This window comes from Musca vetustissima, unplaced genomic scaffold (assembly GCF_032173495.1).
Source record: "Musca vetustissima isolate MV318-11 ecotype Yass unplaced genomic scaffold, APGP_CSIRO_Mvet_v1 utg45265, whole genome shotgun sequence".
In the NCBI taxonomy this organism is placed as follows: Eukaryota; Metazoa; Arthropoda; class Insecta; order Diptera; family Muscidae; genus Musca; species Musca vetustissima.
In genome coordinates this window covers 7,020-79,108 of record NW_026878241.1, presented here as the reverse complement: position 1 = coordinate 79,108, position 72,089 = coordinate 7,020, and the positions used below count along the sequence as shown (strand labels likewise).

Below are 72,089 nucleotides of genomic sequence, written 5' to 3'. Positions count from 1 at the left end.
ATCACCTAACATTTTAGGCGTTGTCCTTGACCATAACTGGAACCTCATGGAACATTTCAAAGCGATCAGCGCTATATTTCCGCTCTCCAGTGTGACAATAGATTATATATGAATACGTAAGCACGTGTAAATATTTAAGTGCAACTCCCGCATCCGAGTACCTACGAGAATATAATTGGTATCAATTTAAAGGCCAAACATTCCCCTTGGATATACTATCAACTCCTCGCGCCTATGTCCTTCAGGAGTAAATATATATGTCATAGACTAAAAATTTTGTCATTTTTCACACAAAAGTCAGGGTCCATTTGACCCGCTAAATATTCGCGGTGTTTGGGCCATAATTGCGGCCTCTAGAGCGACCAGAAAAATTGACAAAAATAAAGTTTTTGGTCCATTTCATCCCTTAAATATTAACGGATCTTTTCCAAAAAACAATAGGGGTCTTCATTGGACAGAACCCAATTTCGTGAAAATTGGTCCATAACTGTGGCCTGTGTCGTGTTTACAAATTATAATGGACAGACGGACGAACGGACACACATGTCTAGATCCACTCAGCTAGTCGATATATGACGATAGGTATACTTAAAGGTGGGTCCAGGACAAATATTTCGCGGCGTTACAAACTTTTGGGGCTGCACAAAGCTATAATACCCTGACAACATAGTTGTGTAGGGTATAAAAATAATAATATGGAAATCGTTTATAGTATGTAATTTGTTGTACTATAATTCTGAATAACACCCCTATTCCTACATCTAATATCAAGTTTATTATCATTTAGTACTCTTTATATACATTAGAACAATTTTCCGAAATCTCTTTCTTATTTCCTATTTTGAAAATGGATCAGAATTCCAATTATATATATTAGCAAATACGTACAGAATCCACACTTAGGTCCGTTCAGCACTGTTCGAACAAATAAGTACACATTTAAGATTATCTTCAAGCCCAAGCCTCCATATCACTACCACCACTAAATTTAGAACCAGTAAGTACCAAAAACCCTTTGGTACTTCTTTCTAACTCTCCGTTAATGAACCGCATTCCAATTTTTAGGCTTCCAGCTCTCTCAGTTACACAAATCAAAATTTAGTACATTTTCTATTCTATTTACTATTCGTACACATAAATTCGAGTTATCAAAGTTGTCTCCATAGCTCAATACTACACTGCAATAGTAATCTAAATTCCAAATCCAGCCCTTCCTGTTCACCAAAAACCAAATTGCACCAGATTTCGTACAATTCTGTACTTTTCGTGCCTATATACGAAACCTATATCAATCCTACACGCCCACAGTAACCTAAGTTGCAACTTTCAGCATTCGAGTTATAACCGTTCACCATAGCTAACATTATACCAAGTTTTGTGTGTTTCGTACCCATAAGTACGAATTTCCAAAACTTCTTCAGTCATGCACTCCAATAATAACCTTAAGTCCACCTATAAAGATTCCAGCTCTATCCGTTCACCAACATCCAAATTGTACCAAATTTACTTATAATTTCGAATTTACAACACTGTCTCAATTCAGTACTCTAACAGTAATGTTTTTTTTTTTGCAAATATAACTTTTCAATCTCTACTCTTTCACTCAAATTTAAATTGTACTAAACTTAGTACCATTTAGTACACATAATTCAAAATTTCCTGTCTCAATCCTATACTCTAACCTTACCATATTTAGTACTTCTCGTATCCGTAAGTACGAATAATGTTAATTCCAAATCCAAGACTTAGATCATTAAGTTCAACTCGAAAGAGCATAAATAAATCACTTAATATTTCAATCAAATGGTCACTGCCCTTACAAGGCAAAATTCAAATAACAAATATTCCAAATTTAAGTTTTCCATCTCTATCGGTTCACTCAAATCTAAATTGAACCATATTTAGTAAAAATAATGACGAGTTTTCAAAAAAATCCAAATTTAAGTTTTCCATCTCTATCGGTTCACTCAAATGTAAATTGTACCATATTTAGTACAAATAATGACGAATTTTCAAAAGTACCGACATATGCTTCTATATCTCAGTTCTATATTCCAACATCAATCATTATTCCAAATTTTAAGTTTCCAGCTCTCTCCGTTCACCCAAATCCAAATTGTACTAAATCTGGTGCCGTTTAGTACTTTTCGTACGCCTAAATACGAATTTCCAAACATGTATCTATAGCTCAGTCATCAAAAGTAACCATAATCTCAAATTTCAGGTTTTCAGCTCTATCCGTTCAAGCAAAATCCAAATTGTAATAAATTTAGTACCATATTGTACTTTTTGCACCAATAAGTACGAATTTCTTAAACTACCTCAATCCTACACTCCAACAGTGATGTTAATTCTTAATTTGAAATTTAGTACCATTTAGCACTTTTCGTATACATAAGTACGATATTTGAAGGCTACCTCAATCCTGTACTCCTAATTCCTATTTTCAGGATTTCATCATCATTTTTTTGCATTTTAAATCACTTAATATTCACACGTGTCGGACTATGCAAATTAGTGGTATTTCAATACGGAAGACAACAACAACAATATGTTGCACATGCAACTTGTTGTACATGCGAATAAAATCAAGCAAGGGAATTCCTACACATGGCTGCAGAATTTAGTTGGTGGTCTTTTGTAAAATACATATATATGTATTTTACATATTGTATGATAGTAGACAAAAATCTCTCAGATCATTTCAATTGTTCATGACATATGTAATTCTATTTATACCCTACACAACTATGTTGTCAGGGTATTATAGCTTTGTGCAGCCCCAAAAGTTTGTAACGCCGCGAAATATTGGTCCTAGACCCACCTTTAAGTATACCGATCGTCATACCTCGCCTAGCTGAGTCGATCTAGACATGTGTGTCCGTCCGTCCGTCCGTCAGTCTGTCCATTATAATTTGTAAACACGATACAGACCACAGTTATGGACCAATCTTCACGAAATTTTGCATGTAGGATGGGTTCTGGCCAATGAAGACCCCTATTGTTTTTGGTAAAGATCGGTTAATATTTAGGGGATGAAATGGACAAAATACTAAATTTTTGTCGGTTTTTCTGGCCGCTCCAGAGGCCGCAGTTATGGTCCGAACATCGTGAAATTTTACATGGAGAAGGGGATCGGGCCTAAGAATATGCATGCCTGTTTTGATAAAGATCGGTCAATATTTAGCGGGTCAAATGGACCCTGACTTTTGTGTGAAAAATTACAAAATTTATATTCTGGGGCGTATATACTTGCTCCTGAAGGACATATACTCGAGATGTTGATAGTTTGTCCAAGATGAGTTGTTGACCTTCAAATTGATACCAATTATATGGCTGTATGTACTCCGATGAGGGAGTTATACGTAATTAAGTAAAGGTGACTGTGTGCATATTATTACTATTACTCCATTAGAGGACGGAAATGTCGCGCTGATTGCTTTGAAATTGTACATGAAGTTCCGATTATGGTCTAGGACGATGCTTATAGTTTTCGGTGAAGTTGAGATTTCCTTCAGGGGGTGCAATGAACCGAAAACTTTAATTTTGTCAGATTTTCTAGTCGCTCTAGAGGCAATTATTATATGCATAACATCACATATTTTACAAGGTGAAAGGGATCTGACCAAATACTTAGAGCGGCTGTTTAGATGATCGGTCAATTTTCCGAGGGTCAAATCAACCAAAACCTAAAGTAACCAATGTTTTATTTTATTGCGTAAAAATTCACTTCAAGAAAAAAAAGTTTTGGAAAATATGCAAGACTTAGAAAGAGGAGTTGTTGATCTATATCGGTAAAAAGGGTGCATATATCACGAAATATTGCCCAGGCTCAGAATATAGAACCGCCGAAAGTGTGCTTTTCGTGGTAGTTGTGTAGGGTATCATATGGTCGGCCCCGTCCGACTATACTGCTCCGCTCACTGTTTTTTTTTTGTATTCGACTGGAATATGTTTTCCTATTGCCGCACACAAATGTATTGACACATTTGTTATTCTAATCGATACTTATGTACGTATGTGTATATCTGTGTGATGTCATAGTAGAAACAAATAGGCGGAATCAGTCAATAAAATTGAATTTCATATGCATGTAAGGTGTACAAAAACATAATTATATTAACTTTTAAAAGGATGTTACAAAAAGTGTGAAATATATCATACAGTTTAATTATCGAAGACAATTTAATAAAATAATATAAAAAGGTGTGGAAAATTAACACAACATGTGTGTTAATTGGATTCAGCTATGAAATATTATTACTTTTATAAAAATCAATTATTAAGCATACTAATAATATTATATTATTAAATATGTTTATAATGTGAAACCAAGACATTAGTTTAATGAATTAATTATTTAAAAAAAATATTTATAAACCCGTGAGCGGAGCAGTATAGTCGGACGGGCCGACCATATTATACCCTACACAACTTCCACGAAAATCTAACTTTGTGTGGTTCTATATTCTGAGCTTGGGCAATATTTCGCGATACTTGCAGCCTCTTGACCAACTAGAGGTCCACAAGTATTACTAATATTCAGTACAGCTCTTCTAATTACTTGTCCAGATTCTCTTCACCGCGAGTTGTCTTGTGTTGTTCGGCTTTCAATAGTGGCTTATCAACTCGAAACAACACAAACAATAAGTTTTCGCTACACTCCATCCCAGTATTATTATCTGATCGTAACGGAAAATTATAGGCGTTGTACTGGACTATACATGGATCCTCATGGACACTTTCAAAGTGATCAGCGTTATATTTCCGCCCTCTCATGTGGTAATGTGTTACTAAATCATTTTTAAATAAGTAAGCCCCTATAAATATTTACGTGTAACTTCCACATCCGAGTACATAAGACAATATAATTGGTATCAATTCAAAGGTCAACCACTCCTCTTATATATACTGTAAACTTCTCAGGTCTATGTCCTTTAGAAGTAAATATATACGCCATAGAATCAACATTTTGTCATTTTTCACACAAAAGTTAGGGTCCGTTTGACCCGCTAAATATTAACCTATTTTATCAAAACAGGCGTGTTTAATCTTTGGCCAGATTCCCTTCTCCATCTAAAATTTCACGATGTTCGGGCCATAATTGCGAAAAACCGACAAAAAATTTGTATGTGGTCTATTTCATCCCCTAAATATTAACCGATCTTTACCAGAAACAATAGGGGTCTTCATTAGCAAGAACCCATCCTACATGCAAAATTTCGTGAAGATTGGTCCATAACTGTGGCCTGTATCGTGTTTACAAATTATAATGAACAGACGGACGGATGGACACACATGTCTAGATCGACTCAGCTAGTCGAGATATGACGGTATACTTAAAGGTGGGTATAGGACCAATATTTCCCGGCGTTACAAACGTATAGAGCTGCACAAAGCTATAATACCCTGACAACATAGTTGTGTAGGGTATACAAATTCAAAATTGGTGATGAAATATTTTTAAAAAATCTACGATTATTATCAAAATGTTGCTTTTAATCCTTGAAAAAAAATGTTCTAATAAAATCTACGCTTGAAAAAATATATTTCTCCAAATTTCGTTTTAGGTTTCTTGAGCGCCCTATTTAGGTTTGGTGCATTATTCACCTAAAATCGGACAAAAATGTGTATGGGAGCTATATCTAAATGTGAAACGATTTCTCCAATTACAATAGGGTGCGACCTGCACAGAGTCAGCAGACAGACAGACTCAACTCAACAACTCAGAAAGTGATTTCATGCCTATTCCCTAAAAGAACCATGAGACGAGATAGTTTCCTTTTGTTGTTACAAATATATGCACAAAGACATAATATTCTGTGTGTGTGAATACTTTTCAGTGAGTTCAGTGAATTCTTTTGCAGCCCTCGACATTGTCTCATAATTTATGTATAATCATGTAAAAATAATCCAGAATTTCATATTTCGACAAATGTATTCTGATATCTAAAATGTATTTTTGAATTCTTCTTTCCTGTTTTTTTTTTAACAAAAATAAAAATACAAACAAAAATATTTTAATAACAGTTCGTATGGTATGTAGTAAGTTTTCCTTCTTACTACTAAGTATTTCAAAGCTTTTTGTCCGACATACATACATAAATGTATGTTTTCATTTAAAAAGGAGTTTTGTAAATCTTATCAAAAACTTCTTGTTCCCAAAATTGTATATGGATGTCATGTACATAAATTATTAGCATGATATATTAGCTTTCTTCGAATTTTTCTTTTCGACCGATGAATAATTTCCCAGAATTGTTAATATCTCTATCTGCATGATATATTCGATGAAATGGAAATGTTATTAAATATTTTTTCTGGAAATTATAAATAGGCAGTTATTAAAATTTCGACTAATTGTGATTTTGGCAATGAATACTCGAATTATTCTTTTTTACCGAGGGTAATGTGACTGAGATTTTTAAATGAAGAAATAAAAATGTATATTATATTTAAAAATGATTAATATTGACTCGAGTTTCGGAATCTTAGAACAAGTCTGAAAATATAGCCTAACACGGTCGACTAACGGACTTCCGGTACTTCCCATTCAGTGGATGAAAGGAAAAGAGCAGCTATCAGTATGTATTGGATTCTTCGATAAGTTAAATCTGAATATGCAATACAACCCCCCCCTTGCTAACGTCTCTGAACTAAATCATTTACTCATATTATATTAGGCTTGGAAAAAATAAATCCATTATTCGTTCGGCAGATGGCAGTACTTAGTTAGTGAAAGAAGTTTTTCTACCCTACGTCGCAGTTTTTCATTTCGCACCACCGTCCCCCCACCCACACAAATAACACTACTAGGTAAGGGTAAAATAAAACCAGTGGGCGGAGCAGTATAGTCTGACGGGGCCGACCATATAATACCCTACACAACTTCCACGAAAATCTAACTTTGCGTTATTTGCACCCTCTTGAAACCCGACTAAAGGTCAACAAATATTACTAATATTCAGTAGACGAGGGCTGTACTTGTCCAGATTGTCTCTATCGTGAGTTATTCTATGATGTTATGACTCAAAAAAAAAATAAATAAATAAAATAAATACATAAATAAAAAAATAAATAAGTAACACAAAAAGTTAAGTTTACGGTCCACTTCATCACAAAATTATTATCTGATCATCACCGAAAATTATAGGCGTTGTCCTTGACAATAACTGGAATCTCATGGAAATTTTCAAAGCTATCAGCGCTATATTTCCGCCCTCTAGTGTGGTTTTGGGTTACTAAATAATGTCTGAATACGTAAACACCTGTAAATATTTAAGTGTAACTCCCACAGCTGAGTACATACGACCATATAAGTGGTATCAATTTAAATATCAACCACTCATCTTGAACATACTATCAACTTTTTGGGTCTAGGTCCTTCAGGGGAAAATATGTACGCAATAGAATACAAATTTTGTTATTTTTCACACAAAAGACAGGGCCCATTTGACCCGCTAAATATTGACGGACCTTTATCAAAACAGGCGTGCTTATTCTTTGGCCAGATCCCCTTCTCCATCTAAAATTTCACGATGTTCGGGCCATAATTGCGGGCTCTGGAACGACCAGAAAATCAGACAAAAATAAAATTTTTGTTCCATTTCATCCCCTAAATAATAACCGATCTTTTCGAAAATAGGGGTCTTCATTGGCCAGAACCCATTCTACATGCAAAATTTCGTGATGATTGGTCCATAACTGTGGCCTATATCGTGTTTAATTTTGGTTTTTCCTAATTTAAGCCCAGTGTTGGGTGCCGTAGGGACAACAAACTGTATAACTGGGTGCTCTGGAATAGATTCCCGACATACCCTTCATATAGACATATTGAATTGGTGGCCTCAAAATTCTCTGATGTTTTTTTCGGTTTTTGTTATACCCTCCACCATAGTATGGAGTGTAAATTAATTTTGTCATTCGAAATATTCATTTCCGACCCTATAAAGTATATATATTCTTGACCAGCGTAAAATTATATGACGATATAGCCATGTCCGTCTGTCTTTCCGTCTGTCCGTCCGTCTGTTGTAATCACGCTATCTTCTGAAGGAATTGAGATAGGGTGCTGAAATTTTGCATAGGGTTGTCTTTTTTCTGCCGGCAGGCCAAGTTCGAAGATGGGATATATCAGTCCACGTTTAGGCATAGCTCCCATATAAGGGTACCCCCCAATTTTCGGTATTTTGAGGTTCTCGAGCGCGTTCTTCAACCGAATTCACTGAAATTTAGTACATTGGGTTCTTATTGGGTACTTAATGTCTCCACAAAACATTATAAATATAGGTCCACTTTTTCTGGTAGCCCCCATATAACGGTACCCCCTTTTGGGGGTTTTGTTCGTATTTTTTCACCGAATTGGCTATAATCTAGTATTTTGAGTTCTTAATTGTTTCCAAATCTCTCCACAAAAAATTATGAATATAGGTCCATTTTTTCGGGTAGCCCCCATATAAGGATATCCCCAATTTTCAGTATTTTGGGATTCTTGAGCGAGTTTTTCAACCGAATTCGCTGCAATTGGGTATTTTATAGTCGTGTATGGTAACAAATCTCCCTACCAAAAATTCGCCCACTTTTTGGTGTAGTCCCCATACAACCCCCTTTTTATATTTATCTGATTTGTTCCGCGTTTTGGGTTTGGTTCTAAGACACTGATATAATCATTTCACTTGCGGAGGATATCGAGATAAAAAAACTAGAACGTAAGGTTCGATAATGAACTATAGCCCGGATTTAGGCCTAGGCCTATCCCCTGTGTTCGATTTACCAGGAGGAGTGGAACGTTATACCCCATCTTCGAACTTGAACTAAGTTTGGAAGAAATAATAAGATAGGCAAAGTTTGGATGAAATCACAATTTTCTGAAACTGAGTTGGTCCAAAAAAATATGGGGTCTAGAACCAATATTTCGATGAGGCACATTTTCACTGTATCAAAGTGAAAGGTCTATGGAGGAGGGTATCCAAAGTTCGGCCCGGCCGAACTTAACGCTTTTTCACTTGTTTTGTTTTTTTGATTGACTCTTGATTCCGGGAGTGGTTGGTGGTGGAATTGGCGGAGAAGGAGAACCTGGTGGATGCGGATGATTTAGTTGCAGAGGAAGTGTTAATTTTACGAAAATTCGTACCCCATACCTTCCTCAGTGGTGTACTGGAACTAGAAAGGGGACGTGTTGTTACACCCGATACTGTGAAGAAATGCTGCAGTATAGATTTCACCTACGACGTAATTTTGAGTTGGAAGGTTCGCTATAGATTCAAAACCCAAACTTTCATCCAATTTAGTTGAAAAATATTAGTTGAAGAATAATAATGGGTGATTACGTTATATAGGGGCTATACCAAAACGTGGACCGATATACCCATTTGCAATACATATACGCATTTGCAATATAAAACAAAAGGACACATCTAGTATACAATCAATCTTATGGGAGAGGTTATATACAATCTACCATAAGGTGAACAATGTCACCAAATTATTGATCTGCCTACGTGCCATACAACTTTTTCGGATAATTGTTGTCTATTCAATGGCTCATCCTTGTTCATGCAAACCAAAACAGTAACCAGTAAGGAAAGTAGTAAAGACGGACTGGGCCGACTATATGATACCCTTCACCACTTTGGGTGTATTTTACATATGTATCCTAACAGACGACGCGTTTTGTTATAAATCTATATCTGAACCGATTTCAGGGAAACTTGCCAGAGACTAATTTATATAACATCAGTACGTTGTGTCAATCAATCTAGCTATGGATCCTTTCACGAAGCTTAGCAACATCATTCTAGAATTAATTCAGTACCCTATACCAAAATTCGTGCAAAACGAAAGATATATAAGGTCTTTGGTGCACCAATGACCTTAAATCGGATGAAATTACATATGGGAGCTATATCTAAATCTTAATCGATTTTAACGAAATTTGGCAGATATCATTCTCGATCTTATTCATAACTCTGTGCCAAATTTCGTGCACATCAAACGATTTCCAGGGACTTTAGTGGACTATTTACCTAAAATCGGACGAAGCTATACATGGGAGCTATATCTAAATCTGAACCGATTTTCACGAAACTTGGCAAACATCATTCTAGACCTTATTCATTACGCTGTGCCAAATTCCGTGCAAGTCAAAATATTTCCAAGGACTTATATTACTATATCTAAATGTGAACCGATTTTCTCAAAACTTTTCACACATCATTCTAGACTTAATTCAGTACACTATGCCAAAATTCGTGCAAATCAAAAGATTTCCAGGTACATTAGTGGACTATTTACCTAATATATATATCTAAATCTGAACCATTTTTACTGAAACTTTGCACACATTATTCTATACCTTACTTATTACACTGTGCCAAATTTCGTGCAAATCGAAAGCTATATAGGGACTTTGGTGCACCATTTACCTTAAATTGGACGAAAATATATATGGGAGCTATATCTAAATCTGAACCGATTTTCCCAATTTCAATAGGGTTTGTCCTTGGGCCAAACAAATGAGCTGTGCTAAATTTCATCCAATTCGGATCATAAATGCGATCTGTACTTTGTTTACAATTTAACATGGACAGGCAGACAGACGGACGGACATGCATAAATCGACTTAGAAAGTGATTCTATGCATATTCTCAAAAGGAACCATGGCTCTATCTCGATTATTTTTGCCTGTTACAAACATATGCGCAAAGACATAATACCCTGTACCACAGTGTGGTGAAGGGTATAAAATGAAAATACATAGTTCCTTTAAACCACAACGAATAACGGGATTTCCATCATTTTCGTCGATAATATAGGCAACAAGTGTTATTTTCACCAGCAAACTGTTGCCGTTTCCCTTTGGTTAAGATGATTGATGTTAGCTTTTATGTCAACTGCCAACGTTACTCTCCTACCTCTCTCTCTCTCTATCGCTCTGAAATACATTACATAGTAATGTAATGTAATTCTGTTATTAACATTTTGTGAATAAAAAATCAGTATTTATTTAAAATTTTAGATTTCAAAATTTATTTTATTTTGTTTGTTTGTTTTTCTTTTTGGTTTAGTTTTCTTAAAGAAAATAGTAGTTTACAATTATTTATTTATTTATAATTACTTAAATTACTTAAAGGAAATTTATAAATTTTTTATTAGAAATTAGAATAATGATATATTTGTTTTACCTAATAAAATTACTTTTAAAAAATAGTTTCATTTTTTTTGCTAATTTAGAAAAAAAAGAAATATATTTTAAATTTCAGCTAGTTTTGTTTTTTGGGGAAAGGAATTTGGACAATTTTTTTTTTAATTTTTATATTTTTGTTAGATTTTTTATTTGTTTCTCAGTAAATCGTTTTCATATTAATAATTATTTATAATAAATTCGTAAATATGTTTCTTTAGTTTGCTTTGAAGTATTTGGGTGTGCTTAGCAAGAAAATTAAGACATGTTTTTATTTTATTTACAATTGTGGGATTTGGATTTTTAGAAAGGGGTATACAAGACATTGGATATGCTTACAATAATTTTGGGGGCTTAACGGCTTTTTAAAGGGAGAACAAATTTTTAAGTGGCCATTCTATTTGTTTTCTAATAATAAATAAATGAAATTAAATTATTTAAAGATAATGACACTTGAATTTTTTCTCGTAAGAAAATATTGTTATATGGAAAAAAATCGAAATATATATATTTTTTAAATCTGTACATAAAGCTTTCTCTGTGGGGAATTATTTGTTGGAAAATTGTTTTTAAATTAAAATTTGAACGAAAATTGAAAAAAATGGATTGAAATAGTTTTTTTTTTCAAAAAGTTCAATATGTTTCATCTCGTTGTAATGTGCCAGTGGTTTGATACACCCAATTTATTGGTATAGAATCTCATATAAAAACCGCTCGAAATATATTGAAATGTTTTTTAAATAGTTTTGAGAATATATCTGCCGTTTTTTGTGGGAAAAATAAACATTTTGAAATAATAAACTCAAATTTTTTTTTATTTTTTTTTATTGACTTTTAACGATATCTCCTCCATTATTGTTTTCATCATTATCATCTTCAGTATTTCATTTCAAAAATTTGAACTATATAGTGCCTTGATTTTATTCTTTTGCTATTCTATTCTTATTCCGATTTTTGTTTGCTTTAGTCTAAGGATATTTAAATTTAAACATGCGTCGATTTTTTTTCTTTGGGTGAAAACTTGGTTTTCATTGATCTCAAATTACCTTGTCCTGTTTGCTAATTATTATTATTTGTTTCTTAGGGAATTGTTGTTTTTATTATTTTGAAAATAATTATTTTTGTGTGTGTGTGTAGATATTCCCTAAAAATATTCAACTTGTCCTATACCATACTTCGTGTGTGTATGTGTCCTTATCTAAAAATGTGATTATTTCTAGTTTGGAATTTATTTTTTGTTTTGTTGATAATTTTCAAACGAGGCACTGCATCACGTTATGGCGTTGTTTGTAACAACTTAACTCTACTTAGTCAGGGTGATATATAAGTTTTAAGTTTTGTAGAAATTATTAGAATATAGGGTGCAATAAATTGAAATTAAAAAAGAAAATTTTTCAAAAAAACAATTTTTTGTTTTCTTAATTTAAGCCCATTGTTGGGTGCCATAGGGACAACAGACTGTATAACTGGGTACTCTGGAATAGAGACCTGACATACCCTTCATATAGACATATTGAATTGGTGGCCTCAAAATACTCTGCTGTTTCTTTTCGGGTTTTTTGTTGTTCGATGCTTGATTCCGTGAGGAATTCGACGAAGAGGAGGAGGAACTGGAGGAGGCCGATGATTTAGTTGCAGAGGAATTATTTGCTTGAGTTTTACGACATTTCGTATCCCACACTCTTCTCAGCGGTGTACTGGAACAGGACAGGGAGCGTGTTGTTACACCCGATACTGTGGAGAAATGTTGCAACATAGATTTCACGGACGATGTAATGGACAAACGACTTAGATGCAATCCCTTGGAGGATGATGTTGTCAGCGAACATGATGGTGTATTTGACACAGAGGCTGGTGAGGATTTTGATTTTTGTGTAATTTTACCATTGACGTTGAGGCAATTTTTATTATTTGCCAAATCTTGCTGATTTTCTGCCTCCTCTTCGTTGTTTTCATCGCTACTGGAATTGCCACTGTCCGCCTCACTATAATCCGCAATATCATCGTGACAATCCACTGAACTGCTGGCCCTATAAATTGTCGTGGCGATATAAATGTGTGGCTGGTTTTCGCTGCAATTTTCCATATCTAATTCCTGATCGCCGGATAGCCGGGAACAGCCCGAGGCCGATGATGTGCGGGAATTCATTTCTTCGCTGCTCAAATCCAAACTGGAGGTACCGGCATTGCCATTATTTAAACTATCCAAACGGGAGTTGCGTTCATAGCTCAGGGAAAAGGAATCCGTCGAGGAGCTACGCAAATCCTCTTGGCTGTTGTAGACAATGGTGTGGCCATTGTGACTTAAAGTATGATGGTGATGATGTTGGTGGTGATGGCTGAAGTGACGTCCCAAATGTTTACCCAAACAGAGTAAAAATGATTTGGAACGTAGCCCCGTGGGTTTTTGGGAAGTTTTAATATCCGTTGTTGAGGATGCTGCCGAACAGCCAGAACTACTGGAGTTGCTGACCTTGGCGTTGTTGTGTGGTGATAATGTATCCATTTTGAGATATTTATAATCCAGTATAGCTGTTGTTGTTCTTGGTTACACAAAATCGCACAATTTATTAGTTCTTCTCAAAAGTAAATGTTTATTTTTGAATATTTTCAAAAATTATGGATTTTTTCGATATTTTATTCCTTTAGAAATTTCATATATTTTCCCGAAATTGTATATATTTTTCAATTTTTCTGTTTTATTTGGGATTAATTCTTTAATGTTTTATTTCCTTGGAAATTTCATTTATTTTCACACAAATGTTTTTCTTGAGTGTAATCTTTTCTTTTAGTATGAACTTTTTTCTTTGGCTGTATGTCTCTTTGTAAATGTTTCTTTTTAAATTTCTTTTTGTAGATTATATCCGTTTGTTTGTTTTCGATAACCGTTTGCTATGCAGTTTTGAATAAAACTAACATTTCACTGTTATCCCCATATCCTTTTATAGTCTTCGGCGCCATGGTCGTTTGGTCGTGTTAACCCTCGTTACTTGGTTAAAGCTTTCTTTTGAGGGCATATTTACTCATGACGCAGACGTGTTTTGTGAAAGCTTTCGTATATTCTCCGGACACTCTCTCAATCTCTCTCTCTCCTGCGGTGAGTCCTTTAAACCCAGTCGGTGTCATTGTGTGCATTCAGTGAATGTAGTGTGTCCTTAAAGGCAACAACGTGATTTTTGGCATTCAAAGGGTATTGTTTGTTATTGTTTTTAGTTTTTGTTGTCCTTAGAATTGCAAACTGACGACTTTGTTGAACTATTTTAACATTTCACACCTCTTACGGCTTAACGCCGTCCCCTTCCCCGTTCAAGGATAATACGGCAAAGAGCCAACAAACCATTGACACATAACATGTGTTTTTTGCTGGGCAACGACGTCGTGCCTGTGTTCCGGCAAACACCTGTTGGCGGCAATTTGCCCATGTTGTCGTCACCATTTCGGTTGTGGTTGTGTCGGGTTGGTTCTATCGGTTGGTTAGTGGCTGTGTTGTATTTCCGCATCCGTATAGTTAATTAACACGTTTAATTTTACACTTCCGTTTTACCTTTGCCGCCTTGGCCCGTGGTTATTTTTAAATAAAAAATGAGAATGAACAGGGAGAACAAGAAAACCGAACAGAGTAGTAAGTCACCGATTGTTGATGTTTTATATTTCAACGTGACTTATTAAATTAATGTACGGAATATATTCACGACGACATTACCATCGCAATTAGCATTGGTACATTGGTGTGTGTGTGTGCGTGTTTCTCTTATTTCTTTTTTCTTCTGAAATGAGGTATGGAAAATGTGACCATTACTTCGTAGAACATCTAAGTAGGCCGTCGCCTTGCATGGATTCTCAGGAGGTGTCAACAATCGTGGCATAGAAAAAGTTGTATACATGGTGAGATTTGGTGCCCCTCCCTATTTTATAGAATCACTGCATAACCCTTTCGTGATGATGGTGGTGGTGATGATGATGAAACATTAACATATCACGAGTTGTTGCAATATCCATTCGACCCCAAACGGTGAAAGTCACATTGTTAGACGTGTCATAAGCTTGCATTCAATTGCCAGCCAGCCACGTTTACACATTGCAGAATGGTATCTGAATAGTGGAAGCCATAATGCTAATCACGGGTACTGAACATCTTCGAAGGAATGTGCATTCGAGTTAATGCGTGTTTAATGTTGAGTTTTTTTGTGTTTTTGGGTTATTGTGGCGGAATGTGTGGCAGTTGCAACTAGTTAGAAAGTAGCAAGTGCAGGTTGTCAATAATAATATATGTGGTATATGTAGGTTATCCTGACATTTGTATGGTATTAAGGGAATTTTCTTCAAAGTCTGCATAGGTGGAGTGCATGGGCTCTAGTGGAGCAATTTTCGTGTCCTGTCTTGTTCATTAGAATGGAATAGATTGGTCCATGTTTTGTCAGTATATTAAACATTTTAGCCGAATTTTCCAACGGAAATACCTGTAGTTAAGAATACCGTTTTTTATACCCTCCATCATAGTATGGAGGGTATATTAGTTTTGTTTTTCCGTTTGTAACGCATCGAAATAATCATTTCCGATCCTATAAAGTAAATATATTCCTCATCTCATCCTCAAAATTCTATGACGATCTGTCTGTCTGTTGTAATCACTCTAGCGTCTAAACGAATGGAGATAGAACGCTAAAATTTTGCATAGAGTCGTCTTTTGTCTGCAGGCAGGTCAAGTTCGAAGATGGGCTATATCGGTCCACGTTTAGGCATAGCTCCCATATAAAAATTAGAAATATAGGTCCACTTTTTCTGGTAGCCATCATATAAGAGTACCTCCCAATTTTCAGTTTTTAGGAGGGTTTTTACCGGAATTTTCACCGAATTGGCTGTAATGTAGTAATTTCAGTTCTTCCACAAAAAATTAGCGCGGTTTTCAATTTTGGGGTTCCGCGCTTTTCAAATCGCTGAAATTTGGTACATTAAGTTCTTATTGGGCACCAAATTTCCCCACTAAAAATTATAAATATAGGTCCACTTTTTCTTGGAGCCCCATATAAGGGTACCTCCCAATTTCCAGGTTTTTGGGCGGGGTTTGACCGGATTTTTTCACTGAATTGGCTGTAATTTAGTAATTTGAGTTCCTAGGGTTTTCTGCACAAAAAATTATAAATATAGGTCAATTTTTTCAGACCCCATATAAGGGTACCCCCAATTGGCTTTAAATGAATTTGGTATTTTGTATCGTTGTTACTTCTTATTAATATTCATCCCTTTTTAGGGTAGCCCCATATAACCCCCTTTTTATACCCTTCACCACTCTGTGGTACAGGGTATTATGTCTTTGTACAATGTTTGTAACAGGCAAAAATAATCGAGATAGACATATAAGCATAGTCAAATTTCTGAGTCGTTTTATTTTTTCCGTCTGTCTGTCGATGTAAAATTGTAAACAAAGTTAAGGTCGCATTTATAATCCGAATTGGATAAAATTTGGCACAGGTCACTTATTTGGCCCAAGGACGAACCCTATTGAAATTGGGAAAAATTGGTTCAGATTTAGATATAGCTCCCATATACATTGTCGAAGTTTGCACGAAATTTGGTACAGCGTAATAAATTAGGTCAAGAATGATGTGTGTGAAGTTTCGTGAAAATCGGTTTTGGATATAGCTCCCATATATATTTTCCGAATAAATGGTGTACCAAAGTCCCTGAAATTTGGAAAATCGGTTAAGATTTTGATATAGCTCCCATATATATTTTCGTCCGATTTTAGGTAAATAGTACACCAAAGTCCCTTTTATATCCTTCGAGTCTACAATGATGTGTGGTGAGTTTTGGGAAAATCGGTTTAGATTTAGATATACCTCTCACATATAGATTATATTTTTAACAACGTGGCGTAGTGAATAGCGTGTATCAGTTTTGCTATCAATAGTTTTCCATAAATTTTCCCCGTATTATGCAGACGGAAGAGGGAACATATGCATGATATTGTTAGGATACATATGTACAATATACCCAAAGTGGTGAAGGGTAACCCCCTTTTTTATGGTTTATATTAAAATAGTTATCTGATTTGTTCCGTGTGTTCGAATTGGGTAGTCGTTACGTGGAATAGCCAATTTCTACTCTACAAAGACGTTTTAGGCATCTGTTGTAAGCATTCCGCCTTCTAAAGATATTGTGATAAAAAACTTAAACATGACAATAATGAAATATATCGGCAGACATTTAGGCATCTGCTCGATAGTGATACCTCTTGAAGCAAAGAATTGAGATAAAAAATTAATATATTGGGTTCAAAATTGGACCGGTCATTAATTAGGCATAATTCACTACTTCCTACACTATGTAATTAATATTGCTCCCCCTTTAGACATAGCCTCATATAACTTTTTGGTATGTTCCCTATATATTCATTGCATGTATCTCTCAGTATAACTATGGTGGAGGGTATCCAAAGTTGTGTTGATTGTTTAAGTGGCCTTTCCCTTCCAGAATAACAGTAATGTGGCAATCCGAGTATTCGGAAGAAATTTTTTTGGATATAGATATCGGCCCATTTTCGGTATTTAAAGGGTCTTCGTCGATATGCTTCCATCGAAGTGGCTATAATTTGGCATTCTGCATTCTGATGATATATCTGTCATATAGAGGCTCTGTAAGAGAATCGGTATTATTTAATTTTCTCATAGCACAAACAATATCCTACAAAAAAAAGAAAAAAAAAATACATATACCGCGTGCATTCATAAAAATTTTGTTTTCAATTTTCAATTTGTCATTTGTTGGAAAAACAACGATAGGGGTTTCCCAAGAGACCCTATCTCCGTATATAATGAAGGTTTAGATTGAAAATGTTAATCCTTCTTGCAGGAGTTACCTGAAATAGTGGACCGATGAACTTGGAATTCGTATGGGTTTGGTGAAAATATTACAATAACGATTCTCATTTATAGTCTCCGAAACATTTTGGTTTTTTGGAAAGTTTCAGCCATTTTTTTTACCGAAGGAGGTGGTGATTTGGAAAAGCGTCTTCATAGACGCAAATCTTGATTACAAAATTTTTTTGCTTGAGATATAATAGCTGTAATATTGATCATCTTTAATTACAAAAAATTATATATACTATTCACATTAAAAATTACATATTCTCTTTAAATATTCTCAGAACTCCTTCGTGTTTTTTTTTCAGATTAACAATTTGTTTTAATCTTATCGCAAGAATATTAAAATTAAACGAATTCGAATACAACATACATATATGATTTTCCTTAAACAACGTAACTAAAGACAGAGCATACGCGTAAGAGTCACATTTTTGAAAAAAAGTACAACACACACACACACACCACCTATCGTTTCAAAGAGTAACATGAAGCCTATTCCAAAAAAAAAGAATTATAAAACCTATGTACAAAAGAACAACAACAGTTGTGTTTTTGTTGTTATCTTCTTTTGCAATCATTATGTCAAGTGCGATAGAATCGGAATTTCTGTTGAATAATTTCAAAATAATGAGAGATGTTACATGATGATCTATATATACATACATAGAGTTCCCAACATGACACTGTTTGTGTGTGTGAGTTCGTGTGCATATGAATATTAGGAATTTTCAAAAAAAAAAAAAAATAAATAAAATAAATAAATAAACTCTATATTAGGTCAGGCCGAAATTAGAGAATGCCAAAAGATAAAGCTATTTCATATCCTAGCTAAGGTTATACTCATAAAATGACAGGTTATACTCTGAAATTCTTCTTAGGGAGCTCATAGTGTAATTATAATTGTAATTAATAATAAATTTAATTAAGAATAATTTTTATTATAGACATATAGATTATGGTTTTTAATATTCGGACGATCAGAATATATTCGCATGAAAGAACAAAAAATCTTCTTATAGCGGATGATGAGGATGAAGAGGTGAGCATTCATAATTACAAAAAACGGCTGAATTATCTGCCGGTATGGCTCCTATCCCCAGAGAAAGCGAAATACCAAATTACATAAATTTAAAATTTAACTTTGGAACAAGGTATACCTAGAACGGAATTGGACCTTTATAAGGGAAATGTCAACATATGGAATATTTTTTTTTCGGGAAGAAACTAGAATGCCTAGTTACAAGCCCTTTGGTTACAAAATTCGACCGTCTAAAATGGGTATCGTGGCGTTTTATATGTTATTTCAAAACTATAGCCTATTATTGCTACTTCATTTCGAAGATGCAACAAAAACGTTTAACGCAACGAAAAAGGGTCGGAACCAGAAGGCCTTCATAGACAACCAGGAGGACTTTTTAAAGAAGGCCAGAAAGCCTTTTTATAGAAGACGAGTACTTCTTCTTATAGAAGTCCACAAGGTCTTCTTCTAGAATAACAAATTTTCTTTTCATATAATTTCCAACACACCCTAACATCTATTGATGTATCATATGTATATTATCTAAAAAATCACATATATTGACAAATACATTCATATGTATGTGTGTGTTCAGTAGTTTGCAAATTCGATATCGACTCACGTGCCTTACCAAACCCCTTTACACACAGGCCGCATTCGTAACGCAGTCACCTACATTGATTTGCATTTTTATGTATGCGGCATTAACGACAGAACGATTCACACTTCGGCTGGAAAATGGAAATTTGTGACAATATTTTGGGATTTAATATTGTATGTAATAATGATATTCATTAAATGAAATGAATTTGTTTATAAGGTCTAGGCCGTTGTTACATTTGTCGTGGCATTTGGGGGAATTGTTTCAAATACTGAATTTGTTATTCATAAGGAAAATATATTTCTAATTACAGCATATAGGTTTTGATCACGAAAAAGCCGATTGGATGTTTGAAGTAATGGAATAACAGGTCAATAATAGGTTACGCGAGATAACTTACACGTGTTGAAATCCAACTAAAAGGTGGAAAAATATATTAGTCGTCGCGAAAGTTTATCACAATTGTACTATTGTACCATTAATGTATGAAATCACCGAATACCCATCCCCGGATCATATCCTCTGTTATTCTTCTCGGGTATCTCAAGATACTTATGACAAGTAGTTAAAGTTCATACACAAACGAAATTTATATACTCCGAGAAAACAATTTAGGGTCGAACATATGGTGGGGATTTAAAAGTGGCTTAAATGGGCCAGAAGACTACATCGATGACTTTCTTCGTAAACTTACCTGTCTTGAACAGCTCAGTATAGACACTTATAGGCAGCCCAAAGTTTCCTATTAAAAATTAGTTTATTTTATTCTTTCCTATAAACACTTTAGGTTGTTCATAAGGGGTCTATAAAGACGGTCGGAGCTTCATCTCGTTTATAAAGGCCACTATAGTTCTTTCAAAAGGACAATCTTTCAAAAGGACAATTTTGCATGTAAAATTGGTTCTGGCCAATGAAGACCCCTATTGTTTTTGAGAAAGATCGGTTAAGTTTTAGGGGATGAAATGGACCAAAAACTTTATTTTTGTCTGATTTTCTGGTCGCTCCAGAGGCCGCAATTATAGCCCAAATACCGCGAATTTTTGCATGGAGAAGGGTATCGGGCCAAAGAATAAACATGCCTGTTTTGATAAAGATCGGTCAATATTTAGCGGGTCAAATGAACCCTGACTTTTGTGTGAAAAACTACAAAATGTGTATTCTATGGCGTATATATTTGCCCCTGAAGGACCTACCCCCGAGAAGTTGATAGTATGTCCAAGAGGAGTGGTTGACCTTTAAATTAATACCAATTGTATGGTCGTATGTACTCATATGTGGGAGTTACACTTAAATATTTACGGATGCTTACGTATTCAGACATTATTTAGTAACCAAAAACCACACTAGAGAGCGGAAATATAGCGCTGATCGCTTTGAAAATTTTCAGTTATTGTCAAGGACAACGCTTATAATTTTCGGTGATGATCAGATAATAATTATGGGATGAAGTAGACCGAAAACTTAACTTTTGTGTTATTTTTTTTTGAGTCGATCTATAGGCCAAAATAGAAAGCTTAACATCACAACATAACCCACGGTAAAGAGAATCTGTATATGTACTGCCCTCGTCTACTGAATATTAGTAATATTTGTTGACCTTTAGTTGGGTTTCAGGACGGTGCAAATAACGCAAAGTTAGATTTTCGTGGAAGTTGTGTAGGGTATTATATGGTCGGCCCCGTCCGACTATACTGCCCTGCTCACTGGTTTATATTACATCAGCACGTTGTGTCAATCGGCTTAGCTATGGATCTTTTCACTTAGTCTTAATTCAGTACCCTTTTCCAAAATTCGTGCAAATCAAAAGATATATAGGGACTTTGGTGCACCAAACCGATTTTCATGAAACATATCACACATTATTATACCCTACACAACTATGTTGTCAGGGTATTATAGCTTTGTGCAGCCCCGAGAGTTTGTAACGTCGCGAAATATTGGTCCTAGACCCACCTTTAACTATACCGATCGTCATATCTCGACTAGGTGAGTCGATCTAGACATGTGTGTCCGTCCGTCCGTCTGTCAATTATAATTTGTAAACATATACAGGCCGCAGTTATGGACCAATCTTCAGGAAATTTTGCATGTAGAAGGGGTTCTGGCCAATGAAGACCCTTTTTTTTTGGGATAAAATGGACCAACAACTTTATTTTGTCTGATTTTCTGATCGCTTCAGAGGTCGCAATTATGGCCCAAACGTCGCGAAAGTTTCCATGGACAAGGATATTGGGCCAAAGAATAGGCAAGCCTGTTTTGATAAAGATCTGCCAGTATTTAGCGGGTCAAATGGACCCTGACTTTGTGTGAAAAATTACAAAATTTGTATTCTATAGCGTATATATTTACCCCTGAAGAACATAGACCGAGTTAGAGTTTCGTGGTAGGGTATCGTATGGTCGCCCCGTCCTTTACGCTATGCCAAAAATCGTGAAAACCAAAAGATTTCCAAGGACTTTAGTGGACTATTTACCCAAAAACGGGAGCTATATCTAAATCTGAACCGATTTTCGCGAAACTTTGCACACATCATTCTAGACCTTATTCATTACGCTGTGCAAAATTTCGTGCAAATCAAAAAATTTCCAGGGACTTTAGTGGACTATTTACCTTAAATCGGACGAAGCTATATATGGGAGCTATATCTAAATCAGAACCGATTTGCACGAAACTTTGCACAAAATCGAAAGATATATAGGGTTTTTGGTGCACCATTTACCTTAAATCGGACGAAAATATATATGGGAGCTATATCTAAATCTGAACCGATTTTTCCCAATTTCAATAGGGTTTGTCCTTGGGCCAAACAGATGAGCTTTGCCAAATTTCATCCAATTCGGATAATAAATGCCACCTGTAATTTGTTTACAATTTAACACCAACAGACGGACGGATGGACGGACATGCATAAATCGACTCAGAAAGTGATTCTATGCATATTCTCAAAAGGAACCATGCGTCTATCTCGATTATTTTTGCCTGTTACAAACATATGCACAAAGACAATAATAATGAGCGGAGCAGTATAGTCGGACGGGGCCGACCATACGATACCCTACACAACTATGAAGGAGTTCTAACTTTCTAAGGAAATTTATTCCGAGCCTGGGAAATATTTCGTGACATTTGTACCCCGATTAGAGGTCAACAGCACATCTTCCATACACTGACATATTTTCCGAATATTACCAATATTCAGTACAGCCCTTCTTATTACTTGTCCTGATTGACTTCAGCGTTGTAGATCGATTCGAAAAATTGCAAAAATTAAGTTTTCGGTCCACTTCATCCCAAAATTATTATCTGATCATCAACGAAAATTATAAGCGCTGCCCTTGAACATAACTGGAACCCCATGAACAATTTCAAATCGATCAGCGTTATATTTCCGCCCTCTAGTGTGGTAATTTGTTACTAAATAATATCTGAATATGTAAGCACCTGTAAATATTTAAGTGTAACTCCCACATCCGAGAACATACGACAATATAATTGGTATCAATTTAAAGGTCAGGCACTCCTCTTGGATATACTATCAACTTCTCGGGTCTATATCCTTTAGGAGTAAATATATACGCCATAGAATCCAACTTTTGTAATTTTTCACACAAAAGTCAGGCTCCATTTGACTCGCTAAATATTGTCCGAAATTTATCAAAACTTTCATGCTTATTGTTTGGCCCGATCCCCTTCTCCATGCAAAAATTGGCGATGTTTGGGCCATAATTGCGGCCTCTGGAGCGACCAGAAGAATCGACAAAAATTAAATATTTGGTCCATTTCATCCCCTAAATATTAACTGATCTTTACCAGAATCAATAGGGGTCTTCATTGGCCAGAACCCATCCTACATGCAAAATTTCGTGAATATTGGTCCATAACTGTGACCTGTATCATGTTTACAAATTATAATGGACAGACGGACGGACACACATGTCTAGATCGACTCAGCTAGTCGAGATATAACTATCGGTATACTTAAGGATGGGTCAAGGACCAATATTTCGCGGCGTTACAAACTCTTGGGGCTGCACAAAGCTATAATACCCTGACAACATAGTTGTGTAGGGTATAAAAAGGTCCTTCATCTTAGCTTTTCTATAAAAAAATAAAAAAAATAAAAATTAAAAGTCGATAAAGACTTCCTGCCGCTCGTCGATGAAGACTCAATCTATATGGCCTATGAATACTCCCTCCAGCTCATCTATAAACCGTCTGTAAGGACTCTACTGGACTCTTATATGACGCCTACATTAACTGATCTATAAGGACACCGCTCAGCTCGAGAATAAAGTCTCCCTTCAGCTTGTCTGTAAATACTCCCTTCAGCTCGTATATGAAAACACCCTAACAAAATAAAAATTTCAGTCAGTCCGCTCTCCTAGTCTATAAAACATGCCTGTGTTCACCTACGAAGACTTAATTCATCTTGTCTACAAACACTCCGTTTAACTTGCCATCGAAAATTCCCTGATGCTCGGATATAAAAGCTTCCTGATTTGCCCTTGATTTTTACATCGACGTACTGATCTCCCAAACATCTATAATTACTTCCTTCGTCTCGTCAAATGAAATATTTTAATTTTGGTTTGTTTTTTTTTATCAAAAAATAAATTGCATTTCCCTTTATCAATTTAATACACCTATTCCAATGAAGTAAAATACCTTTGAATTGAAAAACATGCTTTAAAATGTGTTAGAACGAAGTGATATAAAATGACACGTTAGACAAACGTTGGTGCATAGCAGCGGGACACTGTCGACTCCGACGACTATCACACGAGACCTATAAACAGATAAATGGTGATTGGCAATAACCTAAATAGAGTCCATACAAGTTACGTGAAGTTATTCCCCCTGACGTTTTTAGATTTTTTTTTTCGAAGAATAAGCCTCATATCGAATAAGGTAAATGTGACAGAGGTTTGTGTTTATTCTATAAATGTCAAGATTTCAATAGTTTTTTTCATGATTTTGCACATCCCCTGTATCAGGTTATTTTAAACGTGTTTTTCAAAATCAAAAAAAGAAAAAGAATTTTATTACAAAATAAAGGAGGATGCATGCATAAACAAATTGCTGTCCTTATTCTTTACCAGAATTTACTGGGAGTTTCTTTGAATTGGTTTCATGTTATTTTTTTGTTTGGAGAAAACAAGATTTGCCCTGTGACAGTTGGGATTCACCATAAGGAATGCTATTTTTGTAGTCATTAACCCCCCATCGATTGCACAAAGCCAGCTGACAGAAGGGAATGCCTACTGCATTCGGTGATGAAACCGGTTACATTTCAAAGGCCTCTTCGAAAAAAACAGAACAATGTAATTATCAGCAGTAATTTAAAGTTTGTGATTCCGCCTATCTTCAGCCGGTATTGAATTGAGTAAACAAGTGCTTGGTGATTTTAGTACACAGTGAAGAGAGAAAGAGAGGTTTGTAAAATTTATTTATTATTCAAATGGAAATGGGTAAAAATATTAAAAATTTGTCTGAGGTTATGAATATATAACTGTTTAAGAATAACCATCCTGATCTGAACTTGAGATTCTTAGGACATCTTCTCAGGACTTGTCTTTAACGACTACTAATTCATAAGCTGATGTAGAAATATTTAGTTGAATCCTCATTTCTTCCACAAAGACTCCCTCTATAAAACTTATTTAAATACACTCCTGGATTATTATATGATGAAAATCCTCCACTGGTCAATAAGGAAATCCCTCAGGTTGTGTATAAAGACTCCCTCAATTGACCTTTTTCATCTCAGCTGATCCAGAAATACCCCCTGAGCACAAATGTAGATAGTCAATAAAGACTTGCTCAGATGACTTATAAAGACAATTTCAGTTCGTCTACAAATATACAAAAGATTCCGCAAGCTCCTCTATAAGGACTCCATTCAGTTCATCTATAAAAACTCACATTCGATCGTCAATAATAACTCCCTACAGCTCGTATATGAAGATACCCCTCAGCTCGTCTATAAAGCTCGTTCATAACAGACTCCCTTCAGCTGGTCTTTAAAGACTCCCATTGGCACGTCTACAAAGGCACCCTTCAGCTCGTCCACAACAGACTCCTTTCAGCTGGCCTGTTAAGACTCCCATTAGTTGGTCTATAAAAAAAACACTTTTAGCTCGACTCCCTCCAGCAGACCTATAAAAACTCCAATTAGCTTGTCTATAAAGACTACCCTCAGCTGGTCTATAAAGACTACATTCAGATGGTCTGTAAATACTCTCTTCAGCTCTCCTCTAAAGAATCCATTCGGCCCCTATCCTCCAACACGTCAAAAATATTAATATTTATATCACTGAAACCACTGTACCTGGAATTTTTATACCCTTCACTACACTGTGGTACAGGGTATTATGTCTTTATGCATATGTTTGTAACAGGCAGAAGGAAACGAGATAGACACATGGTTCCTTTTGAGAATATGCATAGAATCACTTTTTAAGTCGATTTATGCATGTCCGTCCGTCCGTCTGGTCGTAAACAATTTGGATGAAATTTGGCACAGCTCACTTATTTGGCCCAAGGACGAACCCTATTGAAATATAGCTCCCATATATATTTTCGTCCGATTTATGGTAAATGGGGCACCAAAGTCCATATATGAGTTTCGATTTGCACGAAATTTGGCATAGCGTACTGAATTAGTTACAGAATAATGTGTGCCAATTTTCGGGAAAATCGGTTCAGTTTTAGATATAGCTCCCATATATACTTTCGTCCGATTTAAGGTAAACAAAGTGCCTACATATCTTTAGATTTGCACGAAATTTGGCATAGAGTACTGAATTAAGTCCAGAATGATGTATGCTAAGTTTCATGAAAATCGGTCCATATTTAGATATAGCTCCCATATATATTTTCGTCCGATTTCATGTAAATGGTGTACCAAAGTCCCTATACATCTTTCGATTTGCACGAAATTTGGCACAGCGCACTGACTTAGGTCTAGAAAGATGTGTGTTATGTTTCCTGAAAATCGGTTCAGATTTAGATATAGCTCCCATATATATTTTCGTCCGGTTTAATGAAAATGGTGTACCAAAGTCCACATATATCTTTCGATTTGCACGAAATTTGGCACAGCGTAATGACTTAGGTCTAGAATGATGTGTGTTAAATTTCGTGAAAATCGGTTCAGATTTAGATATACCTCCCATATATATTTTCGTCCGATTTAATGTATATGATTCACCAAATACCCTATATATCTTTCGATTTGTACGAAATTTGGTATAGTGTACTGAATTGGGTCTAGAATGATGTGTGTTAAGTTTCCTGAAAATCGGTGGAGATTTAGATATAGCTCCCATATATAATTTCGCCCGATTTCATGTAAATGGTGTATCAAAGTCCCTATATATCTTTCGATTTGCACGAAATTTGGTATATCGTAATGAATTAGGTCTGGAATGATGTGTGTTAGGTGTCGTGAAAATCGGTTCAGATTTAGATATAGCTCCTTGTGTGTGTTAAGTTTCAAAATCTAAAGACCCAATATAATTTGTCTTTTACGTATTGCCACACAATTTGGTACAATGAACTGTATTTGTTAGGTATATAATTTAATCTCTGTGCACAAGTTTGTCTCCACACAATTGAAATCGCTTCATCGTTATATATATATATATATATATATATACTATATCTATAGCAACTCTATATCTGACCAAATGAAAAATTTAGTATAGGTTGCAGAATAACATGTTTATCGATCCATTTTCGTGTTTATGGTCCTTCAACGTCTATTAGGATTCATCTGTTGAATATACCCAAAGTGGTGAAGGGTATCATATAGTCGGCCCCGTCCGACTTTACTACTTCCCTTACTGGTTTCATTATAACCTTTTGTCGCAATAAACTAGTTTTTGTTCTAGGATAAACCCACAATCATGAACTATCGGCAATGTTTCCAGAATTGAGGCAGGCATATCAATGTCTACTCGAAATCAGTTGCAACAGTTGCTAATTTTACATCTCAACGACAACATCATGACGGGAGTTCTTTGTAAATTGGTAAGAGAGACGAGACGAAATGAAATCGTATTCCACAATCACATTCAAAATTTCCAATTTTTGGATTTTTCCTAACTCCTATTGTAGTTGCTAATGTTGGGCATGTTTGGTGTGGTCCTGACACTTCCCATTATTTCGGCTGGAATTTCATTTGGTACACCGTTCTACCGGCCCGCCCCACCAGTCTATTATGAACAGCCGTATGGACATTATTATCATTATCAGGAAATACCCAACCACCATTACCATTCACATGGATATTATCAGAATGGTTATGACTACATTGGCAGTGGAGGCGTTGGTGTTGGCAGTGTTTATGGATCACTGAGTTGGTCGCCATTTTTAATTTAATGACAATTGGAAATCATTTACATACATGCATTGTGAAACATTTAATTATAGAGAGGGATGGATACATTTTCAATGTAAAAAATCTGATGATGAATAAAATTGAAAATATGTTTTGTGAGTGTTCCTGGGAAATTGTTGTGTCCAATTAATAAATGAATGACAATGTTTTATGAGATTTTTATTTTTGGATAAAGTGGAAAATTGTGCAAAACAATATTTTATTGAAAATGTACAAGTTATCATTTAATATCGGTTCTTTTGTTTTTTTGTTTAGGGTTTTGCGTTTTATTTTTATTTGTTGTTGTTGCTCGATTGAGGAAAACAAATGAAATCAAATATGCGGCGCAAATTTAATAAAGAAGTAAACAATAATGGATCATTTAATTAGCCTAAAATACGCAATTTCTATATGACTATTTCAAGAGAAAACGAAATGGAGCTCAAGTTGCGGCAACAATTTATTTAAGGATGGAGGCTTGGTGGGAGATAAAAATACTTCCTAAATAATTTACGTCTTATAATGAAGTTGTTTTGTTACGGTTGAATATTATTATGGATTAAATGTGATATTTTAGAAAATAACTGTTGGTTGACAGTTAATGAGACCCTTTTATTTATACACTAATATAAAGAGACTGATCTGGAAACTAGAACAAAAACAGCCACAGTAATGCAGTCAGATGGGGCACAATATATGAGTCGTTTATTTTGAAAGTGGAAAGTCCATTTTAGGTTCTGATACAAATTTTGGATTTCTAGAAAAGTTTACGAAACCAAAGCCACAAACAAAATTAATACCACTTAAGAATAGATTTGAAATAAATCGAACCCAAACCTCTCAATATAAGAAAAAATCTATTTAATACAATTTCAAACAAGTGAGCGAAGCAGAACTGTCGGATGGGGCCGACCATATGATACCCTACACAACTTCAATGAAAATATAATTCTCTGTAGTTCTATATTCTGAGCTTGGACAATATTTCGCGATATTTGTACCCTCCTGACCGGCTAGATGTCAATAAATATTACTAATATTCGGTACAGCTCTTCTAATTACTTCTCCAGATTACCTTCACCGTGAGTTGTGTTGTGATGTTCGGCTTTCAGTTGTGGCCTATAGATCGACTCGAAAAAACATACAAAAATTAAGTTTTCGGTCCATCTCATCCCAAAATTATTATCTAATCATCACCGAAAACTAAAGGCGTTGTCCTTGACCATAACTGGAACCATATGGAAAATTTCAAAGCGATCAACGTAAGCACCTGTAAATATTTTAGTATAACCCTCGCATCCATGTACATACGACAATAATAATTGGTATCAATTTAAAGGTCAACCACCCCTCTTGGATATTATCAACTGCTTGGGTCTATGTCATCCAGGGCCATAATTGCCGCCTCAGGAGCGACCAGAAAATCAGAAAAAAAAACAAAATTTGTTGGTCCATTTCATCCCCTTAATATTAACCGACTTTCCCAAAAAAATAGGGATCTTCATTGGGCAGAACCCCTCCTACATGCAACATTTCGTAAAGATTGGTTCATAACTGTGGCCTGTATCGTATTTACAAATTATAATTGACAGACGGACACACATGTCTAGATCGACTCAGTTTGTCGCGATCTGACGATCGGTATACTTAAAAGTGGGTCTAGGACCAATATAAACTTTTGTGGCTGCACAAAGCTATAATACCCTGACAACATAGTTGTGTAGGGTATAAATGCACGACTAATAGATAACCAAATACTCATCTAAAGACCATGTGCAGAACATATAGACTCCCTTTAGAACGTCTATAAAGACTCCCTTCAGCTCGTCTATAAAGACTCCCTTCAGCTCGTCTATAAAGACTCCCTTCAGCTCGTCTATAAAGACTCCCTTCAGCTCGTCTATAAAGACTCCCTTCAGCTCGTCTATAAAGACTCCCTTCAGCTCGTCTATAAAGACTCCCTTCAGCTCGTCTATAAAGACTCCCTTCAGCTCGTCTATAAAGACTCCCTTCAGCTCGTCTATAAAGACTCCCTTCAGCTCGTCTATAAAGACTCCCTTCAGCTCGTCTATAAAGACTCCCTTCAGCTCGTCTATAAAGACTCCCTTCAGCTCGTCTATAAAGACTCCCTTCAGCTCGTCTATAAAGACTCCCTTCAGCTCGTCTATAAAGACTCCCTTCAGCTCGTCTATAAAGACTCCCTTCAGCTCGTCTATAAAGACTCCCTTCAGCTCGTCTATAAAGACTCCCTTCAGCTCGTCTGCTAAAGACTCCCTTCAGCTCGTCTATAAAGACTCCCTTCAGCTCGTCTATAAAGACTCCCTTCAGCTCGTCTATAAAGACTCCCTTCAGCTTGTCTATAAAGACTCCCTTCAGCTCGTCTATAAAGACTCCCTTCAGCTCGTCTATAAAGACTCCCTTCAGCTCGTCTATAAAGACTCCCTTCAGCTCGTCTATAAAGACTCCCTTCAGCTCGTCTATAAAGACTCCCTTCAGCTCGTCTATAAAGACTCCCTTCAGCACGTCTATAAAGACTCCCTTCAGCCCGTCTGCTAAGACTCCCTTCAGCTCGTCTATAAAGACTCCCTTTAGCTCGTCTATAAAGATTCCCTTCAGCTAGTCTAGAAAGACTCCCTTCAGCTAGTCTATAAAGACTTCCTTCAATTGTACGATATGAAATGTCTGGACCAGATCGCGTTATCATGTTCAAAAACCAGAATTTCGAACGGACACTACTAAATGAATAATTGGACCTTTGAATTTAATAACCATTAATATTTTTTGTTTTTTTTTCATAACTCATATTTTGCTGCGTTATATCAATGGTATGTATAACGAAATTCCAAATCAGCTTAAATATTAATTATTAATTATAACCTCTAGCAATATATATTACACACCTTTTACCATAACACAAAAATATTTATATAAACACATGCCTAATGCCGCTCTTAACAAGGAAGTAATTAAGCTGCATCACTGTCCTGCAGTCATTTGTGCACATTACGAAGAAATTACGTGAAACGTGTTTAGCTTCTAGGTGTAAAATAATTAATTGCCTTTATAACAAAAAAAAAAAAAAAAAATAAAATAAATGGCACTAGCGGTAATTAGACAATGTTGAATAATTTCCAAATATTCCGTTTGCAAGGCACAATGCTACAGAAAATCGGCAAGTGTCTATAATTTGATCCTCCAACATCAAATAAGTTATAAACTAACTCCTGTCGAGGAGTTTACATTATACCAGAATGTAGTAAATTGTCTTCCCAGGATATGTGAGTCATTTTCGCACTAGTACTTCGGTGTTATTATTTTCCACTTCTCTTTGCATAATTGTCAATCTGGCTATGTTTCCCACTAAGTCTTTGTCGACTGGTGTAATCGGTAAATGTATTTTGGTATTCCCTTCAAGCAATCGATTTAAATCATCCGTCAGCTATATTTGTAACACATCCTGACGTATTTCGGATATTTTGTTACATTTTCCACGTTTTGTGAGATTTTCTTGAATTGGCCAAAATTGTTAATTAGCGGTAAGCCTAGTAATTGCAGGCAGGTAGGCTTTAGGATGGAAACTCGATAGGTAATTTGCAAAACCGTGGCAAAGAAAAAACTCTTCACCATCCAGCTGGGGAATCTAATATTCCACATTTCTTCGTTATTTGCCAACATCTTTGCTGGTTTGGGGAAGCACAAAAGAAACGTAAATTAAACACAGCAAATGATGCAAATTGTCCATGTGACTCCGGAGGTAGTCACGTTTCTTTCTCAATACCGACGACATCACAAATCAAACATTGTACACATTTCACCAAGCACCGTGATGGTTGGATTTTTCCGCAGCACATAAAGGCGCACACACACGGGCACACTCACGCGAACTCAAGGCGTAGAAGTTGAGGAAAACTTAATCTTAAACGGCAATGACGTGCACCTTTGAAAATGAAAACTACTGAGGGTGTGATATTTTGTGTGTGTGCCGTTTGTAATATTTTTATAATTCGTCGTTTCAATGAAAAACCTATTGGTAGTCATGGAGTGGGATAAAGTTAAGGTTTCTATATTCCAAGTAGTATTTTTGTCTTTGTTTAAATGACGTGCTTTGAATAGCAGGTAATTTAGAATACATGTGATTGAACGGAGTAATAATGCTCAAAGGTTTAGAAATGGGTATCGGGATCGACCCATTTTTTTTGCAATCAATTCCGTCTCCAAAGTCGACTTAAGAAATAATAAAATAAAACTAAATTTTACAATGGTTATTTATACTGCAAAATAGGTTTACACGAATAGGTGTTATTTTTTATATTTTTGCGCAGAATAACAATCTTATGTGTAGAAAATTGTCAGAACAGGTTCATATTTTGACGTAGGCTCCATATAAAGGTGCCTGAAATTGATTCAGTGTTTTTCCAAGGAAAAAATTGATTCTTGAACTTTGATTGTCTTAAATTTGACATTATTTATACCCTTCACCACACGGTGGTACAGGGTATTATGTTTTTATGCATATGTTTGTAACAGGCAAAAGAAAACTAGATGGACACATGGTTCCTTTCGAGAATATGCATATAATCAATTTCTAATTCGATTTATGCATGTCCGTCCGCCCGTTTGTCCATGTTAAATTGTAAACAAAGTACAGGTCGCATTTATGATTAGAATTGGATGAAATTTGGCACAGCTCATTTATTTGGCCCAAGGACGAATCCTATTGAAAATGGGAAAAATCAGTTCAGATTTAGATATAGCTCCCATATATATTTTCGTCCGATTTAAAGTAAATGGTGCACCAAAGTCCCTAAATATCTTTCGATTTGCTCGAAATTTGACACTGCGTACTGAATTAACCCTAGAATGATTTGTGCTAATTTTCGAGAAAATCGGTTCAGATTTAGGTATAGCTCCCATATATATTTTCGTCCGATTTAAGGTAAAGGGTGCACCAAAGTCCCTGAATGTCTTTCGATTTGCACGAAATTTGGTACAGAGTACTGAATTAGCCCTAGAATGATTTGTGCTACGTTTCGAGAAAATCGGTTCAGATTTAGATATAGCTCCCATATACATTTTCGTCCGATTTAATGTAAATGGTGCACCAAAGACCCTATGGCATATCGTACTGAATTGAGTCTTGAATGATGTGTGCTAAGTTTCGTGAAGATCCGTTCCGATTTAGATATAGCTCCCATATATATTTTCGCCCGATTCTACGTAAATGCTGCACCAAACTCCTAATGTTTGTCCGATTAATACGATATTTTGCACAACGTATCAAATTGAGACTTGAATGACGTTAATGCAGTTTGTTGAAATTGGTGCAGATGCAACCATAGCTTCCATATGTATTTCGAAGGGTGTCTGATTGAAATTACATTTCAATCATTTTTTTGTATGAATTTTACCATAAATCGTTTTCCATAAATTTGTCCCATATTACGAAGAACTGCAGCCACATCGATGAGAAAATTCGCGTAAATATTTATTAATAGCGAAAATGTGGCATCTATATTTAATATTTTCCACAAAAATACTGACTATGGGTCGCTACTCTTAAATGGTGGCTATATATGGCAAGAATCATAAAAATGCCCAAAGTAGTAACATCCCTTAAGGATTTAAAAAATAAAACCAGTGAGCGGAGCAGTATAGTCGGACGGGCCGACCATACGATATCATACACAACTACCTGTGCAATATTTCGTGATATTTGCACTCTCTTGCCCGATTAGAGGTTAACAGCACCTCTTCCTTATACTGACATATTTTCGGAATATTACTAATATTCAGTACAGTCCTTCTAATTACTTGTCCAAATTCCCTTCGCCGTGGCTTCTATTGTGATGTTCGGCTTATAATTGTGGCTTATAGGTCGATTAAAAAAAAATAATAATAAAAAATAAAAATAAAATAAAACCAATGAGCGGAGCAGTATAGTCGGACGGGGCCGACCATACGATACCCTACACAACTACCACGAACTCTAACTTTCTGAGGATGTTTATTCCGAGTCTGAGTAATATTTCGTGATATTTGCCCGATTAGAGGTTAACAACACCTCTTTACTTTTTTCGAATATTCAGTACAGTCCTTCTAATTACTTGTCCAGATTACCTTCACGGTGGGTTGTGTTGTGATTTTCGGATTATACTCTACTCGAAAACACACAAAAAATTATGTTTTCCGTCCATTTCATCCCAAAATTTTAATCTGATCATCACCGAAAATTGTAGGCGTTGTTCTTGATCATAACTGGAACTTCATGAACAATTTCAAAGCCATCAGCGCGATATTTCTCCATCTAATGTGGTAATGGGTTACTAAATAATATCTGAATACGTAAGCACTAAATATTTGACTGTAACTCCCACATCTGAGTAGATACATCACTATATTTGGTATCAATTTAAAGGCCACACACACAACTCCTGGGGTCTACATTAGGAGTAAATATATATGCCATAGAATACAAATTTTGTCATTTTTCACACAAAAGTCAGGGTCCATTTGACCCGCTAAATATTGACCGATCTTTATCAAAATTCGCGGTGTTTGGGCCATAATTGCTGCCTCTGGAGCGACCAGAAAAACCGACAAAAATTTAGTATTTGGTCCATTTCATCCCCTAAATATTAACCGATCTTTTCCAAAAACAATAGGGGTCTTCATTGGCCAGAACCCATTCGTGAAGATTGGTCCATAACTGTGGCCTGTATCGTGTTTACAAATTATAATGGACAGACGGACGGACGGACGGACACACATGTCTAGATCGACTCAGCTAGTCGAGATATGATCGGTATACTTAATGACGGGTCTAGGACCAATATTTCGAATTTAAAGGCCAACCACTCCTCTTCGATATACTATTATCTGTTCGAGTCTATGTCCTTCAGGAGTAAATATATACACTATAGAATACAATTTTTTTAATTTTTCACACAAAAGTCAGGGTTCATTTGACCCGCTGAATATTGAACGGTCTTCATCAAAACAGGCATGCTTATTCTTTGGCCCGATCCCCTTCTCCATGTAAAATTCCGCGATGTTTGGGCCATAATTGCGGCCTGTGGAGGTATTTGTTCGATTTCATCCCTTTTATATTAACCGATCTTTACCTAAAACAATAGGGGCCTTCATTGGCCAGAACCCATCCTACATGCAAAATTTCGTGAAGATTGGTCCATAAATGTGGCCTGTATCGTGGTTACAATATAAATGGACAGACGGACGTACACACATGTCTAAATCGACTCAGTTAGTCGAGATATGACCAATATTTCGCGGCGTTACAAACTCTTGGGTCTGCTCAACATAGTTGTGTAGGGTATAATTAGAAATATAATAATAGTATGAAGAGTTTTTTACCCAATGCAAAATAAAAGTACTAAATAATAGCTAATTAGGTGGAAAAATGAGCTCAACAGACCCAAATAACCGAATTTTGGGTGTCGCGTCACATGGGTCAAAATATTCCATTTTCAATACCATATATCGTAGGAGTAGTAGTAATGGTTGTGCGAAATTTGAAAGTCCTATCTTTAACATTTCGAGCTCTATAGTGATTTGAACAGATAGAAGGACATGATTAGATCGACGCTACATATCGATATATAGGGTGTCTCCTATGTATATTTCGAAGTGCTGCCAACACAATAATAATATGATATTTTCATATGATGGTTCAGTTCGCCAGACCTAAGCATTTAATGGATATTGCATAGGTTTTTTTATTCTGCAAAATGTCCTTTCAAAGGTTTAAGTCCTTGCTAGAAATTGCATTGGGAATTAAAACAATTACAATTTCCCACCCCTTCCTGTGCACAATTATTATTTATTTGCAATACTTCGAATTTGTCATCTTAATTTACATGTTGACAAGTATGTCATCCAACCACCCTCGCCTTCTCCTTGATTTATTATTTTCTTGTGGTCATGATGGAAGGTAAAAGTTCATCAGTCGACGAACTTAATAAAGTCATCGGTTAGTAGTCATTGTTGATGATTACAATCAACCAGTTGTTGTTGTTATTCTTGGTATGGTTTCATTGTTTTAAATGGCCAATTATCGCGCATGTGGTGACAAAATACACACACACATGTATATCTACACACTTGTTTATAGGCCTACAAAGCGTTGCTATGATCAAGCATTTTAGTCTAGTCTGTTGTGATAATATGTACATTCGTATATGTATGTGCAATCAGCCAATTCATACATAGTGATGACATAGAAATGCCGAACATGCGTGAGAGGGAGAGTGAGAGGATAGGCATAGAACAAATAAGGCCGGCCTTGCACTCCAGTGTTGATAAGTTCTCTTAACAGTTTTTGATGTTAAACATAGGACCATACCAAAAATTTGTGACAGGTGCTTCAAGATCACGAATATACCTAATGGGGTCTACGGCAAATATCCATAGGTGTTGCAAACGGAACCACACCATATGATGAGGGCAAAACAAAAGTAATAGTCTTGTAAATACAATTTCTATGATATTTCTATTACAGGAACTCAACATTGGGTTTGAGTTATTTTTGTATAACCATAATACACACAAATGCCATAACAACCACAATGAAAATAAACAAATCACAACAAAGGCAAAAATAATGATTGACATTATTGTCGCCACAAAACGACTAGACACCACTTAGCAATGAATATAGGCCCAATTGAGATAACCTTCCTCCAGCAGGGCTTTTGTGAAATTTTCTACAATAAAAAAGCAAAAATTCAGAACGACAACTACAAGGTAATTGACACCTTATCGAAATCGAATCTCTAGGCCACTTTATACAGGATGAACTCTCACCTTCGCTTAATAATTTGGCATCATACACTTGTAGGGTTTTTAACTGAACAACGTTTAATGAACTTTTACCTGTGCGATTATTAGAATTTCACTATTGTTTGTGTGCATATAATAACGATAGCCCGAAAAAGATTTCCAGTATTTTTTACAAGTGCCAAACAATCGATGGTTTTGAACTCAGTACAAAAGGAACAATTTTGTTCATGGCCAATATCGTATTGCATGGGGCAAAGAGTTAAATGCGAATAGAAACACAAGTCTATGGTTCGGAAAAATGAAGGAGATAGTGTGGAAAATAAATATCGTCGGTTCAAAGGACTAAGTTTCAATGCCAAGGATAATATGTGTGCCCTAATAGAATATAGAATTATATTCGAGGATATAATACGAAAAATTGATCCTAAATCTACCTTTAGATCGATTAAGGGAAATATTCTCGATTTTTTATTTTTAAGATTTTCAATGGACTGGTAAATCATTACCAATGCTTGTTAAGGTTTGTAACTTGGCACATATATATTTGAAGATTTAAAAAGGAAGAAAAATAATTTACAAAAATTTGTTGTTGTTGTTTTGTTGTTGTTTTTTGGGTGCAAAGAAAAGTCCACATTTTCGATGGCGGGCATGATAACTCCTCACTGGAACATCGGAATCCGAAAATTCCAACTGTGTTAGATAGAGGACATGTCTGGCTCTCGTATGAACTAGGATTATTGACTTCGCTCTAAAATTAACAAAATGGTGGACCTTTGAAAATTTTTTTTTGGAAAATCGCCGATTTTTTACCAAAAACCATGTTAAAAAATAAGGAAGATCTTCACCGATTGGCTTTATCCTAGTTCATACGAGAGCTATACACTCTCAGAGAAACGCTGCAAAATTGGGAACCGATTTGATTATTGGTTTTTGAGTTATCGTGCCCGCCATTCACAAAAAAATGTTTAGAGTAAAACGCGTTTAAAGTTTGAGAAGCCCTTTAGCCGTCACTTAATGTTGATACAATAAATCGGATATATCTTCAAGACTCCTTGAGATTTTCACTTGAAATTTTGTAGAGACATTCCTTAATCAGTGTAGATTCGAATTATATCAACAAAAATTTTGACACCGAGAATAGGGGGGTCCCCTTAAATGAAACAATCTTGTTATTCGTGTGGTTTTAAAGATCCAGACATCATCAAAATTGATGACGAATTATTTTCTCAAGAACCATTTAATTTGTATTTAAAATAACATATTTTTAGGTATTATTATTTTTTCAAGGGCTATCAATTGAGTGGACTTTTATACCCTACACAATTATGTTGTCAGGTTATTATAGGTTTGTGCAGCCTAAGAGTTTGTAAAGCCGCGAAATATTGGTCCTAGACCCACCTTTAAGTATACGGATCATATCGGTCATATCTCGACTAGCTGAGTCGATCTAGACATGTGTGTCCGTCCGAATTTTGGGGATGAAATGGACCAAAAACTTTATTTTTGTCTAATTTTCTGGTCGCTCTAGAGCCGCAATGTTAGCCCAAACATCACTAAATATACCCTTCACCACACTGTGGTACAGGGTATTATGTCTTTGTGTATATGTTTGTGACAGGCAAAAGGAATCGAGATAGGCCCTTAGTACCTTTTGAGAATATGCAAGGAATCACATTCTGAGTCGATTTATGTATGTTCGTCCGTCCGTCCATATATATTTTTGTGAGCAAAGTACAGGTCGTATTTATGCCCCTATTTGGATTAAATTTGGCACAGTTCATTTGTTTGGCCCAAGAACGAACCCTATTGAAATCGGGAAAAATTGGTTCAGATTTAGATAAAAGTCCCATATATAGTTTGGATGAAATTTGGCACTGCTCATTTATTTGGCCCAAGGACGAACCCTATTGAAATCGGGAAAAATCGGTTCAGATTTAGATATAGGCCCCATATATAGTTTCGTCCGATTTTATGTAAATGATGCACAAAACTCCCAAATTTGGTGCGATTAAGTCAAACTTTTGCACAGAGTACTGAAATAGGTCCAGATTGATGTATGCGAAGTTCTATTGGAATCGGTTCAAATTTAGATATAGCTCCCATATATAGTTTCGTCCGATTTTATTTAAATCGTGCACCACTCAATATTTGTTCAATAGAGACAAATTTTTGCACAGCACACTGATGTAAGTCCAGATTGATGTATGCGAAGTTTTGTAGAAATCGGTTTCAGATTTAGATTGGAGACCCATTTACCTTAAATCGGACGAAAAAATATATGAGAGCTATATATAAATCTGAACCGATTTTCTCGAAACTTGGCACACGTCATTCTTGATCTAATTCAGTACTTTATGCCAAATTTCGTGCAAATCGAAAGATATATAGGGGCTTTGGTGCCCCATGTACATAAAATCGGACAAAACTATATATGGGAGCTATATCTATATCAGATTGATGTATGCGAATTTCTGTTGGAATCGGTTCAAATTTAGATATAGCTCCCATATATAGTTTCGTCCGATTTTATGTAAATCGTGCACCACTCAATATTTGTCCAATAGAGACAAATTTTTGCATAGCCCACTGAAGTAAGTTCAGATTGATGTATGCGAAGTTTTGTAGGAATCGGTTTCAGATTTAGATTAGCTCCCATATATATTTTCGTCCGATTTAATGTAAATGGTACACCAAAGTCCTAAAGTACTGAATTAGGTCCAGGATAATGTATGTTGAGTTCAGATTTAGATATAGCTCCCATATATATTTTCGTCCGATTTAGTGTAACTGGTGCACAGAAGTCCTATATATCTCTTGAATTGTACAAAATTTAGAATAGCGTACTAAATTGTTTCGTGAAAGTCGGTTAAGATTTAGATAAACTTACTTACTTAGCTGGGTTGTTACAGAACGGTTGTTCCATAAGCCAAGCTTAAAAAGATTTCCAAGCGCGTCGGTCTTGTGCGCAAGTCCACCTAATTGGAAGACCACGTTCCAAGATCTTGTTTTCTATTTGGTCTTTCCATCCAATTCGTGGCCTTCCCCTTCTACGGGAACCATCAATATGCTCGTTTTGTATGCCTTTTGAGCTGGGACATTTTCATTCATCCGCACAACATGGCCTAGCCACCGTAGTCGCTGCAGCTCAATACGACTGACTATGTCAATGTCCGCGTATAAATTGTACAGCTCGTGGTTCATTCGACGCCGATATTCACCGTCGACGCAGATCGGACCGTAGATCTTTCGGAGTATTTTTCTCTCAAACTGCTTGCGCAAGTACCCATGCTTCTGATCCATATAATAGCACGGGTAGTATCAGCGTCTTGTAAAGTGTGAGTTTGGTCTGGCGGGAGGTGGGCTTGTTTCTGAACTGCTTACTTAGACCATAGTAGCATCTGTTGGCCATCGTTTAATTTATGGCGGTACCAAGGTATATAAAGTCTTTAACTACCTCGAATCTGTAGTTCTCAAGTTCCACAGTTGGTCCGAGTCTACTGGACGTCTTGCGCGTTGATACCATCAACTTGGTATTCTCGCCGTTGACTGCCAGACCCACTTTGGCAGACTCCTTTTCAATTTGTTCAAAGGTGGCTGTTACCGCTCACAATGTTCGAACCATTATATCGATGTCATCGGCGTAGGCGAGTAACATGTGTTGTTTGGTGTACAGAGTGCCATTTCTATTCACCTTTGCGTCTCGTATGACCTTTTCCAGCAGAATGTTAAAAAGATCACACGACAAACTGTCAAATTGTCTGAATCCTCGTTCGGTATTGAAGGCCTCCGATAGGTCCTTTCCTACTTTAACTGCTGACCTTGTGCCACTTAAAGTTATCCTGCATAGCCGTATTAATTTTGCAGGAATGCCGAACGTACACATGGCTTTAAACACCTCTAAACGGATAGGGCTGTCGAATGCGGCTTTATAGTCGAAAAATTGGTGGTATGTGTCGATATGTTTTTCGTGGGTATTTTCCAGGATTTGGCGCAGAGTGAAAATCTGGTCAATGGCGGATTTGCCAGATCTGAAGCCGCATTGGTATGGTCCAATGATGTCATTGACCATTGGCTTCAATCGTTCACACAGCAAACTGGATAGCACTTTATATTTTTTCGTCCGATTTAATGTATATTTATTTAATGTATATTGTAATCCCGATATAATTATATTGTAGCCCATTACCACACTGGAGGGCGAAAATATAACGCTGATCGCTTCGAAATTGTCCATGAGGATCAAGGTATGGTCAAGGACAATATTGACCAAAAACTTAATTTTTTGTGTTTTTTTTCGAGTCGATCTATATACAACACAATTGAAAGCAGAACATCACAACACAACGTACGGTGTAGGGAATTTGGAGAAGTAATTAGAAGGACTGTATTGAATATTAGTAGACCTCTAGTCGGTCAAGAGATGCAAATATCGCGAAATATTGCCCAAGCTTAGAATATAGAACCACAGAAAGATAGATTTTCGTGGTAATTGTGTAGGGTATCATATGGTCGGCCCCGTCCGACTATACTGCTCCTCTCACCAATACATTTTAAAAAGTATCTATAAGCGCCGATTTTTTAAAAATTATTTTTAAGAATTGTCCATAAACGTGGATTTTCAAGAATGTCCCTACAAAATTTCAAGAGAAAATCTCAAGAACTCTTGAAGATATAGCCGATTTATTGTGTCAGTATCAAGTGACGGCTAAAGGGCTTCTCAAACTTTAAACACGTTTTTCTCTTTTGTGAATGGCGGACACGATAACTCAAAAACTACTGACCCAATCAATTCAAAATTTTTACACGTTTCTCTGTGAGTGTATAGCTGTCGTATGAACTAGGATAAAGCCAATCGGTGAAGATCTTCCTTATTTTTTAACTTGGTTTTTGGTCAAAAATCGGCGATTTTCCAAAAATATTTTATTTCAAAGGTCCGCCATTTTGTTAATTTTAGAGCGAAGTCAATAATCCTAGTTCATACGAGAGACAGACATGTACTCTTTCTAACACCGTTGGAATTTTCGTATTCCGATGTTCCATTGGGGAGTTATCATGCCAGCCTTCAGAAATAATTATTTTTTCAAAGGCTACAATTTTTTTAATTAAAAAAAATATATTTTCAAGGACCAAATTAATTTTAAGGAATTAAGCCATCGAGTGTTTTTGAGGAATTTCAAAAGAGTTTTTTTACTTTTTCAAGACCTCCACCAAGCTTGAAATTTATAAAATTATTTCTTCAAATACCCACCAAATGTTTTTCGTTTCAATAAATTTCCCCATTGCCCCTTTCCCAAATAAAACGGTCGCTGTGAATGACTGCATAGTGGAATACGTCATTGAAAGTTTGCAACTATTTTCAGTTTCCTTTCCCAACTACACATTAATTGTTGCTGCAATGTGAAAAATCAAAGTGAGAGTATTTAAACGTGATAAAACCGCGTGAAACACAGTCACACTTAGCACGTGGTGCTGGTGATGTATAGAAAAGTGCTTTGGAAGAAGGGACTTTATAAGTTATTTTCAAAATATAGCGTGACATGCACACACACGCAGACAGAGTAGAATATAACAACAAACATGTAGAAAATTCCGGTACAATCCACTGCTCTCAAACGACAGATACTTTTATCGGAAATTCGCCAAGAATTACAAAGAAGTGAAAGAAATACGAATATTAAGTCAATGTGGGAATAATGCAACAAAAGGTTTTAGTTTATTCAAAAGATTTTTGCCAATTTTTCAATGAGATAACAAAACAAAATAATTCAGGCAATGTTAAAGATCAATTGGTCCAAAGTCTTAGTACAAGCCATGAATTCCACCGTGATAGCCTCCATGAAGATAACCGCCATGATGGATCAAGGGAGTGGCAATGCTATGTGTGGAAATTATTGGATGGGCCACATGCACAGCAGGAGCGGCATGATAAGATGATACCACTGGATGGGAACTGAGGTAGCCGGGTCTGGCAAAGGCCATGACCAAGAAAGACAAGAAGAAGAACTAGAAAAAGAGAGAAAAAAAAAACAAAAATTAAGTGTAATAATTAACAAATAAAAATCTCCGTTCTGTGTATACTCACAATCTTGAACATCTTTGTGGATTGTTGGAGATTTGCTTGTAGTTGCTGGTTAACAGTTTGATTGAAAACTAACATACTTCTACGGAGTAGCTTAGGGCTTTATATACAAATGATAGGCAAATTAAGTGAAATATAATATTAATGCAATAATTTAGTGGGCCCCCCAAGTAAAGCCCATCGTTGAGCAATTCTTTGTCACCTGATATCCTATCGACGAACACACACCGTCGTGTACCAACATTTGCCATCATTAATGTTACACCACTGACATCACCTGTCCAAAAGACGACAAGAGGCAAACCAACATCATCACCCCCATGCAACGCAGAATGGTAGACAGATAGAAAAACCAAAGAAGAAAAACCGTTCTTTTTGGTTTGCAACAAGCGTATCGTATATCGCCGACTGTGGTTGGATACTGTTGAGATTTTTCGTCTCGCCAAAAACGAAGTAGCGAACAACGAAACAAAACAAAATGATAATATAAAACGTAATCTCATTTTCCTAATTATTTTTAATGCAAAAGAAACGAAAAATTACACATGTTAAGCGGGAATATGATATGAACATAAGCTAATTTTCCACATTTTGGAAAGAAATGTTCCAATTAATTGCATTCTTAGTTCGTTTTTTTATACCCTACACAACTATGTTGTCAGGGTATTATAGCTTTGTGCAGCCCCAAGAGTTTGTAACGCCGCGAAATATTGGTCCTAGACCCACCTTTATCTCGACTAGCTGAGTTGATCTAGATATGTGTGTCCGTCCGTCCGTCTGCCCATTATAATTTGTAAACACGATACAGGCCACAGTTATGGACCAATCTTCACGAAATTTTGCATGTAGGATGGGTTGTGGCCAATGAAGACCCCTATTGTTTTTGGGAAAGATAGGATAATATTTAGGGGATGAAATGGACCAAATACTAAATTTTTATCGGTTTTTCTGGTCGCTCCAGAGGCCGCAGTTATGCTCCGAACATCGTGAAATTTTGCATGGAGAAGGGGATCGGGCCAAAGAATAAGCATGCCTGTTTTGATAAATATCGGTCAATATTTAGCGGGTAAAATGGTGTGAAAAATGACAAAATTTGTATTCTATAGCGTATATATTTACCCCTGAAGGACATAGACCCGAGAAGTTGATATTATATCCAAGAGGAGTGGTTGATCTTTAAATTAATACCAATTATATTGTTGTTTGTGCTCGGGAGTTGGAGTTACACCTAAATATTTACAATTATCTCCGTATTCGTATATTATTTAGTAACCCATTATCACTCTAGAGAGCGGAACAATAGCGCTGATCGATTTGAAATGTTTCATGAGGTTCCAGTTATGGTCAAGGACAACGCCTATAATTTTCGGTGATGATCAGATAATAATTTTGGGATGAATTGGACCGAAAACTTATTTTTTTTTGTGTTATATTCGAGTCGACCTATAGACCACAAATGAAAGCCGAACATTATAACACAACCCACTGCGAAAGGAATCTGTACAATAGCTGTACTGAATACTCGTAATATTCGGAAAATATGTCAGTGTGAGGAAGAGGTGCTGTCCACCTCTAATCGGGCAAGAGGATGCAATTATCACGAAATATTGCCCAGACTCGGAATAAATATCCGCAGAAAATTTGAGTTCCGTGGTAGTTGTGTTGGGTATCGTATGGCCGGCCCCGACCGAATATACTGCTCCGCTCACTGGTTTTTCTTTCGAATTGAGCTCACTGATCCGAGTTTTGTAATGGAAAGAAAAGACAACAATCCAAAAACAAATAAGAAAAGTAGTAAAGTCGAACTGGGCCGACTATATGATACCCTTCACGACTATGGATATATTAAACAGGACTATTAACATGAAATTGGATGAAAAAAAATATGTTATATTTATTTAAATCGATTTACATACTTTTGTGCCACTGTAAGAAACGAATGACATGTTTATGGATAGATCTAGGTAGCTATCCATAAACATGTCATTCGTTTCTTACAGTGGCACAAAAGTATGTAAATCGACTTCAAACAGATATCCATAGGTCATCCGCTGGGCTATGTGTGTACTTCTAGAAAACGAAACTACCTAATTCTATGCTCAATTTTGTTTGTTGTAGGTTGAAGTAAATCTGACTAACATGAGGAGTTTGATGCCCAATGTACATAAAATCGGGCGAATATATATATGGAAGCTGTATCCAAATATGAACCGATTTCAATGAAACTTCTCACAGGTAATTTCAGAATGTTTTGTTCCTTGGTGCGTCAATTACTTAAAATCAGTTTATAATATACGGGAGCTATATCTAAATCTCAACCGATTTTCACGAAACTTAGCACACATCATTCTGGACCCAATTCAGTATCCTATGCTAAATTTCGCACAAATCGAAAGATATATAGGGTGTTTGGAGACCCATTTACCTTAAATCGGACGAAAATATATATGGGAGATATATATAAATCTGAACCGATTTTCACGAAACTTGGCAGACATTACTCTCGGCTCAATTCAGTACGTTATGCCAAATTTCGGGCAAATCGAAGGATATATAGAGGCTTTGGTGCACCATTTACATGAAATCGGACGAAACTATATATGGGTGCTATATCTAAATCTGCACCGATTTTCACGAAACTTGGTAGACATCATTCTAGGCTTAATTCGTTACATTGTACCAAATTTCGTGCAAATCGTCAGATATGTAGGATCTTTGGAGCACCATTCACCTTAAATTGGACGAAAACAAATATGGGAGCTATATCTAAATCTGAACCGATTTTTCCCAATTTTAATAGGGTTCGTCCTTGGGCCAAACAAATGAACTGTGTCAAATTTCATCCAAATCGGATTATAAATGCGGCCTGTACTTTGTTTACAATTTAACACCAACGGACGAACGGACATGTATAAATCGACCCAGAAAGTGATTCTATGCATATTCTCACTATGGGTCTATCTCGTTTCCTTTTGCATTTGGTCCATTTCATCCCCTAAATATTAACCGATCTTTACCAAAAACAATAGTGGTCTTCATTGGGCCGAATCCATCCTACATGCAAAATTTCGTGAAGATTGGTCCATAACTGTGGCCTGTATCGTATTTACAAATTATAATGGACAGACGGACGGACGGACACACATGTCTAGATCGACTCAGCTAGTCGAGATATGATGATCGGTATACTTAAAGGTGGGTATAGGACCAATATTTCGCGTCGTTGCAAACTATTGGGGCTGCACAAAACTATAATACCCTGACAACATAGTTGTGTAGGGTATAAAAAGTAATAATACCCTGTACCACAGTGTGGTGAAGGGTATAAAAATGTCAGTTGGTGTTGCCGACAGTTATATACCCTTCGCCTACGGTCTGTGGAGGCCTACGGTAGGTTTTATTGTTTTTATTGAGAGGAGTAGGAGAAGTAGTACACCGATGGGTCCGATCTTCGGACATAATAAAAGTACACTAACAATATTACGTTGACACATGGTTGGGGAGGTACTATAATGAGTGGGCCGATAAGTCCCATCTGGCAATATTATACAGTCATGGTTATTGCCCACTATGTAGCTAGTAGATATATATACGGAGGGTTAAGATTGTGCAAAGTTCAGTTCAAATCACGTGATTTTATAAAATTTATTTTCAGACAATTTTTTACAGTTTTTGCAGGAATTACCAGATTATCTTCGAAATTGAACTGTGTTTAGAAGGCCTAGGTCCAGAAGCAGCCTTTTTTAAACACACCTACAATTGCTCCCACGGCATATGAGTTTGTGCAAGTGTTTATTTATGTGTAAATTATGCACTAAAAGCCCCAAGTTTGTCCGATTGGCACAACATTTTGTACAATGTACTGAAGTTAATATAAATTTATTTTCTGGCAAGCTTTGCTGAAATCGCTTCATATTTAGATATTACTCCCATATATATTTACGTCCGATTTTAGGTAAATAGTGCACCAAACTCCTAATGTTTGTCCGCTTCATACGAAATTTTGCCCAACTAGAATGACGTTATTGTGTTTTGTTGAAATTGTTGACTTCCCTATTCACATGCATTCTCATTAAGTCTGAATCTGATTACATCTGTCATTTGTAGACATTCAACAGTCCTCCCAATTTTACGTTGCACACTGCAGCATCAACAGAAAACTAAGTTAATTAAGAATCTGATTTTGAAATTTAATACATTGTATAAAAATAGGATACCCCCATATCAAGGAATAAAGCCTATAAATAGTATTGCTATACCTTCAACATCATTTAATTTAGAGAAAATGCTTAAACTGGTAAGAATGTGCAAAGATTAAAATAATAAAAAAAAACAAAAATCCAATAAACCAAATATTATTAAATTTTCAGATGCTGCTAACGTTTTTCACATCATTAGCACTGGCTGGGTTAATATTGATGCCAAATAATTTACCACCAACCAAATACCATGCCATACAAATCAATGGAAAGTTATTTGACGAAGTCCTATTGGAGCTTATAGAGAAAAATTATACAAATTTTCTATCGGCAACGAATTTAACATTTGAAAACGTGCCTACATTAACAGAAATTTGGTTATTGCCTCTTTTCAGCGAGCCACCACCACCACCAATTCAAACTTTTGTTGTGCAGATTTTTCGCCAATTCTTTGAAACTCAAAGACCTTTCCTGGTGCTGGCCGAGACATTTCTAGGTGGCAAGAAACCGAGGAACTTCACTTTTCCACAATTTTGGAAACCTTTTGGTAATTGGATGTTCAATTTCGGTATTACAACAAATTTTCAAACATCCGGTCAAATTGGTTTGGGTCGGGTTATTATTTATGAAATATATTTGTAAAATGAAAAAAAAATAAAATGTGTTTTTTTGAAGTAGATACCTCATTGCATTTTAAAATTTGAAAGATCCTTTGAGAGAGGGTCTTTCCTAGAGTGGAAAGACTCTTTGTACATAGAAGTCCTATTGATGCTTTGCTATAATAAAATACTACTTGAGGCCTTAAAATAGAGCACATACATAGAATACCACTTGTTTCTAGTATACATAGTAGACCATATAAAAAACTGCCCTAAAATTCTTCAATATAAAGAAGACCACATGAGATACCTAGAAGATTTCTTAAGTAATCTTCTACATAGAAAACTCCTTGGAGATCTCTTGCGGCCTTTTATAAATAGAAGCTTCTTTAAAGATTTTTATTTATAGAAGTCTTTAAAGGCCCTTGAGGTGTTCTATACATAGAAGACCCCTTGAGGTGTTCTATACATAGAAGACCCCTTGAGCGTCTTTAATATATCATTGAGGTCTTCTATATCAAGAATACCCCTTGAAGTCTTCAATACATGGAAGAACTTGAGGTCTTCTATACAGAGAAGAACCCTTCAGCTTATCTACACATAGATGACCCCTTAAGATCTTCTTAGGACTTCTTTACATAGAAGACCCCTTGAGGTCTTATGTACATATAAGACCCCTTGATGTCATCTATACATAGAAGACCTCTTAATATATGTAGGAAACATTTTCAGGCCGAATTCTTTATTCCTTATATTCAGAAAAGGCCTACACAGGCCTTTTAGGGATTAACGACCTCTGCAATCCCATTGAACATATGCCAACTTTAAAATACCGGCCGAAACTAATGACCTCTTTATACCCTACATATTAATTTTGTCATTTCGTTTGTAACTCATCGAAATATTCATTTCCGACCCTATGAAGTATATATATTCTTGATCAGGGTAAAATTCTAAGACGATCTAGCTATGTTCGTCCGTCTGTTGTAATCACGCTATCTTGTGAAGTAATTGAGATAGGGTGGTGAAATTTTGCATAGGTTTGCCTTTTGTCTGCAGGCAGGTCAAGTTCGAAGATGGGATATATCGGTCCACGTTTAGGCATAGCTCCCATATAACAGTACCCCCCAATTTTCCGTATTTTGGGGTTCTTGAGCGCGCTTTTGAATCAAATCAAACAAATATCCCTACCAAAATTGTTTAACATTCGCCCCCTTTTTGGGGTCGTCCCCATATAACCCATTTTTTATACCATTCACCACACTGTGGTACAGGGTATTATGTCTTTGTGCATATGTTTGTTCCTTGGTTCCATGGTTCCTTTTCAAAATATGCATAGAATCACTTTCTGAGTCGATTTACTTATGTCCGTCCGATTTATGATCCGATTTGGATGAAATTTGGCATATGCCACTTATTTGGCCCAAGGACGAACCCTATTGAAATTGGAAAAAATTGGTTCAGATTAAGTATAGCTCCCATATATATTTTCGTTCGATTTTATGTAAATGGTGCACCAAAGTCCATATATATCTTTTGATTTGCACCAAATTTGGCACAGCGTAATGAATTATGTATAGAATGATGTGTGTTAAGTTTTCTGAAAATCGGTTCGGATTTAGATATAGCTCCCATATATAGCTTCGTCCGATTTAATATAAATGGTCCACCTGAAAATCGGTTCGGATTTAGATATAGCTCCCATATATAGCTTCGTCCGATTTAAGTAAATGGTGCACCAAAGTCCTTTAATATCTTTCGATTTGCACGAAATTGGGCACAGCGTAATGAATTAGGTCTAGAATGATGTGTGTTTAGTTTCGTGAAAATCGGTTCAGATTTATATATATCTCCTATCTATATTTCTGTCCGATTTACGGTTAATGGTGTACCAAAGTCCCTTAATATCTTTCGGTTTGCACAAAATTTGGCACAGCGTAATGCATTAGGTCTAGAAAGATGTGTGTTAAGATTCCTGAAATCGTTTCAGATTTAGATGTAGCTTCTATATCTGACCAAATGAAAATTTTAGTATCGGTTGCAGAATGAAATCTTTACTACTTTCCTTACTGGTTTATATTAAAATAGTTATATGATTTGTTCCGTGTTTGGGTTTAGTTCTAAGGCTCTGATGAAATCCTTTCATCTGCGGAAAAAACTAGAACATAAGGTTCGGTAATTAACCTTATATATATATATAAACTGCAACCCGCATTTAGACCTAGGCCCTGTGTGGGAGATACCTGAAGGAGTGAACCGATATTCCCCATGTTCGAATTTGAACTAATTTTGGAAGAAATAATAAGATGGGTAAGGTTTGGATGACATCAACATTTTTTGAAACAAATGTGGTCCAAAGAAACATGCGGTCTAGGACCAATATTTTAGAACCATAATCGGTTTGTAGAAATATCGGTATTGGTACACTTTTTGGTATGTTTCCTATATTTTTATTTCAAGTACCTGTCAGTATATCTATGGTGGAGGGTATCCAAAGTTCGGCCCGGCCGAACTTAAAGCTTTTTCACTTGTTATTTATTTATTTTATAAAACTCTTATAAAGTCTTGTGGTAGTTGTTGTTATACAGCCGTTTAATTGTTTAAGACAGCCGCTGATCATTATTTTATGTATAACAGTTTTGTGTCATTATGTCACTCTTTCGCAGCATATTTTTAGGCTCACTCACAATAAAATCATTTTAAGCTTTGTTTGTTTTCGTTATTTTTTATTTATAACAATTAATTGTTTTCTTATTTGTAACATTTAACAAAATTTGACCAAATCAATTCCTGAGTATCCTTAATCGTTCAGTTTGGGAGATGGAGAGATTGGTGACAGTGTCAACAATTTACTTCTTCAACAACAAAGGGGCGGTGTAGGGAGCAGCAACATAAGGAGCAGCAGCAGCATAGGTGGTGTATGGAGCAGCAACATAGGGGGAAGCAACGTATGGAGAAGCAACGTAAGGAGCAGCAGCATAAGGAGCAGCAACATAGGGTGATGCCACGTAGGGGGCAGCGAAGTTACCATGGAATTCTTGAGAGACAACGGCACTGGCAGCAACGGGAGCAGCAGCTACTACGGGAGCGCTATAGGCCAAAGGAGCAACAATGCCGGGCTTGGCAGCGGCACAGGCGAAGACGGCCATCAAGACAATAGCGAAGAATTTGAACATTTTGATTGGTGGTTTGAAGAGTTGCTGTTGTTTGTTAAAGAGAACAAATTGAACTGTGACAATTGTCGGCCACCCGTGGTCATTATATAGTCGGTCGTCTTCGACAGCAATAATTTTAAGCAATTTTTGGCAAAATACCCACAGCCAACAAATAGAACCTTGGAGATAAACAATGACTAAACTAAAAAGTCGCAACAACAACAATAATAATACTAATATGTGGAATAAACAAAACAGAACATATTTCCTTGAGAAAAGCTAAACAACAATAAGCATGGTATTCAATTAAGTACAAAAAGAAGAAGCATTTTCAACCACTTTAATGCCATTAACTTGTAATTCTTTTTTTTCTTGGTTCATTGATAATTAAGGTTTGATATGCAAGACTTTGATTTTATGAATAATTAATATGCCAATCACGTAGTGTATTTTATAATACACACGCACACATACACACAGAGACGTTTGTTTGGAGGTATTGCTTGTTGTGAATTGTGCAGAGGTGTGCACCATAAAGAAGAGTGTAGATTGTACTCACCTCGAAATATTCATTGAAGACCCCATCTAATATTTATACATTGTTGATCAGAATAACATTCTACGTCGATTTAGGTATGGTCGCCTGTTTATCGATATAGTTCGCAATATTTAAGGCAGACTTTCGAAAGATTGCACAAAAATGATTATGACTCTTAGGGTGTTGGGTTTTGAAAATGGGATATATTTATCCACATTTTGGTATAGCCCCCTAAATTTAAATATACATTGGGTAACAAATCATCCTACCAAAAATTATCAATATTGGTTCACTTTTTTTAAACAATGGCACCCATGCAACGGTACTCCTTCGTTATTCAGTATATGGGAGCGTATTGTAAAATGTACCATTACATAGGTACCATTACATATAACGGGTTATCCATTTCATGATTTCAAAAGTATGGAACTGAAATTCGACATCTGTGAAATTAAGTTGTTAATCCATTTTTTGTTGTCTTTTGAACGTCGGACATTGACGAAAATGAATCGTGTAATATCTCACAAAGTGTTAAAATTATCAAAACCAACTACAAAATTGGTGATTCTGCCACAACCACTTATCGTGCTTTTAAAGGAGATTATGGTTTTCTGGGATTTTGAGAATCCTTTAGTAATTGAGAGAGAGAGAGAGGTAGGAAGTTGTGATTGGACCGCACTTCATCGAAAACGACGATGCAACGAATGTCACCGTTTATTCGGAGCGATATGATCATATTAGGTTGAGGAAAAAGAAATCCATTATTTTTATACGAACTATAAGAGTTTATGTAACATGTCCGATTGGGCGGTGGATTTTTGGCCCAATCGGACATGTTGTATGATTTGTTGCCATTTTAAAGGTAACTTAATAATGCACCCCTTAACAGAAGTCCTTCTCTCTATTTGAAAAAAATTCTATTCATCTATTCATTCACAACCCTCCCCAGATACAAATTTTTTATCGTTAAACAAATTTTGCAATGCAAGAAAAATATGATAATCGCTTGGTGTCAAGTCCGGGCTGTATGGCGGATGCATTAAAACTTCCCAACGAAGCTCCCGAATTTTCTGGCGAGTCACTGTGGCGTTGTCCGGGTGGAACTCGACACTTCTCCTGTTGGCCAATTCTGGCCGTTTCTGGTCAATTGTAAATGGTTTAAAACAGTTTTATTGTCGATTTTTAGCCGGCCAACTTCGATCATTTCTCCGATTTTATCGACATTTTCGACGTCCGACCTACCTGTGCGACGTGTATCTTTAACATCAAAAATTCCTCAAAGGAATCCACGAAACCAAAATTGCACATAATTGGCTTGGTTACAGTATCGGAACCATAAACACCATTCACAATTTTAGCCGCTTGTCTTGCATTTTCGCCTCAAAGAAAAACTGTAAAATGTACCGAATTTTCTTTTTGTTCACTTTTATTTAACTCACAACTGAAAGCAAAAAAAAAAAAAAAAAACAAAAAAAAAAAAAATTACTGCGATATATCTTCCAACGATCATAAATCTAAAATTGTTTGATCGATACTTTAGGAAAAATCTAATACTGCAGCCATCTCTAAAAAAATCAGTAAGGAATAAAGTAAAGTCGGACTGGGCCGACTATATGATACCCTTCACCACTTTGGGTATATTTTACATATGTATCCTAACAGACGACGCGTTTTGTTATAAATCTATATCTGAACCGATTTCAGGGAAACTTGCAAGAGGCTAATTTATATAACATCAGTACGTTGTGTCAATCGGCCTAGCTATGGATCTTTTCACGAACCTTAGCAACATTATTCTGGACTTAATTCAGTATCCTATACCAAAATTCGGGCAAATCGAAATATATATATAGGGACTTTGGTGCACCATTTACCTTAAATCGGGAGAAAATATATATGGGAGCTATATCTAAATCTACACCGATTTTCACGAAACTTTGCGCACATCATTCTAGACTTAATTCAGTACACTATGCCAAAATTCGTGCAAATCAAAAGATTTCCAAGCACTTTAGTGGACTAATTAAAAAAATCGGGCGAAGCTATATATGGGAACTATATCTAAATCTGAACCGATTTTTCCCAATTTCAATAGGGTTCGTCCTTGGGCCAAAGAAATGCGCTGTGCCAAATTTCATCCAATTCGGATCATAAATGCGACCTGTACTTTGTTTACAATTTAACATGGACAGACAGACGGACGGACGGACATGCATAAATCGACTTAGAAAGTGATTCTATGCATATTCTCAAAAGGAACCATGGGTCTATCTCGATTATTTTTTCCTGTTACAAACATATGCACAAAGACATAATACCCTGCACCACAGTGTGGTGAAGGGTATAAAAAACAGTGAGCGGGCGGTATAGTCGGACGGGGAAGACCATACGATACCCTACACAACTACCACGGAACTCTCCGGATTTTTATTCCGAGCCTGGGCAATATTTCGTGAGAGTTGCACTCCCTTGCCCGATTAGAGGTCAACAGCACCTCTTTTTTACTGTTGTAATTACTTGTCCAGATTCCCTTCACCGTGAGTTGTGTTGTGATGATCGGTTTATAATTTTGTCCTGTAGAACGACTCGAAATAACAGAAAAATTAAGTTTTCGGTCCACTTCATCCCAATATTATTATCTGATCATCACGGAAAATAATAGACTTTGTCCTTGACCATAACCGGAACCTCAAGGAACATTTCAAAGCGATCAGCGCCATATTTCTGTCCTCCAGTGTGGTAATGGGTTACGGCAATATAAATGGTATCAATTTAAATGTCAAGAACTCCTAGCATGGATATACCATTTGACACGCTAAATATTGACCAATCCTTATCAAAGCAGGCATGCTTATTCTTTGACCCGATCCCCTTGTTTATGTAAAAAATCTCGATGTTTGGGCTATAATTGCGGCCTCTGGAGCGACCAGAAAAACCGACAAAAATTAAGTATTTGGTCTATGTTATCCCTTTAATATTAACCGATCTTTACCAAAAAACAATAGTAGTCTTCATTGGCCAGAACCCATCCTACATGTTGCTCCATAACTGTGGCCTGTATCGTGTTTACAAATTTTAATGGACAGGCGGACAGACACAAATGTCTAGATCGACTCAGCTAGTCGAGATATGACGATCGGTGGGTCTAGGACCAAAATTTCGCGGTGTTACAAACTCACAAAGCTATAATACCCTGACAACATAGTTGTGTAGGGAATAAATATTGGATTTTTTTTTCCCCCAACCTGATATGATAACCGACTTTTTTGCCTGTTTTAGAAGAATACGGCTTGGAAAATGTGTTTAAACAAGACCGTGTCACATGCAATACAACTTGTGTGAATATGGACATCGGGACAAGATCATGCGATTTGACAACTTTAGACTTTGTCATAAGGAGAGATTAATCTTCATTTATTGAGCTCTGAAAAAACTAAAACACTTGTTTTACTTGTTGATTATAAATATTCACATTTTCATTATTAGGACACAATTATATTGAATATGTATATAATCCTGTTTTTTCCCTCCATCAATTACAAAGAAACTTCCACATTATTTTTTGTGAAATATTTCCACAATCCTGATTAAATAAATTAAAAAGCCATCAAAGAAGACACGTTTCTCGTTTCTATTATAACTGCACTACTTATAATTATCTCGTTCTAAAGCTGCAGCTCAGTTCTTAGTTTGAATGTATAAAAAGACACAGGAAATGAAAATGCTATTCATAACTACAAATAAAACCATATATTTTACATACATATGCCTTTAATTATAAGAACTATTTGTATTATATTTTATTCTTTTATTTCAAGACGTCATTAAATCCATTCACTGACAATAAGCACATGCTCTAGGATAACAAATGCAAATGTCTTCAGAAGATGATTAATAGTTTTTTACTGTCGTTATTTTTATTTACGTACGATTGAAAGAATGAAAGAAAACATAAATGAATAATAACTTTCACGAAATTTCAAAATATATTTATTTATGCCTAATGGAATATATGTCAAAATTCGAAGAAAGCTATACTAGGTATATGTATATGTACAAATTTAAATATACATATAGATCTTGTTGCACGAACAAAACCACAGTCAAGTCATACACGCATTTGTGTTGGTCAGTTATCAATAAAAAAAAAACATGGAAGTGCTGTTATCGAATAATGTTTTATGTCTCCGAACAGAATTCATTTGGTTTGGTTTTATTGACAAAGTTCAGTTTCAAGAGAACACTGACAGAAAAAAAAAACTTAAAAAATTATAAATATTTTATGAACAACAGTTCCAGTTTTAACATCGAAATGTTTGCATTTCACATTTCATACCAAACATTCTGGGAGTGATAACAATGTATATGCAAAATTTTAAAACTCTATCTTAGATATTTCGAGCTCTATAGTAATTTCAACAGAAAGAGAGGTGGACACGCATAACATGACACAGAATTTTATTCTGATAGAAGGTCATTGCGTATACAATATTTTATATATAACTAGCATATGCACACTACTTCGCTAACTAATTTGGGAATTATTTAAATCCCAATACCGGCCATAATAAAAATGTTAGTATGTTATCTTATTTTACGTATTTCCAAAAGTACCTCGATATCTCAACTCTACACGCCAATTCTGACCGCAACAGAAATCTAGCTCTATACTAAATTTAATATAATATATTGCCCTTTGTACTCATGTAATATTTATTTCAAAAAAAAAAAATCAAAATTTCAAATATAGGTTTACCCAAATCCAAATTTAGTACACATTACACATTAATATAAATTTCCAAATTACCTACTTTCAAATATTGCCTATTTTCAAATTCATATGTACGAATTTCCAAAAACAGCCCAAACTTCAAATTTCAGGATTCCAGCTCTATCGATTCACCTGAATATAAATTTTTATCAAATTCAATACCACTTAGAACACAAACGTACAAATTTCCATTACAACATACATCATGGAATCCAATGGAATTCTTATTACCCAATTTTAGGATTCAAGCTCTATCGATTTACACTAAATTCAAATTGTACCAAATTTAGTGCTATTGAGTACACATTAGTGAACATTTTCAAAACTTACTACATACGCCAAACCAATACAACCCCTACAATCATCCTGATTCCAAATGTCAATAGACCAGCTTTATCGTTTCACCCAAATCCATATTTGGTACCATTTAGTACACTTAAGTACGATTTTCCCAAACGTTCTACATAGCCCAATCAAACACCTACAGTGATCCTAACTCGAATAGTCAATATTCCAGCTCTATCGATCCTAATTTTAATTTTCAGCAATGATCCTAACTCCAAATTGGTCTATCAGTTCTCCCAAAATTCAAGTTGAACTAAATTTAGTACAATTTAATACCCATAAGTATGAATTTCCAAAATTACATCCTTACCCCAATGTTACACTAGAAACACTAACTTTATTTCCAAATTTCAGTGTTTCAGCTCTATCGGTTCACCCAACTCCACATTTGGTGCCATTTTGGGTTAGCTGGGTTGTTACAGAACGGTTGTTCCATAAACCGAGCTAAAAAAGATTTTCTTGCGCGTCGGGCTTGTGCGCAAATCCACCAATTTTGAAGACCACGTTCCAAGATGGTGTTTTCTACTTGGTCTTTCCATCCAATTCGTGACCTTCCCCTTCTACGGGAACCATGCCTTTTTATATGCCTTCATCCGCACAACATGGCCTAGCCACCGTAGTCGCTGCAGCTCAATACGACTGATGTCCGGGTATAAATTGTAAAGCTCGTGGTTCATTCGACGCCGATATTCACCTTCGACGCAGATCGGCCCGTAGATTTTTCGGAGAATTTTTCTTTCAAACACCCCAAAAGCTGCCTCATCTGCCATTTCTGTTCATCTTTGCGTCTCGTATAACCTTTTCCAGCTTGGATGTTAAAAAGATCACACGACAAACTGTCACCTTGTCTGAATCCTCATTCGGTATTGAAGGGCTCCGATAGGTCCTTTCCTACTTTAACTGCTGGCCTTGTGCCACTTAAAGTTATCCTACATAGCCGTATTAATTTTGCAGGAATGCCGAACGTAGATATGGATTTAAACACCTCTGAACGGATAGGGCTGTCGAATGCGGTTTTATAGTCGACAAATTAGTGGTATGTGTCGATATGTTTTTCGTGGGTGTTTCCAGGATTTGGCGCAGAATGAAAATCTGGTCAATGGCGGATTTGCCAGGTCTGAAACCGCATTGGTATGTTCCAATGTTGTCATTGACCATTTGCTTCAATCGTTCACACAGCACACTGGATAGCCCTTTATATGCGATGGGTAGGAGACTTATTCCTCTATAGTTGGCACATATCGTCTTGTCTTGCATGAGGTTGATTGACTTCGCGGCAGCAAAAAACATGGTAGTTAGCAGCACCAACATTCAAGCATCTCAATATACACAAGGCCACCTGGATCTTTCTTCTTGTGCACGGGACACAGTATGCTGAGGTTCCAATCATTGGGCATGCATTCATCTAGCCAAATTGTGTTAATCAGCTGGTGCATGCTCCTGACCAGCATCTGGCCACCAGTCTTGAATAGTTCGGTTGGTAACCCATCGGCTCCTGCTGCTTTGTTGTTCTTGAGCCGATTAATTGCTTTTATGACCTCATCTTGGCTAGGTGGTATACCCTCTATACCATCATCTCTTATTGGTTCTGGGGTATCTTCTTCAACTACCACTATTTTATACCAGAAGCTTTTCAAAATGCTCCTTCCAGATCCTTAACACGCTGTCTGTGTCTGTCACCAGGTTTCTTTCTTCATCTCTACAGCAGGGTGTGCCTGCACCATCGCCTTCGGTTTGGTGTTTTACTCGTTGGTAAAATTTCCGGAATTCATTCTGACTCCTCTACAACTCGATTTGCTCACGCTCCCGTTTTTCTTGTTCTTTCTTCTTTTTTTTTTGAAAACACGTTTCTCCTGTCTCCTTTTCTCCCGATAATTCTCCATCACGTTACGTGTTGCTACTGCCTGCAGAGTTGCCCTATACGCTGAGTTTAGCACATAAGTCACATCGTACCATGTGTTTCTTGGTGGTGGTTTTTGGTACCCAAGTGTTGATTTTGCTGCAGTTTGTTGGGAGTGGGCAATTCTTTGCCATTGTGCTTCTATACTATTATCGGGACAAGAAGTGCTTTCTTCAAGCAGATGGGTAAGTTGAGCAGAGTAGGCCTCGGCTACCTGTTGTGTTTGCAGCTTTTCGACGTCGTGGTGGTTTTTGGTGTTGCTTTTGCTGCAGTTTGTAGGGAGTGGGCAATTCTTTGCCATTGTGCTTCTAGACTATTATCGGGACAAGAAGTGCTTTCTTCAAGCAGATGGGTAAGTTGAGCGGAGTAGGCCTCGGCTACCTGTTGTGTTTGCAGCTTTTCGATGTCGAGTTTCCGTGTTGTGTTAGATCGCACCTTTGCTTCTACATTAAGACGGGTGCGTTCCTGTGGCTGCCACAAGGTAATGGTCAGAATCGGTATACGCTCCTCGGATCGATCGGTCGTCTAAAAGACTGGATGAATGCCTCCCGTCTATCACAACATGATCAATTTGATTTCTCGTTACTTGATCAGGAGAGATCCAGGTGGCCTTGTGTATATTGAGATCCTTGAATCTGGTGCTGCTAACTACCATGTTTTTTGCTGCCGCGAAGTCAATCAACCTCATGCCGTTGTCGGATGTTTCTTCATGAAGGCGGTGGGGTCAAAGATATTTTCCCTTCCGATTTATGCAGGAAAATCTCCTAGCAGAATTTTAATGTCATGGCCAGGGCAATGGTCATATGTTGTTTCTAGGCGCACGTAAAATATGTCTTTGGTCTGTTCATCTTTATCTTCGGTCGGAGCATGGGCGCAAATGAGACTGATGTAAAAGAACTGGGATTTTATACGGATTATAGCAATTCGCTCATCTACTGGAGTGAATCTGGAGACAAGATCTTTTATTTTCCTGTTAACCATAAATTCGCAGCCAAACTCATGTCTCGTTTCATGACAGCTATAATACAGGGCGTAATCGTCTAATTTACTTACGCCTGTCCCTTTCCATCGCATTTCCTGTAAGGCAATAATATCGGCTTTGTACTTCTTGAGTACATCCGCCAAAGCGAACACTGCGCCTGTTCTGTACATTTGTATTTTTTTTTTTTTTGTACACATTAGTACAAATTTCGAAAACTTTCTACAAAGACCAATCCTACAACCCAACTGTGATCTACCTTCACCGCTTCGCCAATTACGACTTTCAAGTGTAGCCAGACTTTCTTTTATCTTTTGTGCAATTCAAAATTCAGGGCTACCCCAGAGAACTACTTACGATAAAAAACCGACTCGTCGGTAAGTTTTTATCATAATTTCTTGTTTTGTATTTTATTTTTTGTTTAATATGCAGTTTTTAAAACAATAATAATATAAAATATATACAAAACAGCAATTGTATTTACTGCAGAAATTATCAGCTCTACAGACTTACACAATGAAATAATGAGAAAAAAAGGAGATAAAGTCCTAAGAAAACTTTTGCAAAGATTAAAACAAAAAAAACGAACATAAAACAACTTCCTTGTGAATGAATTGAAAAGATTGAATAGCATTTTTAAATTTAGTTGCAAAAGAAAAACGGACGGATTAATACACATAGCGGTTGAAATCTAAAAAAAATATAATGCTTTTAAGGCGAGCAATTGCATTGCTCCTTCTGCTTTTAATATCCTCTTGCTCGGGTGAGGATGTGGTGCTAAAGTGTGATGAATATAATGATAAAATCGGTGGAATGGAGAAGTTTTGTACCGTTTCGGGGTTTCAAATTACCCATTCGCAAAATATTAAAATCACCCCCTACTTTCGGGCAAACCAAACAAATTTTATGAAATTCTATAACTCCGTGTTGTTGGATATACCCGCAAAGCTCTTCGATGTGTTTAGCAGTTTGAAAACCCTGGATGTTTCACATACCGAAATTGAGGATATATCGCGTAATACCTTTACCTCGGCCAGCATGTTGACTACTCTGAATTTGAGCCATAATCTAATTGAGAAAATCAATACCTCGGCATTTGTGGGTGCGCATAATTTAATGCGTTTGGATTTGAGCCACAATCGAATACATACACTGGGTTCGTTGGCCTTTCGTGGTTTGACAAATATGAATAAGGTGATATTGTCCTATAATGCCTTGACCTCAATACCCACCGATTTATTTCTGGATAATGCCTATATGGATGCGGTATATTTGGATTACAATCAATTGGAGGAGCTGAAGGCGGAAGTGTTTCATGGGCTGCGTCACATACGAGAGCTAAATGTGGCCCACAATCGTTTGAAACAATTCGATCCGCAGACATTTCAAAATTCCTATGGACCGGAAATGTTGATATTGGCCCACAATCAATTGAAGGATTTCCATTTGCAGAATAAAACCATAACCAAACGTTTGGATTTGGATTCGAATCGTTTGAGTAAATTAATTGTGAATGGCACTTCGTTCATAACGGCCAACAACAACTCCATAACACATGTAGAGGTATGGAATGGTCAGGATGTCAACACTTTGCTGTTGAAGCAGAATAATCTAAGCGATATCAATAGCATTGTTTCATTGGCCCAGCTAACAGAATTGGATTTATCCTATAATCCGGTGGGAAATCCCAATATCTCAACATTCCAAAATCTGAAACATCTTACCATATTGAATTTGCGGGCAACAGGCATTTCCAAACTGGCCTTTGGCATGTTTTCCAAATTGGAAAATCTCGATGTACTCGATTTGGCCTATAACAATTTGACGGAATTAAATCTGGACATGTTTGTGCCGGCCAATACCAATGTGCGTACATTCTATGTGGATGCCAATAATTTAACTGAAATCAAGGGCAAATATAGTTTTGCCAAGGCCTTCCCTTCGCTTGTGGAATTGGGCATCTCACGCAATCGCTTCAACTGTTCCTATCTGCATTGGCTGCTGATAAAACCCCAATTGGGTGATTTTACCAAACTCCATATCGAACACGATGATAATCCGCAGGAACAAACCCATATCAGAGATGTTACCTGCCTCTCGAATAAGGATGAGGAATTGCACAAAGCGGAACATGAATTGGCCGATTCGAAACATTTTCAAACGGTTATGAAACAATCTCTGGACACCATGAGTGAACATGCCAAACAAATGCAAACTTATCTTCTCGTCCTGTCGTTGATATTATCCTGTTTGGTGGTATTGGTGGCTACGGTTTGTATATTTGGTGGCATTCATTATTGGCGTGTCCAACGGGCGAAATTTTTTCAACGACGTGGTGGTGTGATTGTTTTTAATTCCAATGCCACAGTTAATACACATGTGGAACAATAGTCGCCGGTCAAGGATATTACGTCTTCATAACACACACACACAGACACCCACTCACTCACTGGATAATAATCGTAATAATTTATATATAATTTAATGAATAATTGCCGCATATCACTAATTGGATTAACCGAGGATTGGCCTATAATTAATTTTGACTGCAGAAGAAAAACAAAATGGTAAATGCGTATTTGATGTCATTCTTATGGATTATTGCGTATATGTATATGTGTGTGTTTGTGCAAAGTGATAATTAAATAATCATATCGAAGATTAACATATGAATAAATAGTGAGTGCGGGCGTAGGCATTTTAATTTTTCAAGATTTTTTTAAACAAATTAAATACTCGAAATATAATTTAAGGTTATTCAACCGAGAAATTAAAGAAACTGTTGAAGGTTCGTTTAAAAGTGGAACAATTATTTGTGAGATATATAAAAAAACATTTATCAGGGTGGAATATTTTTAAGCCTTTGACAAATTTCAAATATTGCTCACATTGGTTGAAAGCGGGTTTTTTCAAAACCATCTATAACGAAACTGGGCAGGCATCATTAAATGTGGACTATGGACGAAGTTCCCATGAAATCGGATATTTCAATGGCTTGATATTGGATAAACAGATTTTAGAAATGTGAAAACTTTTGGGTGAGAATAAATCGATTCTAAAATGTGTGACACTTTGAAGGCGAAGTAATTTAATTTCGTGATATTTGCACCCTCTTGCCCGATTAGAGGTCTACAGCACCTCTTCGTTACACTGAAATATTTTCGAATTTTTCTTATATTCAGTACATCCCACTTACAATTGATGCTTACAAAACGCCAAAAAAAAAAAAAAAAAAAAAAAGTAAGGAAAGTAGTAAAGTCGGACGGGGCCGACTATATGATATCCTTCACCACTATGGGTATATTAAACAGCATTATTAACATGAAATTGGATGAAATAAAATATGTGATATTTATCTAAATGTGAATTGGACTAGATCTATCCATAAACATGTCATTCGTTTGGGACAAAAGTATGAAAATCGACTTCAAACAAATATCCGTTTGGCTGTGTCTGTACTTCTGTATTATCTAAATTAAATCGGACGAAAAAATATATATCTAGATCTGAACCGATTTTCACGAAACTTGGCAAATATCCGTTTGGCTGTGTCTGTACTTCTGTATTATCTAAATTAAATCGGACGAAAAAATATATATCTAGATCTGAACCGATTTTCACGAAACTTGGCAGAAATCGCTCTGGGCTCAATTCAATACGTCATGCCAAATTTCGTGCAAATGGAAAGATATATAGGGACTTTGGTGCACCATTTACATGAAATCGGACGAAACTATATATGGGAGCTATATCTAAATCTGGACCGATTTTCACGAAACTTGGCAGACTTAATTCAGTACGCTGTGCCACATTTCATGCAAATCGAAAGATATAGAGAGACATTGGTGCCCCATTTACCTTACATCGAACGAAAATATACATGGAAGCTATATCTAAATCTGAACCGATTTTCTTGAAACTTGGCAGACATCATTCTAGGCTCAATTCCGTACGTTATGCCAAATTTCGTACAAATCGAAAGATATATAGGGACTTTGGTGCACCATTTACATGAAATCGGACGAAACTATATATGGGACCTATATCTAAATCTGGAACGATTTTCACGAAACTTGACAGACATCATTCTAGACTTAATTCATTACGCTGTGCCAAATTTCGCGCAAATCGAAATATATATAGGGACCGTTTACATTAAATCGGACGAAAATATATATGGGAGCTATATCTAAATCTGAACCGATTTTTCCCAATTTCAATAGGGTTCGTCCTTGGGCCAAATAAGTGACCTGTGCCAAATTTCATCCAATTGGGATCATAAATGCGACCTGTACTTTGTTTATAATTTAACATGGATAGTCGGGCGGACGGACATGCATAAATTGACTCAGAAAGTGATTCTATACATATTCTCAAAAGGAACCATTTGTATATCTCGTTTCCTTTTGCCTGTTACAAACATATGCACAAAGACATAATACCCTGTACCACAGTGTGGTGAAGGGTATAAATATGGACACTTTGTGGGGGGAATAAATCGATTCTAAAATGTGTGACACTTTGAAGGCGAAGTAATTGAATTTCGTGATATTTGCACCCTCTTGCCCGATTAGAGGTCTACAGCACCTCTTCGTTACACTGACATATTTTCGAATTTTTCTTATATTCAGTACATCCCAATTACTTGTCCAGTTTCCCTTCACCATGGGTTGTGTTGTGATGTTCGACTTACAATTAATGCCTACAGAAAGTCTCAAAAAAAAAAAAAAAAAGTTTTTGCTCCACTTTTTTTTCAGATTATCACCGAAAATTTTAGGCATTGTCTTTGACCATAGCTGGTATCTCATGGAAAATTTCAAAGCGATCAACGTTATATCTCCGCCCTCAAATGTGGTAATGGGTTACAAAATAATATGTGAATAATATTTAAGTGTAACTTCCACATCCGAGTAGATACGATATAATATGAATATAATTTATATCAATTTAAAGGCCAACCACTCCTCTTGGATGTGCTATCAACTCCTGGGGTCTACATCCTCCAGGAGTAAATATATATGCAATAGAATACAAATTTTGTCATTTTACACAGAAAAATCAGGGTCCATTTCCCTGTATCGAGTTTACACATGTGTAGACTCAGCTAGTCGAGATATGACGATATGTATACTTAAAAATGGTATACTAGGACCAATTTTTCGCTACGTTACAAACTCTTGGGGCTGCACAAAGCTATAATACACGGACAACATAGTTGTGTAAGGTATAATTACACTGTGCGACAAATTTCAATTTTTTTGATAATTCCAAATTCCAACTGATTATGAAAGAGGGGCTAAAAGGCGTTTTGAAAGTTTATGTCAGGAGGTAACCTAAATAGGGGGAACATCCCCCTTTTCAAGAATTTTGATAATTTTAGAATTATGATTTCTTGAAATCTTAGAATTTTGGGTATAGAGTGTCTTGGGCAATATTACTGTTGAAATATCGAGAAATATTTTGGTACACAACTTTAACCCTCAACCGACACTGTGTGTGTTATAATCGTTTGGGGGAGGTACCAAAAGTAGTCGATCGGTATTCCCAATCTTCGCAGGCGAGACTGATGGTATTTAAAAGTACAAGTTTAATTTTTGATCCTATAAATTGTTGGCTCAAAGGGCAAACCAAATTTAAATTAGTGAAAATGGCTTCGGTCTTTATTATTTGTAAAAATTATTATGATGTGCAATTTTTTGGAGGAAAATTGGGGATGAAAGATCTAAGAGCTGCAGCTATTATTCTTCCTATGGAAGGCCTGGAGACATTCTTCTTCCTATTGGAGAGCTGCATGCAATTTTCATCCTATATTAATTTTGGAGGTATCTTTAATCCTCTAGCAGAGCTAAAAGTCATCTTCTTCCTAGAGGAGAACTGTAAGTACTCTTCTTCCTGTGAAAGAGCTGCAGGTATTATTCTTCCTGTGGAAGCGCTGGAGGTATTCTTCTTCCTATGGAAGAACTGCAGGTATTCTTCTTCATTTGAAAGAGCTGAAAATATTCTGCTTCATGTAATTTTGCATGTAATTTTCTTCCTATGGAAAAGCCGGAAAGCTCATATAGGAGAACTGGAGGTCTTCTTTTTCCTAAAGGAGAACTGTAGGTATTCTCCTTTCTCTGGAAGAGGTCCAGGAATTATTCTTCCTATGGTATTTTTCTTCCTTTGAAAGAGCTGCAGATATTGTGTTTCCTTTGAAATAGCTGGAGGTATTCTTCCTCCTATAGCAGATATTTATATGAGGTATTGACCCTGGAGGTATTATTCCTCCTATAGCATATATTTATATGAGTTATTGACCCTGGTGTTATTATAGGAATATCCTGTTCAATGATTCCGCCCCATTATTAACCTCAGATCCTATTAGGTATATAGGATCTCGGGTAAATAATGGAATGATATTATATCCAAGAGGAGTGGATGACCTTTAAATTGATTAATTATATTTTCATATGTATTCGGATGTGGGAGTTATACTCAAATATTTACAGGTGCTTACGTATTCATATATTATTTAGTAACCCATTGCCACACTAGAAGGCGGAAATATAGCGCTGATCGCTTTGAAATTTATTTATGAGGTTCCAGTTATTTTCGGTGATGATCTGATGCCAATTTTAGGATGAAGTTTTTGTGTTTTTTTCGAATCGATTATAAACGGAACATCACAACATAACCCATAATCTGGATTGTAATGAATTTTAGTAATATTCGGAAAATAGGTCAGTGTAAGAAAAATGTGCTGCAGACCTCTAATCGGGCAAGAGGGTGCAACTACCGCGAAATATTCCCTAGGCTCGGAATAAACATACGCAGTATGTTAGAGTTCCGTCTTAGTTGTGTAGGGTATCGTATGGACGGTCCCGTCCGACTATACAGCTCCGCTCATTGGTTTAAAAAAAAGTTTTTGAAAAACGGCACATGTATATTCCCTATTTTTATAATATCCTGCCATTGTTCCATGTAACATTGTTGCATACATGTAACGCCATTTGGCCAAGTGTTAACACAATTTGTACGACACACAAATCTATTTGTAAATACTAAATCTAGCAGCGATCAAATAACCATTCAAAAAACAATAAATCAATGTACATTTTTGTGGCAGTATACATGTGCTTAGAGAACATTGCCTTCGCCCCCACCTAGGCCATGAGTACGTGGGCTACATTTGAAATTTTTGGGCGATTTTGCAAAGCCTTCTTAGCAAATAAAAAAAAACTTTAAACGAAAAAAATGCAAAGGCAATTTCGTTCATACTTCAAACAACCAACCAAACAACCAGTCAGACTGTTTGTCTGTCCTTCCGCCCACCTTTTGTCTACGACGACTGCTACAATTTTGGTAGCAGAATTTTGCAAATGTAGATTCGTTTGTTTTTGCCAAAAACATTTTTTTTTTGTTTTGTCTACAACTACTTGGCAGTAGATTAACGTAGCATTTCCAAGCCAAAGCCATTTAGGCAGCTGAATGGTTTCGTACAAAAATATAGGGTTTATAGAACATTTACTGTTCGCCCAAGAGTGAGGGGATTGGAGGTTGTGCTTAGCCAACAATGTGTGTTGGGATCTACATAAAATAATAATAAATCGAAAACTGAAATTTGAATTTTTTGGCGGACATCTTCAATAAAATGAATGAATACGTATGGCAGTAGCCAGTATTCTATATGCAATTGTGATTTCGAAGACATTACTATATAAACCTGAGCTACGGCGATTATTGAGTATAGTTAAACAAAAGTTGACTTGATCTAAACATCCAAAACAAAGAAACCAAATCAAAATGTTCAAATTGGTAAATTGATTTTTTTAATTAGAAATTAACCACAACCTCAAATATCATTTGCAAAATATTAATCCTTATCTTATCCTTTTTTCTATTTACAGTCCGTTTTCATTGCTCTTTTCGCCTTGGTTTGCTCCGCCTATGCCAAACCCGCTGTGGTAGCTGCTGCTGTGCCCACCGGTGTTGTAACTGCCACCAGCTCCCAATACATTGCCCGCAACTATAATGGTATTGCTGCTGCTCCCGTCGTAGCTGCTGCTTACACCGCCCCCGTTGCTGCTGCCTATACCGCTCCTGTTGCCGCTGCCTACACCGCTCCTGTAGCTGCTGCCTACACCGCTCCCATTGCCGCTGCCTACACCACTCCCTATGCCGCCGCTTACACCACTCCCTATGCCGCTGCCTACACAGCTGGTTATGCTCCCGCTTACACTGCTGCCTACACCACAGTATTCTAAATGGATTTTTTTAATTGATTTTTTTTTGGCTGGACCCAAATTGAAACGGACATTATGTGATTAACTAAATAACTATCCTGTTCTTATGGCTTTTTACTTAGTGATAAAAAGTTATTTTGTTAAAATCTGGCAATTTGAAATATTGGATTTTTTGTTATAATGAAAATTGCTTTATTTTACATAAATTTAAGAATTGATTTCTTTCAAATCTACAACAAATAAAAAAATGTATAAACATAAAACAAAAAATATTAGAAAAAAATGTAAACGATTATTTTTTTGCTGATGCGAACTGAAAGAGGCTTACATGGCAGATCTGATCTATAACTAGAAGACAAATAAGAACATAACGAGGGTTACTAGGGATATATAGTCAGGGATGGTCCGTATGACAAATTTTTAGGTTTTCGACTGTCAAAAAGGTGTAAACGTCGAAAACGTCATATACCTGTATGAAATGTAAAAAATGTAGTAAACGTCATTTATTTCAATATTATTACCATATACAGTTATTTTCAAGAATATATATTATTTTTACATATATCTGACTATTCCTTACTAAAAGTGATACAAATTTCTAAACTTTTTTGAGTAGAAATTTTTTTGAAATTTTATATGGATTTGAGTAAAGCATACGTAATTATCAAATTGATTAATAGAAATAGCTATTTTGTCAAAAACCTAATGGTTTTGGGTAGGTTTCCGACGTTTCTGACGTATGTATTATACGTCGGAAATGTATGTCATTTACGTCACTATTTCTGACAGACCATCTCTGAATATAGTTAAGTACGGTTATAACCAACCACAAAATTCCTGGCAAATAAGTTGATTATATCCAGTGTTTAGCATAATTTTGACCATTTTGTGGGGGAGGTACTAGAAAGAGTTGACCGATATTCATCATTTTTGAACTTAAACTAAGTTTGGAAGACATATTCAGATGGGCAAAGTTTGGAAGAAATCTATTATTCCCTTCAAGAGTTATCGTGCGCACCAGCCAGCCAGACAGACAGACGGACAGCGGACGGACGGACATGCGTAAATCGACTCCAAACTTTCTGAAACGGATTTGGTCCAAAGAAACATGGGGTCTAAAAGCAATATTTCGATGAGGCACATTTACACCGTATCATTAGGCAGGAAATCTCCATACCAAGAATTATCAATATTTGGCCGTGTTTCGGGGTAGCCTCCAGGGAGCGGTCGGGGACGTTTTTTAACAGAATTGATTGTAATATCACATTGCGCGTTTTTGGAGGCAGACTTAAAGTACTGACATATTTTCGGTATTTTGAGGGGTTTAGCCGTATTCTCTGAGCTCTGTTGTGGTAGAAAATATTTATGCGGAAAATTTTCGTCCTCATGATTGTTTTTTTTTTCATTTTCCCGAATAAACAACCTATTTCCAGACAATGTTTGTTTTAAGAAAATTTTAATAAACACCTCTTGGTGCAGAGTGGTGTTTAACATGGTGTTTATAAGAAGTTCGGCCGGGTCGGGTTTTTTACTTGTTAACAGATAAAGCTCATAGCGTGAAACATAAAAAAAAACTCATAAGGTCTATGTTGAATCGAAAAACGGCACATTTTTTTGTATAAAACCAAATAGACGGACAATTTTAAAAATATCCAGAAAAAATAAAAAATTCTAAAGAAAATGCTAGGTGCTAGATCAAATTTTTTTGGTGCTAAACGAGTTTAAAAAGTGCTAGATCTACCACTAAAAGTGCTAAATTGGCAACACTGATTATATCAAAGTAAGCTTAGCAGAAAAAATATTTTCAGTTAGAAACTTGAAAATGTTGTGTCCTTTTTGACAATACTTAAATAGACTCCGGCCATTCTCGATTTTAAATTTCGACAAGACTTGTAACTTTGTATACATATATATATAAAGTAGAAGAGGCTAAATTGACAAAATGTTGTATTTTTATACCCTTTATTTGTTACTGATTTTCTGGTCGCTCCAGAGACCGCAATAGTGGGCCAAACATATCGAATTTAATAGAGAAGGGAATCCGGGCAAAGAATAACCATGACTGTTTTGATAAAGATTGCTCAATATTGGTCAAAATTGACCCTGACTTTTGTGTGAAAAATTACAACGTTTGTATTCTATGGCGAACATATTTACTCCTGAAGGACATAGACCCGAGAAATTGACAGTATATCCAAAAGGAGTGGTTGACCTTTAAGTTAATACCAATTATATTGTCGTATGTACTCGGATGTGGGAGTTAAACTTAAATATTTATAGGGCGGAAATATAGCGCTGATCGCTTTGAATTTTTCCATGGGTTTCCAAGGGGTTATGGTCAAGAACAACGCCTATAATTGTCGGTGATGATCACAAAACAAATTTGGGGAGAAGTGGACCGAAAACCTAACCTAATTGAATATTGGAAATAATCGGAAAATAACTAAGTGTAAGGAATATGTGCTGTTGACCTCTAATCGGTCTAGAAATATTGCCCAGGCTCGAAATAAACATCCGCAGATCGAGTTCCTTGGTTGTTGTGTAGGGTATCGGACTATTCTCCTCCGCTAACTGTTTTTTTCTTTGGGTTCCTTGAAGCAGTATGCATTTATTTTTCATAGTCCATTTTCATGGACATTTTTGTAAAAGTATCACGCGTTTGCGTAAAAATTAACTTTTGTTAGGAATGTAAACGTTAAGTATTAACAGCATGTTTCTGTAAAATTCGAAACGAACCACATCGAACGAATTACTACCAAATCATGACCATGCCATGCTACCAAACATTTATTTGTGTAAAAAATATTGTGTGATTCAAAAGAAAAATAAATGACATTTTAGATTGAGGATTTGTTTCACAAAAATATTTCTCATTCGATTTGACTGAATAGATATTTAAAATATATAATTTAAATAATATATATATATATATACAGTGAGTGTAATAAGTATTTTGCCTCAATAAAAATTTGAAAAAAAATTCCAATATATACGCCTAAAGCCAGCAAACTAAAGATGTAAAATGAATTATGTATGATGGAGTACGTTTGTGGACATATTTAGCTCGCATTTCTGCAAGAATCACGGCGTAAGACCTATTGGTCTCGAAGATATCGGCTAAAATATATAACAATCCAAAAATGTTTATCACAAAAAAGTATTTTGCTTTTTATTATTATTTTAGAAAAAATTGTTACATAGAACACGTTTGGTCTTTTTATAGTTACCATTGCGGGTAACGACATATTATAAGTGATTTGGCAACGATTCCAATAAACCACGGCATTTTTTCGCGGGTATTTTCTCACATTTACATTCAATACATTCTCCAGCAATATTTTATTTAATATTTGGTAATTTCTCGTCCTAATCTCAAAATCAGAGTATTAAATATGTCGTCGCGGCTTCAAAACATCCCAAATATGTTAAGAATAATAAAAAGGAGGTTTTAAAAAATATATCGCGAGGACAGGACCTAAAAAACTATTAAAACCAAAATCCGACAAACATATCATTTAAAAAAATATCGCGAAACCCCATTTTTCTAACTTTGAAAACTTTATGGTTCATTATTACTGATCTAGGAACCAAAATATACTATGAAAATAGCAATAAGGAGGCCAGATTCAAAGATTTGGACGGTTTTCTGACAATAGAAATAAATCTTATTTCGAAAATAAATAGATCGACCCGTTTATTCCCTACTGTATTTTATTCGCAACTGATGGTGTTAATCGGAGATAAAATATCGAATGCGTATTCGACATCAGCAACCACAGTTTTTCAAAAGACAATAGGATTTGGCGAATAATGATGTTTTCTCCCAACTTCATGTATTGTTTTTTATTACTATTGCTTTAGAACTGTTCATATCTTTGACTCTGACCACCTTATTGGTATTTCCATTGAATATATTGGTTCCTAGATCAATATTATTGGACCATACAAATTTCGAAGTCAGAAAAAATGAGTTTCGCGAATTTTTTTAAATAATTTGTTTGTCGGATTTTGGTTTTGATAGTTTTTAAGGTTCTGTCCTCGCGTTATATTTTGCAAACCCTCTTCTTTTATTATTCTAAACATATTTGGAATGTTTTGAAGCCGCAATGACTATGTTAAATACTCTCATCTTAAGATTAGGACGAGAAAATACCAAATATTAAAAGAAATACTGATGGAGAATGTATTGAATGTAAATGTGAGAAAATACCCACGAAAAAAATGCCGTGATGTATTGGAATCGTCGACAAATCGCTTATAGTATGTGATTAACCGCAATTGTAACTATAACAAGACCAAACGTGTTTTATGTAATATTTTTTTCTAATATAATACTAAAAAGCAAAATACTTTTTTGTGATAAACATTTTTGGGGTGTTATAGATTTCGGCCGATATCTTCGAGACTAATAGGTCTATCGCAATGATTCTTGCAAAAATACGATCTAAGTATGTCCACA

The 72,089-nt window shown here is 36.0% G+C and overlaps 5 protein-coding genes across 5 annotated transcripts; 2 read left to right on the top strand and 3 right to left on the bottom strand.

Moving 5' to 3' along the window:
- Positions 1-12,605: 12,605 nt before the first annotated feature.
- Positions 12,606-13,688, bottom strand: LOC133323066 (serum factor response D). The gene has a single exon (XM_061532023.1). The coding sequence runs from the start codon at positions 13,686-13,688 to the stop codon at positions 12,606-12,608; it is 1,083 nt and encodes a 360-aa protein (XP_061388007.1).
- A 28,954-nt stretch (positions 13,689-42,642) lies between these two features.
- LOC133323065 (uncharacterized) lies at positions 42,643-42,937 on the bottom strand. The gene is made up of 2 exons (XM_061532022.1): positions 42,926-42,937; positions 42,643-42,846 (listed from the first exon to the last, which is right to left on the bottom strand). Exons 1-2 carry the CDS (start codon positions 42,935-42,937, stop codon positions 42,643-42,645), a joined length of 216 nt encoding a protein of 71 aa, XP_061388006.1.
- A 7,619-nt stretch (positions 42,938-50,556) lies between these two features.
- Positions 50,557-50,919, bottom strand: LOC133323068 (cuticle protein 38). The gene has a single exon (XM_061532026.1). The coding sequence runs from the start codon at positions 50,894-50,896 to the stop codon at positions 50,570-50,572; it is 327 nt and encodes a 108-aa protein (XP_061388010.1). The 5' UTR covers positions 50,897-50,919; the 3' UTR covers positions 50,557-50,569.
- A 9,194-nt stretch (positions 50,920-60,113) lies between these two features.
- Positions 60,114-61,799, top strand: LOC133323063 (insulin-like growth factor-binding protein complex acid labile subunit). The gene has a single exon (XM_061532021.1). The coding sequence runs from the start codon at positions 60,114-60,116 to the stop codon at positions 61,797-61,799; it is 1,686 nt and encodes a 561-aa protein (XP_061388005.1).
- A 5,379-nt stretch (positions 61,800-67,178) lies between these two features.
- Positions 67,179-67,651, top strand: LOC133323062 (vitelline membrane protein Vm26Ab). Its single transcript, XM_061532020.1, has 2 exons — positions 67,179-67,202; positions 67,295-67,651. The coding sequence occupies exons 1-2, from the start codon at positions 67,191-67,193 to the stop codon at positions 67,649-67,651; spliced, it is 369 nt and encodes a 122-aa protein (XP_061388004.1). The 5' UTR covers positions 67,179-67,190.
- The last annotated feature ends 4,438 nt before the right edge of the window (positions 67,652-72,089 follow it).

Excerpts from the sequence above, each read along its gene's own strand:
- LOC133323066 (XM_061532023.1), bottom strand. The coding sequence starts at position 13,688 with ATGGATACATTATCACCACACAACAACGCCAAGGTCAGCAACTCCAGT.
- LOC133323068 (XM_061532026.1), bottom strand. The coding sequence starts at position 50,896 with ATGTTCAAATTCTTCGCTATTGTCTTGATGGCCGTCTTCGCCTGTGCC.
- LOC133323063 (XM_061532021.1), top strand. The coding sequence starts at position 60,114 with ATGCTTTTAAGGCGAGCAATTGCATTGCTCCTTCTGCTTTTAATATCC.